Source organism: Polyodon spathula, chromosome 1 (assembly GCF_017654505.1).
Source record: "Polyodon spathula isolate WHYD16114869_AA chromosome 1, ASM1765450v1, whole genome shotgun sequence".
Taxonomy (NCBI): Eukaryota; Metazoa; Chordata; class Actinopteri; order Acipenseriformes; family Polyodontidae; genus Polyodon; species Polyodon spathula.
This window is the reverse complement of record NC_054534.1, coordinates 70,801,922-70,874,010: the sequence shown is the minus strand read 5'-3', so window position 1 is coordinate 70,874,010 and position 72,089 is coordinate 70,801,922. Positions and strand designations below refer to the sequence as shown.

The window sequence follows — 72,089 nt, the reverse complement described above, 5'->3', positions numbered from 1 at the left end:
GATCATTGGACCACTTTCTACAACGAGGACTATCTGTATAGACGGGATGGACTGCATTTAAATAACAAGGGAACTAGTCTACTTGGAGAAAAGATCCTCGAGCAGGTTCGGAAGCATTTAAACTAGAAAGGAAGGGGGGAGAAATCAACAAAAAAACAGAAGGGAGACCGCATCAAAACAAGAACAACAACTCAGGTAAGACAACCATTAAATGTATTTATCTAAATGCTAGAAGTATCAGAAACAAAATTCTAGAACTTGAAGCTACTGCACTAACAGGTAACTATGATGTGATAGGTGTTACAGAAACGTGGTTATCTGAGAGTGATGGGGACGAATATAATATTTGTGGGTATACACTGTATAGGAAAGACAGGCAGGACAGAAGAGGAGGAGGGGTAGCGCTATACATAAGAAACAGTCTTGAAGCCCAGGTGTTAAACCTGGACAAAGAAAATAAAACCGAATCAATATGGGTCAGAATAACAGACAAAAATTCAAAAGGCATAATAATAGGAGCATGCTATAGACCGCCAGATTCAGACGGTGAGCACAATAATCTGTTATACAATGACATTAGAAATGTGTGTAGCAAAGGAGAAGCCATACTAATGGGGGATTTCAACTTCCCCCAAATAAAATGGGAAAACCCGGTGGGTAGCGCGAAGGATGAAATAGAAATGGTGGAAATGACAAATGACTGCTTCCTAACACAATTTGTGAAGGCACCCACTAGAGGGGAGGCATGCCTTGATTTAGTCTTTTCAAATAACGAAGATAGAATAACTAAAACAGAGGTCAGAGAACCACTGGCAAACTCAGACCACAACATGGTCTCATTTGAAGTGTTTTTTAAATCCTCAAAAGTAAAGACTAAAGCTAAGGTTTACAATTTTAGAAAAGCAAACTATGAAGGTATGAAACAGAGACTAACAGAAGTAGATTGGAGTAAAATAGAGAAAACACCCACAGAAGAAGGATGGTTGTTCTTCAAAAACGTAGTACTAGAGGCGCAAAACAATTATATCCCTAAAGTAGACAAATCTAAATGTAAAACTAAATTGCCAAAATGGTTTAATAGATCAATTAAAAAAAATATTCAGCGAAAAAAGGCACTTTACAGAGCATTAAAAAAGGACCAAAAAGAAAGTACACAGAAAGAGTACACAGAACTGCAAATGCAAGTCAAAAAGGAAGTTAGAAAGGCCAAGAGAGAAATAGAAATGAACATTGCTAAGGGAGCTAAAACCAATTCCAAAATGTTTTTCCAATATTACAACAGCAAGAGAACATTCAAAGAGGAGATTAAATGTTTAAGAGATACAAATGGCAAAATCGTAGATGAAGAAAAAAAAATAGCAAATATGTTAAATGATTACTTTTCACAAGTTTTTACAAAGGAAGATACTGACAACATGCCCCACATGTCATCCAGTTCCTATCCAGTTTTAAATAACTTTAGCATAACTGAGGCAGAAGTGTTAAAGGGACTAGGAGCTCTTAAAATAAACAAATCCCCTGGGCCGGATGAGATCCTCCCAGTAGTACTCAAAGAAATGAAAGAAGTAATTTACAAACCGCTAACCAAGATCATGCAACAGTCTCTTGACACAGGGGTTGTACCGACAGACTGGAAAATTGCAAACGTAATACCGATCCACAAAAAGGGAAACAAAACTGAACCAGGTAACTACAGACCAGTAAGCCTGACTTCTATTATATGCAAACTTATGGAAACTATAATAAGAGCCAAAATGGAAAATTACCTATATGGTAACAGGGTACTGGGAGACAGTCAACATGGTTTTAGGAAAGGGAGATCGTGCCTAACTAACTTGCTTGATTTTTTTGAGGATGCAACATCGATAATGGATAATTGCAAAGCATATGACATGGTTTATTTAGATTTCCAGAAAGCTTTTGACAAAGTCCTGCACAAAAGATTAATTCTCAAACTGAACGCAGTTGGGATTCAAGGAAACACATGTACATGGATTAGGGAGTGGTTAACATGTAGAAAACAGAAAGTACTGATTAGAGGAAAAACCTCAGAATGGAGTGTGGTAACCAGCGGTGTACCACAGGGATCAGTATTAGGTCCTCTGCTATTCCTAATCTACATTAATGATTTAGATTCTGGTATAGTAAGCAAACTTGTTAAATTTGCAGACGACACAAAAGTAGGAGGAGTGGCAAACACTGTTGCAGCAGCAAAGGTCATTCAAAATGATCTAGACAAGATTCAGAACTGGGCAGACACATGGCAAATGACATTTAATAGAGAAAAGTGTAAGGTACTGCACGCAGGAAATAAAAATGTACATTATAAATATCATATGGGAGATATTGAAATTGGAGAAGGAATCTATGAAAAAGACCTAGGAGTTTTTGTTGACTCAGAAATGTCTTCATCTAGGCAATGTGGGGAAGCTATAAAAAAGGCTAACAAGATGCTCGGATACATTGTGAAAAGTGTTGAATTTAAATCAAGGGAAGTAATGTTAAAACTGTACAATGCACTTGTAAGACCTCATCTTGAATATTGTGTGCAGTTCTGGTCACCTCGCTATAAAAAAAGATATTGCTGCTCTAGAAAGAGTGCAAAGAAGAGCGACCAGAATTATTCCGGGCTTAAAAGGCATGTCATATGCAGACAGGCTAAAAGAATTGAATCTGTTCAGTCTTGAACAAAGATGACTACACAGTGACCTAATTCAAGCATTCAAAATTCTAAAAGGTATTGACAGTGTCGACCCAAGGGACTTTTTCAGCCTGAAAAAAGAAACAAGAGGGGTCACAAATGGAGTTTAGAAAAAGGGGCATTCAGAACAGAAAATAGGAGGCACTTTTTTACACAGAGAATTGTGAGGGTCTGGAATCAACTCCCCAGTAATGTTGTTGAAGCTGACACCCTGGGATCCTTCAAGAAGCTGCTTGATGAGATTTTGGGATCAATAAGCTACTAACAACCAAACGAGCAAGATGGGCCGAATGGCCTCCTCTCGTTTGTAAACTTTCTTATGTTCTTTCTTATGTTCTTATTTATATCCCGTGTACCAGTGACTATACACCAACATTAAACACACAACATAACAGAAAATATACAGAGGGGCGGGCACTTCGTCACACAAGTCAACAAGTGAAATCCAGTGAGAGGATATTAACAACCCTGTTAAAGATGAGAGCAGATCCAATAGAACTACAGCTATTGATGAAACCAATGATCCTGGTGAGCCTACTCAGATGAACCAGCCTAGGAGAGAAATTAAACTTAATGGGAGTAAATCAAGAGGCTAGTGTCCGAGCCTCTGAGAAAATGGCTTGGCACCTGGTAGACAAGGACCTTTTGCTTTTTTTTTTTGGATACATTTGGGGACACCATCTATCCATCTGGGAGTGAGAAGTTTGAAGTAGAAGAAAGAAAGCAATGAAAAACATAATTTGCAAGAAAGTCTGGACAGCAGCTGGAGATTGAATGCCTGGTTAGAGAATGAGGCTATCTAGGAACCAGTGGATAAGGGCTGAAGAAAGTCAGAAGTTTGGATAGTTGCATACAGTGGAGTGCATAGGAAGGGGTGTAAAAAGAAGGAGCATGCAAGAACCAGCTTTTATAAAGATCAGTTCAAGTTTGTGAAAAAAACAAAAACATTTGTAAAAGTACAGCAACTAAGTCAGAGTTGGAGAGTTATCTTGAAGAGACACACACTGATCCAAGAAGAGGGGAGCCTATGTTGATTCCCCCTGATATTCTACCTATTAATCCAACAGAATATCAAATAGAGAGCTCTGCTTCTAAGTGTAAGGAGGGGGAGAAAGCCATGAAGAAAGTAAGAGCTTCATAATCACCTGGTCCTAATGGTGTACCATACCGAGTTTACAGTAGTGCACCTGGGGTTCTAAGAATCTTGTGGAGGTTGATGAAGGTAGCGTGGCTATAACAGGCAGTCCCAAGGGCAAGGCACAGAGCAGGAAGGGTCTTTATCTCCCAAGAAAAAAAAAATACCAGCATCTGCCAATTAAGTCCAATTTCCTTGTTAAATATGGACGGTAAGATATTCTTTAGCATTGTGGCACAAAGGTTGCCAACTTATCTGTTGAAGATTGTATGATCAACACCTCTATACACAAATCTGGTATCCCAGGCTTTCTGGAATGCTTGGAGTATGTCAGTGTGACTTGACAACAGATTCAGTCTGCAAAAAAAGGAGAAGGACTTCCATGTAGCATTCTGGATTTAGCAAATGCGTATGGTTCATGCTGCATAAGCTCCTTTTGCTTGAGTTAGATTTAGTCATTGTGCCCAGTATTATAACAGGGTTAGTGAAAGCCTACTCCGGAGACTTGCAGTTCTGTTTTTCAACTCCAGAGTTTCCCTCTACTTGGCAGTTTCTTGAAGTCAGCATTTCTCCACTGGCCTTCACCATGGTAATAAAAGTAATTATTAGGGCCTCGAAGTAAGAGGTGGGAGATCAGCTGGCTTCTTGCACTTAGAGCATACATGGACCACCATAACTACTACGTTAACCTGCAACAATCGGTTACTTGGCAAACTGACTGATAACATCAGATTGGAATGTACGCAGTTCAAGCACGGCAAGTTGAGGAACATATTCATCGTCAAATGTAAAGAAGTGGATAAGGTGTTCTATACAGATGGCGAGGCCATTCCAAATCTGTCACAAAATGTCTTGGCTAAAGAGGATTGGCAGTAGTGCACTACCGGGAAATATTAAAGTCTGGTGCTTTCAATTTAGTCTTCTTCCAAGATTGCTGTGGCTACTTACTGTATGAGGTTTCCCTGTCAACATTAGAGAGACTGGAAGCCTTGGTTAGTTCATACATTAAGAAATGGCTAGGAGTTCCACGATGCCTTTGCAGGGTAGCACTCTGCATTACAGGGAACATGTAGCTGCCAGTCCCAGCTCTAACTAAGGAATTAAAGTGCGCTAAAGTCCATCTGAAAATTACGCGATGGAATGTGGGGAAGGTAGCACTCATAGTGAGAACTGGGAGAAAGTGGGCAGCAAAGGATGCGGTGGAAGAGGCAATCCTTGTTACCTGGCCGAAGGAAAAGTGCTGAAGGCTCATATATTACAGCAAAGCACCATTACTGTCCTATTTTATCATAGCGAAAGCAATGTCCAATAGCATGAAGTAAATAACAGCAACTCTCATGTAATGCAAATCTATTACAGTTATTAAAAATTGTTGGTTAGGTTCTTAAAACCTTTTACACAAAATACAATTTTATAAAGAACAAGAAATATTAAAGGCCTCATTCACTAAATGCATTTTGCTTGAATAAAATAAATTTGCTTACATTAGGTCATCTAATTGAACAATTCTTGGATTTTTTGCATGAGTGCGGATTAGAAACAGGTTTCACATTAATGCTTAACCCTACAAAAAAGATACAAATTATGTGACACTGAGTAGAAACATTGGTGACTTAGGCCCTTAATCTAAACATTTAAACAACATTTAAACAACAGAATAGAAGAAAACATAAAATGAGGGAAGAGTAAAAACAATATGAAAATGTAATTCAAAGCTAATATTAAAACATGTGTAGGCCTGTGTTTTAAAAAACAAATAAACAAAAAATACATTAACCTTAGCTTGAGTCCCAAAAGTTATAAGTAAGGCCCTGTGAAAATTGCAGAAATTTTCTTCAAAATTCCCGACAGTGTCACTGATAAAGTATCGTATTTTGCAGAATGTGCACAGAACTATTTTATAAATTATGTGTACAGGTTTTTTTTTTTTTTTTTTTTTTTTTAAACATCAAATGTAGAGATAAATGCACTGACATCAAAATCAATGTCAAAGTTATTCAATCACTTTACAATAGCTTGCGAACAGCCTGTAGGCAAAGTGTATCTGCAAGGACAGCTTTCAGTTCTAGCACGTCATATGCATGTTCACCATTTAGGTCTTGCAAAACAAATATAATGTGTAACCCATACTGATCTTGGGCATCAGTCGACTCTTCAGTGACATTGACAAGCAACCAGACTGTTTTACCAATTCCATAATCTCCTGCTTGTGATACTCGGCAACTTTAGATAAGTATTCACATCTCAGCTGGGCTGATGAAGGAATCGCTCCACCATTTGCTACAGTCTGGAGAATTTATGTAACTTTCACTAGTCCAATTTTTCAAGAGGGATATTTTCACAAACAAACGACTCTGTCAGGTCAAAATGTAATGTGTTTCGTGCTTCACGGTTATCAGTGGACTTCTGGAACAACAAAGTCACAGTTTTTTTGTTTCTTTGCAAGTAAAACAGTCCCAGTACTGCTATGGATTTCCGCCTTTCTCTTTCGGTGAATACTTGAATCTAAATGCCTGTCAACAGCCAATTCCCCATAGTGATCTACAGTAACGTTGCAGGACGTAAAGAAAAGCTTACCTCCTGCTGGATACTGCTTTACATGATCTGCTGCAGACACATTTTGAACCTTTTTAGAGACATTCAGTGTGTAGTATTTTAATTCCTAGATTGCATATAGTCACATGACATAATCACTGCACAGCACTGTGTGCTTGGGAATAGTACACACAGGCACACAGCAGAGCTGTACAGTTTTGTTAATGTGATTTTTTTTTGTATGAAATAAAAACAGTAATTTAATTTTTTTTTATTTCTTAAGACTGTTGTAAAAATCACGATATTGGGTTAATGTCACGATTTCCATGCAGCCTGTGAAATCGTGATTTACACAGGCCCTTAGTTGTACAAGCTATTCTTATACCCGTTCCTAGCTGCAGTACCATTTTCTCTAGTCCAATTATAATGTGCAGTTCAATCACTATTTCACTTTGTTTGAAGACTCTCTGAAGGCTTATCATTATAGATAGGGCTTTTGATTTTCGGTTTTAACCAATAAAACCCGATAAAACACCCCCGATACAAAAACAAATTGAATCGGTGGATAGCCAATAAACACCAGAAAACACCAGAAAAACTGTGGAAATGGTTAATCAATTCACGTTGACTTTACTCTTTTCCCATTAAAAAAAATAAAACTTACTACAAAAATAATAATAAATACATTTCCCAGTGCTGCTTCCTGACATATTTATCATTGATTGGTTCTGAATACTTTAAACCCGCCCCAACTACTGAGCGACAGCACATTCCTTCATTTCTGTTGGAGACTCTGCTTGCGAGATTTAAAACAAGATTACAATCAGAATGGAGGCTTGTTAGCGGGATTTAAAGCTGATTTACAGTTAAGATACAGAGGATTTAAAACAGAATTGTGGCAAAATGTGCAAAAATGCCTACACACAAAAACCCCAGAAGAATGTGCCTGTAACCATAGGGATTTCATTGTGGAAGACAGCAAAGGAAAGAAGGTACAACTTAAGTGTACAACTACTGTCGAGTTACTATGCATATTTTGACAGAAAGAAAGAAAAAAATGATCAAGCATTTTGGAAAGTAACTGACAGCCCCAGAAAAAAACGATTTACTGTACATAAAACTCAAAAATAGCTAAAAAAATAAGCACCGAAAAATACAATTAATAAAACCCAAAAAACAGAAGCCTTAATTATAGAGAAGACATCCCTCTTCTCCATGATGGTCTGAATCTAATGGAATCTCCTATGTTTTCTTTGCTGTCATCTTCACCTTGTTTTGCTACAGATTTACTGTAATGCATTTGACCCTCTTTGTGTTTTAAACCAAGGACAATCAAATACAGTACATCAGATAAATCCCCAGACTCTGCCTCATACCACCTCCTTTACTGTAAATAACGGATGTTCTTTAGTTTTAATTTGGTAAAACAATAAATACATTAGTACAAATAAAAATCTGTATAAATGCTAAATCAAATACACTTTTTCTATTGACAGGCTGTGCGAAAACTAAAATATAAAGTTTAAGCTTTTGAATTTTTTTTTATTATTATTTAGTTCACAGTGTAAATGACTTTGGCATTTAGAATGTATCATCAAGTCCATGTTTTATGCAACCTAATTAGTTTCAGGTTTATTATTAAATTATGTTGACAAACATACATCAGGCAGCCTGACCTTATCATCAAATTACTAAAGCAGGGACCATCCTGCAAACTATTATTATCTATTGACAGACTAATACGAGAGTGTCCAAACTTTAAAAACCAATTGATTAATTTCACATGTATGTGTTATGCTATGCTTCTATATTGAAAATAAATGACAAAAGATGAACACTTTTTGTAGATACGCAAGTAAAGGGTTGTCTTCATTTAGCTCTAGTCCTGTTATGTCTGTTAGTTGTCTTTATAAGGTTGTATTGACTGATGTTTCTCAAGAAAAATATCATGAAGTATGTTCAGTGAGAGGCACCATGATGGAATGAGAAGCATTAGATCACTCTTCTGTACTAAAGATGAGATTGATTTTCATCAGCTTAAGAGCCTAAGAAATACCAAAGAATTCTGTTTTGATTATCCATTGCACCATTTTAAAATGTTTTATAAAGATGCTGTAAACAGGGATGCATGTACAGTACTTACTGTTTGTTCATCGGATCTTGTTTTTGAATTGATGTAGCCCTGGTTGCTAGGGAAGTTCACACACACACACACACACACACACACACACACACACACACACACACACACACACACACACACACACATACTCAAGCCCATTGAAAACAGCCATTGTGAGCTTTTGCAGCAACACTAAGAGGTTGTAAGCAAGTAGATATATGCTGTAGTAATGTGCATAACAAATTAGTAAATGTGCAGAAAAACGTATAATTGATATTTTGGTGTTATTTAATTTTTATTAATGGTACTGCGTGTATTAGTCAGTGTGGCAAAGTGGTTTGCAATATGCAGGTGTAGTGATGATATGATTGTGAAACAGAAGACAGAGAACAAAGTTCATGATCCAAACAGGTTTTATTGTTTATAATCCTGGTCTGGCGACCACAAAAAATAATCTCAAGCAATGCACAACAATGTCTGTTGCACTGCTCCAAAACAACGGGTTGCAGTCCTGAAATAATACGACACAGTTCGTAAATAATAAAAACAGTAGAACACACACAAAGACACACGTTCACAAGTCTAGAGTGATTTTTATTGTGTTCATGGTGAAATATAATTTATTTGTGAACAAAAATGCAGTGTCGTCTGAGTTTAGCACTGGCCTGTAGCGACAGCTCCGGATCGTGTTAGCCATTTAATAATAACAAACAAGTATATTTTTATACACGACAAAACAAACAGAACACCCATGATAATTTCACAGTACTCCTTCCACTTCAGATTAAACATAATAAAGGAACAGATCACTTTGCTACATCCCCTTATGTACCGTCAGTCATGCCCCCTTGGTTACCAAGTGCAAACGTTTCTCCTCCAATCTGCGGTTGCCACATCACTTCCTTTCCGGGTTGATGACTTAGTGTACCGTAGCTCTTCCCCCTTTCTAGATGACTGACTTCCACCTAACCCTGGGAATTAATTGTCTGACCAACCAGTCCAGGGCACTCTATACTCTTTACACAACACCCTCATAAGTCGGGAGGGAGATTTATAAACAAGATTCATTCTTTCTCTCAAATAAGCATAATGACCACTTGAACTTGCCCAAATCAGTGCTACATACAGATTTTTCATTAACACTGGAGTTATCAATTACAAACTTTTGAAAATCTCCTCTGAGGTGTGTTATTATCACTCCTCCAAACTTTACTGCTTGCTTCCTCTGTAATTCACGAATGCCCTAATGACATTTTTCCTGTAGCATTTGATCAGCTCTGAAGAATAATTAATTTGTGTTAATACCTCCCTTTTACCATGATAGTGGGCACTTAACTGATTATCTCCTTCAAATTAATTACCACACGTAATACCTCCAGTACAACTGGCTGTAGGACATCAGGGTAATAGCGCTTGTATTTAAAGCCTTCGTTTTAATGGAAAATGTCTCAACATGGGAGCACATTTTAACATTCACATTCTAATATAAGCTTTCTACATGAGTTATTAGGTTTTTTTCTTTTGAGTTGTATGTCTGCAACTTTCAAACAGCAGTTATGTGAAATGTATGATTACATGCTGTGTATGATTTTTTGTGACTGATAATTTGTCTAGTGAGGTTAAAAATGTTTGTTACTATTTTTAATATAGTGTATAATTTTCAAAACATTTCCTATTGCTTTAGTGTTTTTCCGGTTTTGTCTTGGTTCATGTTTCAAGCACTTCTATTATAACATATGTTAAATTGCTTTAAGTTGAAGAGATTAAAAATAACTATAAAATGATATTTGGAAATCAAGGAACAAAAGATGGCCAATCAAGGAGATCATTTGGAAATCAACATGTCAGAAAATAAAAAGGACTGACTTAAAGCTGAAAAATAAAAAGTTACAGTATTCAGTCCTTGGACAGTGAGTAATGGTACTGTATCTCCAGATGTATTTAAATAGGGTATGTAATGCAAACACTTCTTTATTTATAACCTACATTTATATTTATACATTGTGTGTGTGTGTGTGTGTGTGTGTGTGTGTGTGTGTGTGTGTGTGTGTGTATTTGTAATATGGGAGTGTAATAGGATTATATTATGTAACCCTATGTTGCATATCATTTACATGAAACCCTTCCCATTATGCAAACTATTTTTGTTTTGGTGCCTGCAGGTTATCCACTAGTACATTAAAATGTAATAAATGACACACTGACCATCTTAATGTAGCCTGTTCATATAATCAATTTGTTTAACAAATCCTTAAATTGTTTACTTGATCGCTGTTTCAAACATTATCAAATGAATCTCTCACTGCAACATTATGAAAATGATTTATGTAATCTGATATCCAGACCAAGCATTTAAATCAGATTGGTCTGTGTGGCTTACAAACCTTCTGCAAGGTTCCTATATGATATTCTTATAGGAATGTTTAGTATTTTGGTTTATGATTCTTAATATTTATCATAATTGTAATAGGAAATAACATACAGTACTATTACTGAAAATGTAGAAATGTAACCACTAGTTAAACCTGCTGATAAAAACTCAGCCTCAACAGATATTTTGTGTGATAGCATTGATATTAATAGCATGATATAGCATTGATATTATTAGCATTGATATTAAGTCAGGAACGGTAAGTAAATGTTCATTCAGTGAAAGACACTCATTGTTGTTAACTTCATTCAGTTGAAAGTCAATGTAAAATATACTTTAATTAAATTATTCCAGGAACAGGATTGCTGGAAAGATAATCTAATTGTCATCTACATATAAAATTATGCAAATATGAAGTACTGTTATTCAGCAATACTTTCCACTTAGAGACATCTCTGTGTTACTAACCACTTCTGTATTTTCTGAATTAATTTAATTACACAAAATAAAAAAATAAAAAACTAAAGTAGATATCCATGTATTGAATTATGATTATCAGAAGTACTAAGCAGTACATAGTACAGAATGAATTTTAAAAAAAAAGCCATTCTTGTTAATTCATTCTAGTCATAACCTGGATTTCAAGGTAAAAGCAATCTCAGTATGGAATTAAGTTTGATATTTTCCTAGTGGGGCAATACATACATGTAAAATGCATGTTTCAAGAGAATCCAAAAGTTGGTGCTCTTAGGCCTTCCACTTAATTTAAATCCAAAGCTGTGCTAAACATTAACTCATAAGCAAAATAGGCACGTACATAGTGCCCAGACTTGTGAGGGGGCCTGAAATAGAAGTCAGCGATTTCTCTCTCTCTCTCTCTCTCTCTCTCTCTCTCTCTCTCTCTCTCTCTCTCTCTCTCTCTCTCTCTCTCTCTCTCTCGTGTGCTTATTTATTTTAATAATAAATTAAGCTAGTTATTAATGGAAACATAACACAATACCATTTTCAGGTGCACAGTTTGGTATTTTTTTGGAATAAAATAAGAATAAAATGTTTATGAAGTGTGTGGGAGGACAGCTTTGTAGTGACAGCCCCAGACCAGGAAGTTGACAGAGACACACACAGTTGAAGGCGTTGATGCACGCTGTGGCAGAGCACAGCTCTGCCCTTTAGAAATTGGCAGGGATGGGGTTAAATTCCCCTACCTGCCTGGGTTCATTGTGTTCAGGTGGCTGGGGTTGATTAGATGATTAGTTTAATTAACGATCAATCAGCGCCCAGCCACCTGACATAAAAGGAGGCCTCTGCTTCTCATTTGGAAGAGGGAGCTGAGGAAGTAGGTTGGTTTTTTGGTTGTTTGGAAAGTTTGAATCCAGTGAAGGCATTGCCCAGCCTGGAAATTGTTATTTTTGTAAGTTTTGTTTTTTTTTGTCTTTCTTTTTGTGTTAAGTTGCTTTGTTTTGGCCCTTGTGCCCTTTCATTTTTGTGTTTATTTATAATAAAATAGTTATTTTTTTGAACTGCAGTCTGTCTCTGGGCCTCTATCCACTCACCAGCCTGCCATATTTGGTGTCAGAAGCGGGATAGCGCCACCTAGAGGCTCAGCAGTATTTTTTTTTTTTTTTTTGGAATTTTTGGAATTTTTGGGAATTTTTTTTTTTTTTGAAAAAAAAAAAAAAATGGGAAAGAAGAGCAGACAGCAGCAAAGGCAGGACAAGCAGCAGCTGAAGAAATGTAAGCTGCTGCAGCCACCTCTGGAGGACCCGGCCAGCCTCTTCCCTTGGTGTTCCTGGTGCGGGAAGGAGGACCATCGTTGGCGGTCCTGCCCAGATGTGCCACCGGCGAACTGGTGTGGCCGGTGTGAGGAGGACGGCCACAACTGGGCAGGATGCCCCTACAACCAGGCCCAGGAAGAGATGCAGTATTCACCCCGGGCATCAGGGGCCACCCCACTACCTCCAGCACCACCACCGTCCCAGGAGATCTGGGACTGGTTCATGCACCCTGAGGCAGACCTCGTCCACGATCTCTCCATAGTTATCAACACGCTGTGGTGTCGAGATGGGGAGAGGTGGGAACAGTGGGAGGAACAACACCACCCGGCGACCTTCCCAGAGGTTGCCCTCATGGTGGTTAATTACCTGGCGGTAGACATGGGAGATGCCCCGGTGACTCCAATAAAGAGGGGTGAGCCGCCTTCCCGAGAGCCAGAGAGGGGTGAGCCGCCTTCCCGAGAGCCAGAGAGGGGTGAGCCGCCTTCCCGAGCCGAGAGGGGTGAGCCGCCTTCCCGAGAGCCAGAGAGGGGTGAGCCGCCTTCCCGAGAGCCAGAGAGGGGTGAGGAGCTGCCGTCGCTCCCAGAGCCAGAGAGGGGTGAGGAGCTGTCGTCGCTCTCAGATGCCTGCTGCTTCACATCGCCTGGGGTTGCCTGCTGCTTCGCATCACCTGGGACTGCTGGTGTCTCCTTTTTGTTTTCTAGGGTTACCGAGGGTCCGCCGCCGTCTCCGCCACCAGAGGGAGCCGGGCCGCCGTCGCCGTACTACCTTGGAGATCCGGGGCCCCCTCAACCAACCTCAAATTGACTTTGACGTCGTCGCTGACCCCGTTGCTAGGTGATACGTTATAGAATCTTTGACGATGCACTAAAAATGGAAGACAGGCTGTTTGTGGAGAAGCTTCTGAGCATAATAACTTGTTACCCCTGCCTATACCAAGTTGATAGAGCTGATTACAAAGACCAACAAAAAAAAAGAGAATGCTTGGACGTGGATTGCTGTTCAAATGCAGTCCAGAGTATTTACCCTCACAACAAGTGACAGTTTTCATGATTGCATTTTTATCAGCACATAATGTTATTGTATTATCATTTGACAATATCCCAACATTAAGCTATGTGTAATTTATTAAAATTAAGTAAATGAGAGTGTAGAACTATAGGACAACCCATGTATGTAGCTTAATTATAAACTGGTCTATCTATGTCAGTCTGTATCTAGCCCACCTAATGACCTACCCATTATTATTATTATTATTATTATTATTATTATTATTATTATTATTTAGTTAACAGATGAATTTAAAAAGCCTAAATAAATAGCCTACATACATTCATGAACATAAAAGATACTATCCATTGTAAAAAAGCATACAAAACCTATCTGTTGTGTAACCTATGGCAACAGATTTTTTCAGTGTAACATAATGAAAGCTACATTGTATTGAATCAACACGCAGACATTGTGGAACAGCAGTGCTCATATTTTTTTTTACAACTTGTACAAAAACATTTCTCAATATATGGCTAATGAACAGCTTCTTTTCTTCCTTAAAAAAATAGAAAATAAAAGTCTATGCACTAGTTTTTCAGATGTGGTTAAATGTACAGACTTAATTTTACAGGCTGTGAACAATCACACCATAGGGTAAGCAGGTTAAATGAATAAGAATGACTTCCCAAGGTTTTGAAACTATTTAAATTATATATATATATATATATATATTAGATATATATATATATATATATATATATATAATATATATATATATATATATATATATATATATATGTATATATGTATATGTGTCTTGTTTCAGCAACAGAAGTTCAAAAAAGATTTAAAAGTCTGAGGGATGTATGTGCCTTCCGCACTGAAGGAATTGACTCCAGTCTGGGTGCAGTTTTGGGGGGCAGTACGTTCTCTGCTGTGGAGGTAGAGTACAGTTTATTTGCCACAGGTAGTTATGTAGACACACACATGCCTTCACAATTCCTTACTTTTGTTTGAATAGGCTTCCTAAAAACATGCCACCTCCATGTGAGAATTCCAAAAGCATTTTTAATTACTCTCCTCGCCCTTGGAAGTCTATAATTAAGTATTTTTTCTTCTTCTATAAGGCCATGGCCAGGAAAAGGTCTCATTAGATTGGACTGCAGGGGAAATGCTTCGCCCCCAACAAACACATAAGGGACTTTATCACTGGAGTCTGGCAGGTAACTAGCATTTGATAAACCAAGTTCACCTGCTTCCATTTTTGTTCCAAAGTCAAACCTGCTGAACACTCCATCACTTTGCCTTCCTGGGCTTCCAGTGTCAACTAGGGTAAAGCAGTACTGAACTTCACTGACTGCCAACAACACAACGCTGTGGGTTGCTTTGTAATTAAAATAGGTGGAACCAGCTTCCCATCTATGGCTCCAAGATAGTTTGGAAAGTTCCAGACTTCATCAAACAGAGATTCTACTTGTCTCCGTGTGCCCAACTGGGGGACTTGAAGAATCCAGGGCTGCAATACATCCCAGTATTTTACAGAGTGTGCTAGAATATAGAAAAATTAACAATACATGTTTTTTTTTCCTCGTTTGTTTGTTACACTTGGTGCAATAATATATCTAGGCTTAGTACAAGTACCTATTACATTGCTTTTTAAAAAAATGTTTTACAATGACAATCGTTGTCTGAGCTAAATGATACAAATAGGCTTACATATTATTATTATTATTATTATTATTATTATTATTAGTAGTAGTAGTAGTAGTAGTAGTAGTAGTAGTAGTAGTAGTATTGAGTCAAACATATTAACACAATTAACTAGCCATTGCAAAATGTCAAAAGCAAAACATAATTAGAAAATCTCAACATATCTTATGTACTTGAGTGTCAAAGTTAACCTTTCACTTGGTGTGATTGGTACTCGATGAGTAGGTTTGTGTATACCAGGCGACACTAATGAGAGTAGATCTTCAAAAACTTCAAGTTGCATTAGTAAGTATTGTGTGAAAAACTGTCACCCAATTTAATTTCTTGTACCTGCCTGTGATATTCACCTAACTGTTCTCCTTTTAAGGTGGATTTCTCGAAAATATATGTTTTTTTTTTTTTTTTTTTTTGTGGCATTGTCTTTGACTTAAGAGCAAAGCTGCCGAGGTAAAAACTAATTGAACTGCTTCATCCTCCATTTCTGCTCTAATTAGTTGTGGGTCCAGAGGAACTGGAGTGTCGCTTTGTGCGTTTATAGTTTGGCGACGGGCGACACTGCTGAGTTGATTAGGACAGCTTGCTGTTGCTGTGTTTTTGGTCGGGCGATGGAGTATAAACTGGCCTTTATGGGCACTACTTTATACAGTGCAGTCAAATGTGTGTGTGATTGCATTATTGATTGACTCTGTGTTGCAGCATGTTTCCTGCAGTGCTTAGATGTGCATCTGGACTTCAGATATACAATGATACAGTGAAGCTGTCTGTTCAGGGAAGGGAAAGGGTTATACTAAATGTATTATTGGAGTAAATTCACCCCTTAAGTTGTTTGCCCAGTAATCACAACCAGGAATCAATTTTATAGCCATGCTTTTACTCCCAATAGGATAAGTATCAGTAAGGATTGTTCTTGCCTTGAAAAAGGAAATGAGCAAGACCCCACAACTGATAGTAGACAATATGCCCTTCATAGAATATATTTATTTGATTTTCACCTATAGATCTTTTCTGCAGCAATGGGCTTGAAACATGGCTAGGCAATCTGACTTTAACATTAGTTTTATGGGGGAAAAAAAAACATTCCTTATACAAATTGAGTTAAGCTTTGTAGAAGACATCCATGAATAATACAGTCATAGACTTACCCCTCACACAGGAATACAAAAAATGAAAAATGGCTAAAGATGCAAAGCATAAATACTTTCAGGACTTCTGGAAAAGACACACTTTTTTAGTTGATGTCAGGTTGATAACAGAATGATTATTTAATTTTCCAATCTCTAACTTGATAGTCAAGGAAATGGAATCTTCTGAACACCTGGGTCTACCAATTTCTAGTAATGAGATCTCTCTGAATCTCCTAATAGAAATTTTAAAATTGAATAGCCCTTAAGGATACAGTTTCAGGTGGTTGTTATTTTCCTTAGTTTTACACAGCCATTAAAATGTTATTAGCTGATAACATTACACCATGCCAAGAATGAAAGTGATTATGTTAGTTAAGCTTAAAAAAGATCCCGCTGCAGCTGTTCTTCAAGCTCTGTGAGTCCCTATCAAATTTGTATATTGCCATCTGGAAATTAATGGAAAGTGCTAACAAACATGCTAAAATATTAATTTGGGACATAATCAACACAGAAAAATCCACATATCCACATAGTTCAGCAATAATCCTGAATTATTCAGATGCTGTTTAGTAACAAAATGCTGTATTTACTTCAAAATAAGGTAATAAATACCATTAATCTAAGATGTAATTGTTAAGACAGAATTTTAGTACTGGTCAGCAATTGCTTCATAAGAGACAGTGTTGCAGAGTTCTGGTCAGATACATAGAGTATTAGTCACAGTTTTCTTCATAAGCTATGCAATATCCTCATAGTATTTTTTTTTTCTCAGTCTCATTTGTGGTAACCCAGAAATAATTTACAATCAATAGTGAAGTAGTAGTGACATATGGAAGTCAGTAATTTAAATATATATCAGGTTTGTCTGTTCTTTCAAAAAATATTAGACCTTGTTATGGTCATGTGGGTTGCTGTGACCTATAAATGCAACAGCATTTTTATTTTAACTCTAAAATGCTGTACTTCCTAAACGAAATAAGATAACCATGCCTGCCTCTCTGCGTGTCTTAGTGACGTAATAATGCTAATGTGCCAAAACTTATCTCCGGAAAACTATTAGCACTTCAGTACATCACACGCCTTCCCCCCAGTTCACATAGTCCTCTAGTCTTTTAGGACGAATTCTTTGACTGGGCCTCTGCTTGGGAGTTATGGTGTCATCGAGCTTTGTGCTTGAATTGGAAGTCTTAGGCATCAATGTAACAGAGTCTGGAGCTCCCTCAGGTGCCAACGATGAGGGTAGTGCAGGCTTCCCGATAAATGTGTGTAATAAAAAAAAAGTGTGTTTTAGAAAGTTCTAGAAATGCGTTCGAGTTCATCTTTGCCCTTGCCCTATAATAACCCCATATCTTATATAACTTGTTTTTGTCACGTTTATATAACTTGTTTTGGTTAGAATGTTCTAGGGAAAGGAATAGTTTATTCAGAGGGCCGAGCCTCGAGGGAGTGATCTGGCCAATTACTCTCTCGCATGCAAAAGCCTAACTTGGTAAGTTATAAAGGACGGGGTTCTCCTCTGCTCTGATGAGAGTCAGCCGTGAGGATTAGCGCGCAGTCCTGCTCGGTAATTTCTTGGAGACAGCTGCTTTCTCTTACCAGGGTCGAAGGGCTCTCCCGATCCGCTTGGAAGGGTAAGAATTAGTTCAGTTGCGTCTCATGGATTGTATTGATCTGTGATTAATATAATCTTTGTATGTAACCTTGTTGGGTTGTGTCCCGTTAGGGATATCGTTATTCGCAGTATAGCATCTGTGTATGTAACTGCGTGTGTGTGTGTGTGAAATAATAAAGGACCTTTTAAAATTACTCTGTGAAGTAATTGTCTTATTTACTTCCACATCAACTTCCTTTTAAATTTAAAGTAATTAAATTTCACACAACAATGTGCAACCAGGTCCCCCTGGCAACACACAGCTTGCAATCTTAGGTACAGCCTGGGCTGACAGTGGTGCATCAACAGTTTTAGGCATCCATCCTCTCAGTTGATCCACATGGTGGCGATGGACTTGACCATCAGTTGTTCGTGCTTTGTACGACGCAGGTCAACCACATAATTGCGCATGTGCACTGGGTCTTGAGGGCTGCGTTGAGCAGCTCTTTCTTGCTTCTGGTGCATGTCAGCCTGGTAGGATATAAATGATCCAGTGCTGTCCTTAATCTCCTGTTCATTACTAGCTTTGCAGGACTCTTTCCTGTTGTCGTGTTTATCGTTGTGTGTTGAGCGAGCAAGAATCTGTCCAAGTGGGTAGGCCAATCTCCCACTGTAATCTTCTTCAACGTCTCCTTGGTTGCCTGCACCATACGTTCAGCCTGTCCATTTGTGGAAGGGTGGTATGGTGCATCCATCCCTGGCCACAACACATAGCTTCTCGCCGGTGCCTTCATGTGCACGATTCCAGGGTGTGCTGCATGCAGCATTGTGAGGAACTCCTTCCTTGCCAGTTCAAGAATGACCACACGACTACCCCACAGAACATGATTTCTGTGGGCTGATAACTCATGTTGACGATGGATGAAGGGTGTCAAACAATTGTCCTGGCTGTCTTTGGGCCAACCATGCAAAATCCAACGCAGGACACGTGACAAGACAGGATCTTTTAAGGTTAGCACAGCTATTTGTTCTGCATGCAGTGGTGCATCAGGCACAATTTCCAACAGCAGGAGTTTGAGGGGTAGTGATGCCTCTGGAACAGGGGTTTACAGTGGTAGATGGCTCAGGGCACCAGCATTTGCTAACTGTTTTCTTGGCCTATATCACAGTTCGTAGTCTTGGGACCCTAACATTAAACTCCATCTTAACATACGAGGCGACAGGATCTGAGGCATGGGTTTGGCATGGTGCAACAATCCAAGCGGTGGTTTGTGGTCTGTATGGATGACAAAATGATGTCCCAGAGGGTATTAGTTGAATTTCTTAATGACAAAGATGACAGCCAGGGCCTCTTTGTCAAGCTGAGCGTAGTTCCTTTCAGCAGAGATGTGTATGTATCCAAAGCTGACTGGTGCTTCCTGCCCATCTGGCTCCTCATGACTGAGCACTGCTGCTATGTAGGGTGAAGCATCGAACACAAGCATCAAGGGCTTCCTTTCATCATAGTGCGCCAACACATCACCTGCCTGCAGTAGTTGCTTTGCTTTGGTGTATGCAGCTGCATGGTTGGCATTCCACTCCCATGTTGCATACTGGTCCAGGAGACAATGCAAAGGTTCTAGTACAGTTGCTTCATCGCGAAGCAATTATAAAAATGTAACAGTCCCAGGAGTGCTTGGAGGTCAGTTTTATTTCAAGGTGTAGGGGCATCTTGAATCTCTTTCACTTTCTCATTTGTGGGCTGGATCCCTTGTCTGTCCTTGTTTCATGGAAAAAAAATATTTTTCTTGATGTAGACAAAGCCCCACTTGAGGGAAATGTTGTAAAACTTCCTGGAGGCGCTCATCATGTTCTGCTTGAGTCCTCCCAGAGATAAGGGTGTCATCCAGATAAGGCAAGCAGTGTGTCCATGAAGCATTGAAAAATGGCCACAGCCGTCACGACTCCAAACTATAATCATAGGGCACAGCAAAGCCTTGTGTGTGTTGACAGTCAATAGTTCTGCTGATCTTTCATCAAGAACTAGCTGTTGATAAGCCTGCTTGAGGTCCAGTTTTGTGAAAATAGCCCCTCTGGCTAATGATGCAAAAAGTTCTGTTATTGTGGGCAGCTGCTGTGTTGACAGTGCAGCAATAGTCCCCACAGAGTCTCAGGCTACCGTCCTTTTTGGCGACCGGAACTATTGGAGTAGCCCATCTTGAATGGCATACTGGCTGGAAAACCCCTTGCTTCACAAGCTGGTCCAGGGCCTCATCTACCTTTGGATGCACAGCGAATGGAATAGGACATGTTTTCAGGACCGTGGGATCCACTTCGATGGTAACTGGTGGGCCATGACAACCTCCTAACTCCTTCTTGAATATTTCAGCGTACTTTTCTACAATTGCAACCAGGGACTGCTGAGGGACCTGGTGTACTCCTATATGAACAATGCCTAGGGCGTTGAACCAATCACTCCCCAGAAGGCTTGTCCCTTGTCCTTTAATCACGAACAATGGCAATGTGTAGAGTGCTTCGTGGTACTCAACCTCCACACAGATTCTGCCCAAGACCATGAGCGGTGTTTGAGACCATTGTCATGATGTGCAATTGTCTTGGTTGAGTTTCAGTGTCTTGTTTGGTCATTGTTTGTGATATGTGTCATTGTTAATGAGTCAACAAGCTAAGCTGGATTAACTTCCATCCTGTATTTTATTCCTTTTATGATGACCTCAGCGTGGTATGGCACCTTTCTTTGCTGTGTCCTTTCTTCTTTTACACTGTTGATTTTGTACTCTTGACTTTCATTCATGCTGACAGTGTACGCCTGTTGAGTGGGTGTTGTGACAGAAAGATAATGATTCTTGGTGGTAAATCTCCCTCTCAACCTGTGAGGGTGCTAAGCAACATAGTTTGTTTGTACTGTCTGTTGTTGAGTGTATTCACTAAATGGCTAACACGTTCTGGAGCTGTCACCAGCAGCCAGCAAAAACCCGGAGCAGCACTTCACTTGTGCCACTGTAAAACTATATTGCACCACAATCACTAATTCATGTACTAACCGGACTTGTGTATGTGCTTTGTGTTTAATGTGGGAATACAAGAACGGGACTATTATTTCGGGACCAGCTTGGGTGATTATAAATGTAAGTTATACACACTGCTGTATTACTTACCATCATTATTATTTACTGTTTGTTTTGCCGTCAGGCACTGGACTTAAAAATAAATAAAACAAACCTTTTCACCTGGATTACAATTGTCTGTCTGTTCCTTAGTCACCTGCAGCTGCACACTATCAACTACTTTGCCACAGTGTTAGTGTTTCTTCTGCTTTTGTTGTTGAGACAGACCTACTTGACTTAATTCTTGTCATGCACATGCTAGCGACATGGCCTCTTTTCTTACAATAATGACAGTCCACTGTGATAAAAATGGCATTCAGTGTGCTGATGACTTCCACCAATGCTTACTGACTCTGTATCTTTTTTCATATTTCCTTTACCCCCATCTTTTATTATCATGTCTTGTCTGATAAACTTCAGCTGATGTAGGTGCAGTGGATGTTGTTGCAGGGCGGAGCATTAATACCGTTTCAGCGGCCAGGGCCTTGTTTTCAGCCATTTTGAAAGTCAGCTGGGGTTCAGCCAGCAAGCAGGGTTGTAGGGCTTCATTCTGCACACCATAGACTATCCTATCACGCAGCATGTTATCCAACATAGTTCAGCTATGTAACTTGCACTAGTCTGACTTGGCTGTTGTTTACACCGGTGAAAATGGAACCGCTGCACAATTGCAGATGGCTTAGGGTTAAAATGGCATTGCAAATAATCCACTATCGTCATAAGGAAACTGAGTTGGTAAACGAGGCTCTATCAGAGAAGGCAACCTCTAGAGTAGGTAGCAGGGCCACAAACACACAGCCCAGAATGCTTCTTTTCCACCTGTAATGTAATTTGCATGAAAACAACATTCAAGTCTCTCAGTATATTCCTGCCAGTCTTGTCAATATCAAATTCTTCTATACGGCCCAACGTTGCCATAATGTATATGTAGTACTGTGCTGTATTGTTTGCAAACACGGTATATGGAGAAACAAACAAAAAAAAACCTTTCTGTACTTAAGCTTGCAGTGATTTGAATAACTTAGTGTTGTGGGTCTGCAGGTAGTCTGGATTTTACACATGGCTGCTGGCACAATTCTCTCTTTTTCTTCTGTATTATATAGTGGTGTCAGTGGCTTGTCGGGCAATGCGTATTCAAAAGTCATCCTTGTCACCAGTGTTATATTTCTCTAGCATGTGTGTAATTATCAGACAACAACAGCTTATAGTCTTAACTCATTTAATAACAAGGAACAGGGAAAACTGGAATGGAGCATACAACAGGGGTACAGTGGCTTGTGAAACTATTGACCCCCCCTTGGCATTTTTCCTATTTTGTTGCCTTACAACCTGGAATTAAAATTGATTTTTTATTTGGATTTCATGTAATGGACATACACAAAATAGTCCAAATTGGTGAAGTGAAATGAAAAAAATAACTTGTTTCAAAAAATTCTAAAAAATGAATAACAAAAAAGTGGTGTGTGCATATGTATTCACCCCCTTTGCTATTAAGCCTCTAAATAAGATCTGGTGCAACCAATTACCTTCAGAAGTCACATAATTAGTTAAATAATTAATAATATCCACCTGTGTGCAATCTAAGTGTCACATGATCTGTCACATGATCTCAGTATATATACACCTGTTCTGAAAGGCCCCAGAGTCTGCAACACCACTAAGCAAGGGGCACCACCAAGCAAGCGGCACTATGAAGACCAAGGAGCTCTCCAAACAGGTCAGGGACAAAGTTATGGAGAAGTACAGATCAGGGTTGGGTTATAAAAAAATATCTGAAACTTTGAACGTCCCACAGAGCACCATTAAAGCCATTATTAAAGCATGGAAAGAATATGGCACCACAACAAACCTGGCAAGAGAGGGCTGCCCACCAAAACTCACGGACCAGGCAAGGAGGGCATTAATCAGAGAGGCAAAAAAGAGACCAAAAATAACCCTGAAGGAGCTGCAAAGCTCCACAGCGGAGATTGGAGTATCTGTCCATAGGACCACTTTAAGCCGTACACTCCACAGAGCTGGGCTTTACGGAAGAGTGGCCAGAAAAAAGCCATTGCTTAAAGAAAAAAATAAGCAAACACGTTTGGTGTTCACCAAAAGGCATGTGGGAGACTCCCCAAACATATGGAAGAAGGTACTCTGGTCAGATGAGACTAAAATTGAGCTTTTTGGCCATCAAGGAAAACGCTATGTCTGGCGCAAACCCAACACCTCTCATCACCCCGAGAACACCATCCCCACAGTGAAGCATGGTGGTGGCAGCATCATGCTGTGGGGATGTTTTTCATCGGCAGGGACTGGGAAATTGGTCAGAATTGAAGGAATGATGGATGGTGCTAAATACAGGGAAATTCTTAAGGGAAACCTGTTTCAGTCTTCCAGAGATTTGAGACTGGGACGGAGGTTTACCTTCCAGCAGGACAATGACCCTAAGCATACTGCTAAATCAACACTTGAGTGGTTTAAGGGGAAACATTTAAATGTCTTGGAATGGCCTAGTCAAAGCCCAGACCTCAATCCAATTGAGAATCTGTGGTATGACTTAAAGATTGCTGTACACCAGCGGAACCCATCCAACTTGAAGGAGCTGGAGCAGTTTTGCCTTGAAGAATGGGCAAAAATCCCAGTGGCTAGATGTGCCAAGCTTATAGATACATACCCCAAGAGACTTGCAGCTGTAATTTCTGCAAAAGGTGGCTCTACAAAGTATTGACTTTGGGGGGGTGAATACTTATGCACGCTCAAGTTTTCTGTTTTTTTGTCTTATTTCTTGTTTGTTTCACAATAAAAAATATTTTGCATCTTCAAAGTGGTAGGCATGTTGTGTAAATCAAATGATACAAACCCCCAAAAAATCCATTTTAATTCCAGGTTGTAAGGCAACAAAATAGGAAAAATGCCAAGGGGGGGTCAATACTTTCGCAAGCCACTGTATCTAGCTATGTGTTACCTCTGGCGCGTCTTAGTGATGTAACAAGGCTAATGCGCCAAAACGTATCTCCTGAAAACTATCAGCACGTTCATTACATCACAGCTTGACTTAGACCTTTTTGTATAATTTGTTCATAGCACAGCTGTTTTCTTTATACACATTTTGTATAACACCCCCCCCCCCCCCCCCCCCTTTAGGATATCTTGAAAAAAAAAACTCCCTCTACAGAAGGTACTGCATAGTATAATATCTCTTAATAATTATTAATAATTAAAGTTTATCTTAAGTGTTATGTTACAGTACATGACTGAGTGATACATTCAGAAGGGTACAAAGCTTTCAATATTTTCAGCTTCTTTGTTTATGATGAATTGGTTACCAGCTGCGCATATGAGTACCTGTACTTTCTTGTTAGGCATTTCACCCCTGGTTGTTATGGAGAAGAAAAATCATAGCAGGGGTCAAGCAAACAGTGGACAAGAAAGAAAGGATTCCTGGAAATGCTGTATTATAAAACAGTGATGTACTGTACACAATCATAATAACAAAAATGATGGAAAACTCTTGATTTATCAAGTGAAAGTAAACTATTCAGTAAATATGTATATAATATGTCAATGGCTGGATAACTTCACTCTCTATACAATAGTCTGTACTGCAATTTATATTCAAATTATATTTAGAATATTGTCAGTTTTTCAAAATATTTATTGTTTCAAGCAAATTTCATCAAAACCAGTGTAATTACTTCTAAAAAACTAGGAGAGGGTCCTGTTTCTAACTTCACATATACATGATAGAAAGTTGTGATTAACTGAGAAGATAAATCAAAGCTGAGTTTTTGTCTACAGGCAGAAAAGATCAACGTGTTTCATAAAGACATAATTAAATGAATGTATTTAAAATGATATGTTATGTACATATTATAATTTAGATATTAAATATGATAATATTTATATATTGATATTTAGTATGCTAAAAATTACAATCTTACATCGAAATAATCTTATGGTTACAGTTAGTTTAACTGATACAGAATTGAAACTGTTTTTTTTTTCCATAAACCTGATTTTTTTAAAAATTCACAAATTACCTTTTAAAAATATTTAAATCTTATAATCATTTACAAGCATACTGTAACCTAGAGCAAAGCATTAGAATTTGGAGTTGTCAATAACAGATTTGAATGAAAATTGATCAGTAGATTAATAATTATTAATACTGAGATCGTTTGGAGTCCCCACTTGGATAGTGCGAAATGAAGCACACACACTGCTGTGTGTGTTTGTGCAATAAGTACACTATGCCAGTACATTGTAGGCGATGCTAACACACTGAAATACAATTTCTTTCTCCATTTAGATTTTTTTTGTATATAGTGACATATAAATACATGAATGTATTTTTATATGTTATGTAAATATGACATCATATTTATATATTGCTATTTATTCTGATAAAAATTAGCAGAGTTAATTAAAATTAAGTAGAAATAATCTTATGGTTATAATTAGTTTAGCTAAAAATCATAAGTTACCTTTTTAAAACATTCTCATAATCATTTGCAAAGATTCTATCTAGAGTAAAGAATTAGAATTTAAAAAACTACTAAATACTGAATTGTAAGAAAGAGGAAGATGAATCTACAAAATGTCTGTGTAATGGTTGTGAACAGCAGGTTTCTTTTGAAATGTTTATTTTATTACAGTTTTTCATTTTTTGAAGTAGTGCTTTATATGTGGTAAGTTAGAAAATAAACCCTTTTCTGTTTAATTGTTCATTTAAATATGGCGTTTTGGCTGTGCAGATGTTTGATATGATGTGCTTGAATAAAACTTTTGAGTTTTTCTGGGTTATACACGACCCAGTATGCTCACAAGTTATTATTTAAGCATGCATTACTATAGATCAATATTAATTAACCACTGTTAACTTCCTATACCAATAATAACTTGCAGTTCTAACTGAATTTTTAATGATTAAAGCTTTGAATTTTATACTTACAAAAGTGTCCACTTTCAAACAAAACAAACCACAGACAATGTGAATTTTATTTTATTACACAAAAAAGATTTCTAGATAATATTTCAAACAGAAACATACATTTAACTAACATAGGCAACTTTTTCCAGAATGAAAAGTATATTTACCATTAATTAAATACAGACGGTTGAAAAGGTCTGGTTGCAACAATTCATGTCTAAACACAGTGAATGAAGAATTCCACTTGCGTAGCAAAAATCCCAATGGTTAGCCAAAAGTTTTAAATCCATTCCAGGTTTTGTAAGTGTCTTTGAAGAAATACAGGATACTGAAAAGGTCTGGTTGTAACAACTCAGGTCTAATCTCAGTCAATGAAGAATTCCACTTGCATAGCAAAAATCCCAATGGTTAGCCAAAGGTTTTGAATACGTTCCAGGCTTTGTCAGTATCTTTTAAGAAGGAAGTGGTGTTCTCTTTGAACCAAAGTTATTGAATATCCCATATTGATCTTCACTTGATGTTTTTAATAACAGTGGTCCTTATTGTAAGGTATAGTGAATAAATATAATAATTGTCCAGCTTATGCCACCCAACAAAGTTACCTCGGCTGACAATATTAAATTAAACACAATTTGTTTTACCTTTTCAGTTTTCAGAGCTTTCAAAATTTCCTTTAATAGTTCAAGTTTTCTTCCAATAGTTTTCAAACAATTTGAGCAGAGTATCCACATGAAATGGTATTTTGGTCCTCAAAACAAACGGTCAAAGGTAGATGGAATTTTTTAGACATCCTTAGTGCACAAAACCTTTTCTTAAACTTTCGCCAGAGGGATGTGTTTGCACTCTCAACCAATCATTGTCTTTCTCAAAAGAAGTTCTTTGATTGGTGGCTGATATCATAAAGGTGTGTATTTTTTAAAGTTAATTACCTAATTTTTAAATGAATGATGTAAAACTTGTTTTTCTCATAACTTCCTTAATCTGACTTGGATTTTCATTCGACCTGTAAATCTGTGTTGCCCAGTCCAATCCAAATATTTTGATACCAGATTGGATATACACAACCAAATCTGTCATCTCAATACACTGCCTCAGCCTTTTAACTTAACTATAACATTTTAGGAAAACATTTTACTAACAGTAAATTACAATACATGTATCTATTTATGTTAAAAGTTGTTTTACAATATTTCAAATCACTGTTTTCAGTATTTTCTCCATATGAACAATTAAACCATTATGATTTTCCCTCGAAATGCCAAGTTACAGGTTTGTTTGTAATAGATTAATCAAACTTCATTGATTAATAAGATCTTGCATCAGTATCATGTGTTCTCATATAATTCTTAATTTCTCTTAAGATGAATATTTTAATCACAGAGCATGCCTGTCCTGCAATTTCATTGTTCCCCCTGCTTAGAACAGAACTGTAATTACTCAGATCTCTCCAGACCATTGTCACCTTTTTGGAGATGCTTAACTTCAAATAACTTGTATCTTCCAGGACCCGATGCATATGTGTTCCTGTGTCTGTTTCTTAATCTAATCAAGAGTCACTGTTAAATTTCCAAAGACCATTTGCCATTCATTGTTTATACAGGGTTATTAAACCTTAAACCTAGTCTGCAGAGGAGAAGAATTGAAAAAAGGGGGGAATCAAAACATACATTCCAACCATCTGTATTAGTAAAATGATCAATTATACTCAATCATTAATTTTCCCCACAAGATACTTTAGTAACTCCCCTAATATGAGTCCCAAATGCTCGATCCTGATTAAAGATGACCCCCAACTTTTAATCTCTAGTTTAAGTTTTGATGAGAGACTGCAAGGGTCGAGCTCATGTAACCCCACATTCCCTTCTATAATTTTAGCAATATATAACACAAGCAATGAATTGTTTTAAACACTCGATGAAAAGCCTTTGGTGTGACAGTAATTTTAATGCAAATATTTTTAATACGTCCATTATGAATAACGTGCAAAAGTGCAAATATTGAATGTCTCATATTAGCCTTTACCATTAGTTACAGTAGACAAAGATTAAAACATATTCTGTGCTTAGCAACAGGAAAATCATAGGATCCTCTGGAGATTTTTATCCTTACTGTAGTTATTATATGGAAATTCCAGTTAGTATACCAATAGTATACTATCAATCATTTTTTTATTTTCTATTTTTTTTTCAAGACTATCGCACCTACAAATATATAGTTTTCACTGTCTATAATGCGGGAGTGTCCATCATGTTCAAAGAGATAATAACTGTATAACTGAACTACATTATTACATAGTTCTATGCAGTAGGCTAAACATATAAATGCCTACCTTCCTCCTTGAAAACCTATTAACTCTCTGTCACAGGCATGCTTTTTTCTACTACTTGTAGCAGCAGGAGCTAATGAAAGTCATCTGTGAGCTCTGATACAAATCAGGAAAGCAAAGCAAAAATGCACTATGTTTTTGTTTTTTTTCAAAATCTGTTTTTTATATTGATCATATAGTTAACATCAGCAACACAGACCTTTATGACCTATACATGATAACCTTTTTTTTTTTTTTTTTTTTTTTTTAAATACATAATACATAGCATTATAAAGTACCTTGCACTGAATGCTTCTTACCTAATATTTAGGCTTTCATTTGTTCCAATTACTGTCCATATAGAATGGCTCCAAAAAGTATTTGAAAATCCACTGCTGGTTTGTACAGTATTTACATTATCATGCTTTACCTGAATAGGTAATTGTCTGCTCTTCACAAACAGGTGTATGCAGATGAGCAAGCTGACTCACAGTTGTTGCCTGTAACCACACTCAGACCTTTTGTTCCCTGTTAACTGTATGTATTAGCATCCCTTCAAAAATAATCAAAAGCTTTTAATAAGCTCCCCAAATTAATTTCTGCAATGATACATACCACAATTTCTCATTGGCATTTGCCTTTTTGAACACACTAAATCAAGTTGTCAAGTATCGTTTGATGTCAGGAAATTACGTCTTTAGCAGACCCATGATGTCAACTGATTCTCCAAATTCACTTATTTCTGCAATATAAAAATAATACTACAGATACACAAATGTTCACAGAGGTCTGTGTCATGTTTATGAAAGTGCACATGGGATCCTCTACATTTAAACATCTATAACCATTATATTAGACCCATTATGTTACCAGTTACTTGTGAACAGTATGAGCTTAGATTATTTTTTCAAATGAACCTTGAGTTTTACTTATACTTAACTGAAGCCACATGAATATTAATTCATGAGTAGAGACAGCAATTATAGAGTTGTGGTTTGAAAGGACAGGAATAATATGAATGTTTTTAATAATAATAATAATAAGAAGAAGAAGAAGAAGAAGAAGAAGAAGAAGAAGAAGAAGAAGAAGACGACGACGACGACGACGACGACGACGAAGAAGAAGAAGAAGAAGAAGAAGAAGAAGAAGAAGAAGAAGAAGAAGAATTTATTTTTGCAAAATGCTATATAAAACAAAACTCATATGATACATTATCCTAAAAGTGCACCTGCATTGAAATACTATTTCATAATAGGTTGTGAAATCTGGACTGCAGTTGCTGCAGGGAACTAAACAAGATGGCATTTGCATCACTGTGCATCTGTGATGTGTAGGCTACTTCAAATCCCCCAAAATATTTTTTAGACAATCCACTTTTGAGTTGTTTATTTAAAATATTTAAAGAAGTGGAAACGTGACAAGGCTTGCAGAAAGCACAATATCCATAAAGATAACACATACTTTAATGCACCACTGCTTTCGTACAGAATTGTTTAACAAAAATAAATGTATACAACTTTACAGTTTTGTTTGTCAGCACGTCAGGTATATAAGGTAATATTTTAACACTTAAACATTTAAAACATTCAAAATAGATTTTAACACACAGACTAAACATACCATTGTTATACATCTTTTTAGATGTATTCAACAGGTCTGACATTTACATTATATTTTTTTAAAATATCGATGCTTAGTTAATACAGGTTATTAGACACAGACAATCAACAACCAACATATATATTGTGATATCATAGCAATATTAAATATACAGTACAAAACACAATTATTTGATGCTTTAGAATTACCATATATCTTACAATCCATAAATATCCATAAAAATGCACTAAAGGTGGTATATGGTTGTGTTGTTTGAGGTGGCCCTTCCAACATGACAGTACAATGCAATGTAGCACACCCTGAAACTGTATTAATAATAATAATAATAATAATAATAATAATAATAATAATAATAATAATAATAGCATCTCAAAGCACTTTACAAACAAACAAAACAGAAACTAAAAACAGTCATAAAAATGCCTTTCTATTAAAGTAGGTCTTTAAGCTAGATTTAAAAGCATTAAGAGTGGCAAAATCCATGATCTCTTTAGGAATGGTGTTCCAAAGTTTTGGGGCATAACAACAAAAAGCCCTGTCACCGATAGAACACAGGTGAACAGAGGGAACACATAACAATCCAAGATCAGTTGAGCGAAGGTTGCATGAAGGGGTGTAGATCAGAGATCAGATAAATACTGTGGAGCCAAACCATGTAAAGCCTTAAAAGTAAGAAGTAAAATTTTAAAATCAACACAAAACCTGACAGGCAACCAGTGCAGAGCCTCTAGAACAGGAGTGATATGATCCCTTGCACGTGACCTTGTCAGGATACAAGCTGCTGAGTTCTGAACATGTTGTAATTTGGAAAGAATTTTTTTGGAGACACCTGCAAGTAGAGCATTGCAATAATCAATCCTCGAAGAAATAAATGCATGAAACAAACTCTCTAACCTATCAAGCAGGATCACATGATTTACAGTGTCAAATGCAGCACTAAGAGCCAAAATAATTAAAATTGATAACGTATCTGAGTCAGCTTTCATAAGAAGATTGTATGTAACTTTAACAAGGGCAGTTTCAGTACTGTGTAGTTGTTGAAATCCAAATTGCAAAGATTCATAGAGTTTATTTTCAGTTAGATGGCAATTTAATTGCAAAGTGACAGCTCACTCTGATATTTTAGCAAGACAGGGCAGATTTGAGCTAGGACAATGATTATTAAAATTATACAAAGCCATGTTAGCTTTTTTTAGGCACTGGAGTGACTGCTGCTGTTTTATAAGCAGCCGACAACACGCCAGAGCTCAGGGAGTCATTTAAAATATTTAACACCAAGGGGCTAAAATTTGAAAGAACGAAAAAGAACAAAGGGAATAAGATCATTAAGAGATTCAGAGGAAAGCAGTGTGAAACAAGAAAGAGAGGACCCAGCAAAACCAGGCAAACTAAAAAACTATACAGAAGCATCATGACAGGAGGTGAGAATGTGCTGGCAAATGTTATAAATCTTGGCTTTAAAATATTCTAATAAACTGTTGCATAACTGAGGTGAAGCTGGTAAAGCAATGGAACAGTTAAACTTTAACAATTGATCGATGGTAGAAAACAGGTATCTGGGATTACCTAGATTATTCTCAATGATATTTGAAAACTAGCTAGATCTGGCTGTTGCCATAGCATCCCTATATACAGCCAATGATTCTTTCCACATGTGCTTTCTCTAAGGCTACGTACACACAAACTGCAGTTATCTCAACAACCGTATTTACAAATGACACTCGCTGCGGTTGTTTGTTGTACACACACCTTTCATTACTGAAGTGAGTGCACTCCTGTGACAGAGACAAAATGATTTTTGGTGATAAATCTCTCTCCTGACCTGTGAGGGCACTTTGTAAAGGGAAGAGAGTGTCCTGGACTGGATGGCCGGACAATTAGTTTTCAGGGTTAGAAGGAAGTCAGTCATTTCGAAAGGGTCGGAGCTACGATACACTAAATCATCGACCCGAAAGGGAAACTACGTGACAGCTTTGGATTGGAGGGTGTGTTTTGGAACTCGTCAAGCACAGCTATGCTCTTTTCTGCAAAACCAGTGGAGATGCCGTTTTGCCTTTTTTTAATACAGTGGCGACGATCTACAGTACCATGACGATAGGTTAGGGTGACCTTCCCACCAGAAGGCAGGTGAGAATGACTTGAATGGTCTCCAGATGACTGGATAAAAAATGTGCGCATCATATAAGCGTCTTTGTCATTTACTGAGACAATTCCTGGAGTGCCAAAACACAGAGATCATGTATTCCACACATTTTAAAGCACGTAAAATATCATACTAATTGTATTAATTGTCTTTTCTGCTTCTAGCTACCTATCGAGGCATCCTGCTGCAGTTCATATCCCTTAAACTTCAATCTCTTCAACTGTATTAATTCAAGGGGTGTTTTCTATCTTTCTTAAGCAAAGTAAATCTGATAAATTAAGGGAAGGAGAAACAGTTCATATTGCTTGCACAAATTCTATTTTCTGTCCCCAAGTTTCCATGCTGAGATATCTGGCCTTCAGACCCCGATCCACGCCTCAAGACCTTCTGTTTCTAACTGCGCAGAACCTGGTTTTCTGCAAGACTACAAGCTATCCAAAAAGGCGGCCTTTCTTCATTTAACACTAAAAGGACCAGAGATATAATCATACCTAGAAGCCCCGCAGCAGTCTTTCTGACGGCTGTATTCAAAACACTGTAAATTGTATAACAAAAGGAGAAACAGTCTGATGTAATTCGTTTTTTTTTTTTTTTTAATTGAATACGTCACATAAACAGCTGAACAACCAAAGCATATGCATATGCATTATATATATATATATATATATATATATATATATATATATATATATATATATATATATATATATATACAAGCAGGCCACTTAACCACTACACATTAGTAGTTACAGACCTTAATGTTGGGTAAAAATCTGTACCGGTACTGCATTGCACAACACTACCTCTTTCACTGTTTATGATTCCTTCTCAGATCCTGTTCACACTTGCGATTTGAGGCGGCTCAGGGCTGCCTTTTCCTATATGTGAACACTCCAAAAGGCAACCCAGGATCGGCCCAGATTTAGGCCACCATTTCGATGTGGCCAAGGGCCTGCAATCCGGGACCAGGGCTGGCCTTTACATATGTATGAACGCAAAGCAGATTTACGACTGGCCTTTCGTATCACATTACCAATAGCTCAGTAGAGACTTCCATACTCCCACGTGTGTGAAAGTTAAGCTCGAACCATCACCCCATTACACACCATAACAGTCAAAAAAGTCAATGTAAAATTGCTACTGTGCCCAGGGCCGGCCCAGTAGTGTGAATGGGGTCTTAATCATTCTGAGACAAGCTATTGTTCCTTTAGGTTTATACTGTTTTAAAGGATTTCAAATCATTCAGCATTCATTTTAAAGCAGATTTTATTGTTAACCTCCAGATTTTTATGAATCTGACATTTAAACATTTATATTAAATGATGATAATAAATTGAGGCTGAAGTATGAATTAATAATGGAAATTGTGTAGTCTGAGTGATTGATAGAGTTTGGATGTTTTCCATTTGTTCAGCTGCTTTTATTATACAACATTATATCTGCATATATGTGTTAAAAAATACAAATTCAATCCATGTAAAGCACATGCTGCCTAAAGCAATCCAACACCTTAAAGGCAAAGAGCTCACAGCACCAACGAAGAAATGCTAATTTGTCTACTTACAAATCGACTAAATTATTACAAAAGAAGAAGACTTATTAAGCTGTAGACCTCCATATAATAAATAAACATTCAAGGAAAATATAAACAGTAAGGGTTTCAACAAATACATAATGTACAACAAAACTCCCTTTAGTGGTACTTTATATTTTACTGGCAGCAGCTACTGTCACACACAGGCCCTTTTCATGGGCAGCTCTGCCTGAGCGCATTTACTGTAACCAGCAGGAGCAGCAGGTTTTGTATGTGATGGTGTCCGTCTGGATCTGGTTTTAAGGGTACACACAAGACTGGGGATCATTTTTTGGGGGGGAGTTGACTAGCTGTTAACCATATCACAAGCTGTGTATGGCTAATCTTATAAAAGGCTGTGAAAAGTCAACCTTTATTATAGTCAATTTTCACTCTTTGAATCTGTGTCCTGCGCTTTCCTGTTGAACACCTTTTGTACCACTAAGCTGTCACATTTTAAACATTTACTGTTGTGCGCTGCAGTTATATATTACAAATACAATACACCAATTATGTAGCATGCACTACATAGGAGTTTGTTTCCTCGGCAGTCCGTGGACTTCTAATACAACGAACATGACACATTTAAACAATGGATATAATAGATGCAGACTATGATAATGTAGTGCATGTATCTCACACAACCATATAACCAAAGCTAAGCAACTGGGCCCAAGATTTAGGCATACATTGATGTTTTAAACAAAACCTGTTTTGCACATCCCACAAACAAGATCAAAAGAACAATGTTTATATATATATATATATATATATATATATATATATATATATATATATATTATACGGCTTGTTTTATATTATTTAAATTTTCAAATAAATTTCCCGTTTGTAAATAAATGTTTATGTATAGATTATAAGACCATACTGCTAAAATATTGGGAAATTAGGGGTGTTTGAACTTTTGTTAGAAAGTCTTAATTATTGAAAAACAAACACCACTAAGAATTTAAGTTTTCTACAAAGTTGTAATCGAAAATTTTGTGAGGTGAAACTTTAGAATTAACCTGAAATAAGATAACGTACGCATAGTTAATTTATGTTTTTTTTTTGTTTGTTTTGTTTTTTGGATAATATCTCAATTTTTCCATATGAATGGACTCCCCTTCAAAGGTCAAGACACAGTATAGGATAATGTCAGATTACTGGGAAGATAATGGGCTGAACTTTAACTATTGGTTTAAATAATGTTTTTGCTGTTTTATTTTTAAAGTTCATTTCAATATCTCTGTTTTCAAATAATGTGTACAATTAAAAAACATTCCTTAAAGTTTTAAGAATAGGTTCCAATATTGTCAAACTGCGGTAAATGAAAGGCTTAACCATAGTTTTTAACCCTAAAGTGACATCCATCATTTTACAGATCGTTATCATTTAAATAGAAGAAATGCAGTGTGTGCCAGGGGCCTGTGCTAAATCAAAATGATATACTGTATGCTGTGGTATCAGAACCAAAATACCGCACCATACACTTGTGTGGTACTAGAGCACAAAATACAATGTCTACAAATTGACACTTGATTGAAATTTTAACAAACATACAAATGACGTTTTACACTAGAAATAGGTTGACCTCCATAAATTCTACAGTTTATAGACTTATGGGTGTTCTAATAAACACACATTTCCTGTTCTGTTGTACAAGTACATAATTCATATTCCAATATCTAAACATAGGCTTCTATCAACATTCCCTTCTTTTGTGAGCTGGAACATGCTACACTGCAATTAATTATAACTTATTAATGCTTGCATCTTTTTAATTATTACTATTTTTTCTTATTTAAACTGTCCATGATGTGTTTATTGGTCTCTGGCCCATATTATCCTAAGTAACTTTTAACTCCAATTTAAAGGCCTGACAGAAGCCAATTTTTATTTATAAAATTATGTTGGCAAAAAAAAAAAAACATGTGTCCCAGAAGCCCTTAAACACATTCCTCTTGCTGTGTGATCCTTGTCGGCCTGCTTGACCACTTGACCATGCTGTCACACTATCCCAGGATGTTCAATATATATTAGAGGAGGTAAAATATGCATGCCATTCTAATACATGCTTAATACAATATTTCTATTCATTCTTACTTATTCTAATCATATCCTTAATTCCTATGAAGAGAAATTGTTCATCCAAAAGAAAATAGGACTTTAAACAATTAATTTGGAATATTTATTAATGATTCTAATTAGAAGCTTATTTAGAAAATAGAAATACAGTCTGATATTACTTTTTTTAGATTTTAAGAAGGTATTTGTAGTTATATAATATAATATAATATGATATAATATGATATAATATAATATAATATAATATAATATAATATAATTTCTCTATGTTCAGTGGGACAGATAAACATACTGAAATATTCACTTCAGCTACTTCAGGAACTGTCCTGGAAACAAGAGGATTTTTTTTTTCCAGTGGTAATTACATTTAAAAGATTTAGATTTGTTAAAGAGTTTGCTCAAAACAATAATGTCTTAGTTTCTTATTGTTTTACCTCAAAATCATACATTGATATTTAGTCATTAAAAAAAAAAAAAAAGTAGTGGACTTAATTGTGTTTATCAAAACAGTTCCCTTAAGTTACTCAGCAGGAAACACAAAAGCGTTTGCAAAGAGTGTACTACCTGTTTTCAAAGTGTCCTCTATAGATGTTTGATGCTAAGCTGTAGGATTTGGAATGCTTTTTTCCAGTTTACAATCCATGTGTGTCTGTAGGCTTCATGAATACTCTTCCACAGAGGTGTTTGTGGTGCTGTAGAAGCTTGAACTCCTTGATGTTTTGGTGCTGTTGCCTGAACAGCCGTTGAGGCTGGTGTCTCGAGAAGCGGCATTTTTCTTCCTGGCAGGGTCTGGATTGTCTCCCTCATTGGGCTCAAAGACAACGGTCATGCTGGATTCCATCTTGGAGACAGTGTACATGCTGCTTTGGCGAGTCGGGTTAAACCGGGTGGTTTTTAGCTCTAATTCGTCATAGGTGGAAACCCTGATGAATGGGCACCAACGGAATGCCCTCTTGAATCCAGCTCTAAACCTGAAGAAGTCAAATATATCTTGGGTTAAACACACATGACACTATTTTTACACTGAATGAACAATACAGTGAATCATCAGTATCAAACTATTTTAATTATTAAAAACAATCTAATTGCATAGTAACTACTGAAGCATTAACTGTAGATAATTTACTGTGGTGAGAGTAAGGTGTGCTGAGCCGAATTGCTTAATGGTATTATAAAAATAAAATAAAAATGTATGTGTTTTTACTGTATTCCTTCAAACTTAAAGACATGCTTTTTTTTTTTTTTTTTTTTTTTTTAAAAGCTTCTTAAAAATAGCCTGTGTCTTAAATTCAAGTACAGTACAGGGACGCGTGTACGACAGAGACACCATCTTAAGTATTATACAGTGCGCAGCACAATAAACAAGCTCAGTGGTTAAGCTACAGCAACATTGTTTCGTGTCAGTGTTGCATGATACAACAGCACAATTGAGGTTTTATCTTTGTAAATGCATATTTAGTTGATGTTTTATTTTTTCCTTAAATTGAGGGTGGTAAATTTGGGCTGTGTCTTAAATTCGAAAGAATACGGTAGGTTTAGATACATTTATATTTTATTCAAAATATATTTTTATTAAATCATAGGGCATTTTACAATGTCATTAATAGAACTGTATTTTCTTTTTATTTGCTACATTTTTGCAAGGCTTTACTTTACAGTAGACTCAAACACAAACCCTGGTAACCTTTTGTAACTAGTCAAAACAGCACCATGATTATGTGTCAGTCAGTGTAAAACAGACATTAAAATATTTGCTAGCATTTCAGATTTTAATATAGTAGCAAACATTTTCATAAGCAGTTGTGGCCTTGACACTGAATGACTGGATAGCCATTAACCCGTACATAATTCAACAAACAAAGACACTGCTGATTACTGGTTCTGAAATTGTTTCCAGATATGAAAGGTGAAATGTTAGGTAAAGTGTATAGAGTATATTTTGAACTTGTTATTCAATTCAACCAAATCTATTTAAATTTCTGGTGCCAACAGAATCTTTATTTTATGAGGAACTCATGTAAAACATGAGTTATGCCTTCCTTGCATATGAAAGTTTCCAGCAGGAATAACTGACCTTTCCATCTATCAAAATAGCAGTTCCATTAACTCGGCCACACACTTTAATTAAATAAAACCATAGTTACAGAGCTCTGGAACAAAATGCATTGATATTCAGTGTTTGTTGCTTTCTGAGATCCAAAGTGTATACAATTCTGTTTGATATTTTTCGTTACACAAGAGATGTAATGTACAGTAATTTAGGGTAGAAAATGTGCAATGATTTTAAGAAGCTGGAACAGTTAGTATATCTCAATTTGACAGTGCTAAATACAGAAGGTATATTTTCTAAACCAACAAACACTGATTTTACAAAATATATGGCCAAAACTATGGAAACCCTAAAGGGACATGGTGTGAATTAAAAAAAAAAGAAGGCTAGTATCTTGTAAGCATGAGTTAGTGCTTAATACTTGTAAGAGAGTGTGGTAGCCTGATTTAGATTTTCTCTTCTTTTGTATTTCCCTCTCAGTCTTTGCAAAACTGTCATTTTTATAGATGACCCATCATTTTGTACTGCAGTTTAACTCAGTTGCTGTAAATAAAAGCAGGATCGGTTTTGCTCATCAATGGGTCTGTCCCAGTAATAACTTGCAAATCACTGAGACACACGTGACTTAATTTACTCCTTATCATGAAGACTTTCATGGGGTAAAATAGCTTGCGAGTTAGTCTTCAGGAGCTATGAACTGTTGCATGATGTAGCCTACTGTATAATTAGTGTTCCGCATTTTTGGTTTTTGTCTTTAAAAAAAAATTCTGGGAATTTTTCAGAGTTTATTTTAGATATATTAAAATAGGGATAAAACAATCAAAAAATTGTTTTTAATTGAGACATTGGTAAAAATCGGGGGAAGAAATCTCAGTATACAGTTCTGGTTTCTGATTAATAATGTCACTGGCACGTATGATGAAGCAGAATCTCTGCAAGTGGAAACTGCATTTTCCCTAGTTAACTGGTACTTTGCGAAAATTGACAGAACTGGATGGTGCAAGCCATCGGGAGACACATCAAAAATCACCCTGGATATTTTGCATATACGTTTACCAACTAAAGCATCAGCATATTCAAATATTTACGATTAAGATTGTCGGCTTAGGCAGTGTTTACCTGATTGACAGACAGTACTGTTGCATGAAGTCACCAATACAGACCTCTCTGCAATAAACAGTGGCTGTCCAGCAAAGCACAGCGCTCTGACAAACTCATTAACACAGTCATTTTGTGCTTTCTTTTTATTAAAGTGTGTGTAAAAGCCACATAAAGGTATTGCTTGTCTCTCAGTTCACTTTATTGTTTTAGTTTAATGTGTCACTTATTTTTCAGTATGTTCTTTTATTGTCAGTGCGAACATGTACCTCAATGCAGCAGTATTTGAACAGCTATGCATTCTCTGCCCCATCTGACCCACTTCTGCTATTTTTTATTTTGTTATACTTCGAAACATTCGTTTTCTTTTTAATATTCATAAACTGATTAATGTTTTCTCCCCATTCCTCATCCACTAAAAATATTATATTTTCGTGTAAGTATTTCAATTTAGTTTTTACTATGCCCAGCAATTGCCACAATAATCAAACTTTGATTGGCCAACATAATGAGATGATAATGTGTTTATGAGGTGACAGAAAACCAGATTTGAACGTTATTTGTCGTCTGACGTCTAAACGTCTGCTGTATCCTAAGATAAAGTGTAGGGCTGCTTATTACAATGTCAGAGTCAAAATAAAACAGCATTTTGATCAAAACATTGTGTATTTACTAAAAAATAGTACTGGGAAAATATTAAATAATAGACAAAAATTGGGCATAAATCAGTAAAAACTGACATCCAGTTTTAAAAAAATCCTGTAATTTTTCGGAAAAATTCGGAAAGAAACCGGAAACATGGAACACTACGTATAATGTAAAGGGCACATATTCTTCATGATAACAAGGTAATTAAGTTGTAAATCCTAAATCATGAGTCAAATTACTCCTTTCACATTTGCTTTTGTAACCGAGTGAAATGTTCCAGGCAGTAAGAGAATACAATTATTTTACATACAATTATGGAAAATAGCATGAGTCTAAAAGCTCACCAGTTTTGCATTGGTGTTATGCCAAGAGAAAAATCCAGTGATTGTCTCCTAACCTATCCACCAAGAACACCTGGTGTCTGCTGCAGCCAGCAAGATATTAACTTGTGTGCACAATATAGTATCTGGTTGCACACAAGGTAGTATCTGGTGCGCACAAGATAGTATATTTTTTTCCATGATGTCCCTTTAGGGGTTCTGCACAAAACAGCTATTATAATGGCATTTAAAAAATGCTAACTTTTATTTATAACTATTCTTTTATTTGTTTTCTCCCCATTTCTATTGAACGCAGTACTCACCTGCTATTAAGGCAACAGTAAATAATGGGATTGTACATTGTGGAACTCATGGCCAACCAGAAGATAGAAAGGTACACTTGTTGTATGTATTTCCATCGGTTCCAACGAGGGTATATTCCAGTCAATATGAAGTAAATGTGATAGGGCAGCCAGCAAATGGCAAACGTCACAACAACTATAATCATCATTTTTACAACCTGAGGGACAGGGAAATAAAAATGTGTTTTAATTTCTACATATACTTATCATATATTACACATTCCCATTCTTCTCCCCCATCTGTACAAAAGACAGATGTCCAAATGTTTTGTTTTGGGAAAAAACAACAACAAAAAAACAACAACATAAATAGGCAGAAGTTTCCTCCATTGTCAACATTTTCAGGAACTGGTAACAAAGGCAATGTTTAGTCCATCAGTCTGCTATACTCTCCATCAGTCTGATCCCCGATTCCCATTCAAAGTGCTCCTGATAATCTCTGATGATTGCTTGTGGTTTTAGCTTCACAGACACAATAGTCTGAAAAGCTCTGTTATTCCATAAACTAGCATGAGGTGCAATCAATTGTTGTAGCCAATAACTTGTATTTGGTTTTTGTCCCTCACCCTGCACTTTAAACCATCTGAAGAGTCAGTAGGGTCTTGGAATTCTGGAATCATTGAATAGAATCCACATGAAATCGCTTCCTGTGATATCCATTGGATTTTTTAATACAGTTTTATAGAATATAGTAAAAGACAACATATACCATTTATAAACTGTTCAAAAGCAAGGTTTGAATCAATATTTATCGTCTTGCCTTGTTAGAATGGTCAAAAAAACACCCTACAAATTGTATTTGATTTTACAGAATCGATTACTGTATTAGGGAACACTTATCTGTAGAGATCACTTAGAATCCTTATTAAACTCAATTAAGTTGAAAAACAAATCGTAACATAAATAAAGTTTTGTCAACATATTTCTTGTTGCAGGATAAAGGAAATTAGAAATGCCCCATGCAACCATGCTGTTGTGCTATCATGTGGTCGGAAACCTATAAATCAAGGCTACACTATCTTTCAGAGTGGCATTACATCATTGACTTGGCTAATGTGAGTGTGGAAGGGGTGTGGGTAATTCACTGACCAGGAGACAGACAGGTGTATTTGGAAACACCACACAGGTGCCCAGTTTTATTTTGGACCGGTTCTTATTTTTCTCCGGCAGAGGGCAATGTTGACCGTGGGCTGCCTATCAACGATGATAGACAGCACCACGGAAATACCACAGCTGGTACACGAACAGCAAGTGCACTCGCAGGTGCTCAAAGAAATAATAATGAAAACAGAAGGCGAAAAGAACAAGGGAAAATAAAACAGTAATAAAACTACAAATAAAAGGTGCTGCACTCGGCAGCGTTATCCCGGTCGCCACTACCCGCACGACCCGGATCACCGTCCTATTCTATCGGCTATCTAGCCTGCTCTTTTACAATACGCCGGGGTCTGCCCAAGGATTCCCTGCTCTCTCTCTCTGTCTCGCTGTGAATCTTTATTTTTCTCCCAGCTGATTCCCGGTCCTGAATCAAAGCTTCCGCACTCTTGGCGCATCTAAGTGGGCAGACCTGAGGAAACAACAGAGCGTTATTTTATAGGACCAACAATCACCCAAGACCCGCCTCCCAGCCATTCAGAGAGGGGGAAAGTCCACACACCCACACATGACTCACAGGCGGTTGTTGGGTGACTGCCGCCCTCTTCCTGCAGCCCGTGAACACGCCAGCAGAGTCAGCACAGATCTCTCCTTGTTACAGTGAGATATCTCTCAAAGAAACTGGAATTTAACCTCCAGCCATTCTGAAAGTGCAGTTTCTAAGAACTTATAAAGGACAAGCCCTTCATGAAACATACAAGTGTCCTATTTATCCAAGTATAGCATTTCTACTAATAAGGTAAAACAAAATAATATATACCATAAAACTTCAAATAATTGCCGGGTCTCAAATAATCACCTGTCACCAATACACGCAGAGTCTGCTGGCAAATATTGTAAATAAACGCCGGGTGTCTATTAAATGCCAGTTCCCTTTCAATTCAAAGACGACCACCAACATTACTAATTTGATATGCCTGCCAATTGGGGTACTTATTACTGAGCTCTTTGTATCAGAGCTGCTGCTAGGCCCCATCATGGGATGACACACTCGATCCCAACCACCAAGGGATTAAAACAGTCAAACTGAAAAACCATTTCTCTTTTTACTTCTTAAAAAGGTATGTGTTAAAATGAACGTTGTCTGTAAAAAGAGCTTCCTGTGTTGACTGCAGTTCCCCCAGCATTCGTGCTGAAAGCTGCCTTGCCACTTTCATGGAATCAGTGACTCCAAACTGAAGTTTCTTTTTCTGTCTTCATCACTTCAGCTTGCTCGCTTACGTTGCTAGCTGCCTTTTTGTTTACGGTCTGTTGTATGTGAGCGACTGCCTGTGCAGTATTATAAGAAATGTGTTTGTGTTTTATTCTCACTAAAAACTACACTCTTGGGAGAATACAGTTCCTAAACAGGGCTAGGCCTTGCCGCATCCCCGCTGTTGAGTGATTCCATCAGCCGCCGTCTGGCAGCTGGATTGGGCCTTGTTTGTTTGGCTGCCGTTGTGTCCCCCTTGTCTGTATATTAGCCTGCACAACCCTGCTTATCTGGGTCGTGCTGTGGATTAGATGCAGCGCAGTTGTTAACAACAACAGCCAACTAGCTGTGTATTCCTCCACTGGGCTCTGTATTACATACACCCCACTAAAGAGTAGACCTTGCCGGCTGCGTAGTCCCACCCACCTCGGTGAGTTGGGCCTTTCATAAGAAAGAATAGTGTGTTTTCCCCAAACCGTTTTTCGCTGTGTTTGCTGTTTTCTTTTCAGCTCGCCCGCCGCGGGATGGGGGGTGGTCTGGGAAGGCAGAGGAGTCCACGGATCCTGGTCGGACTGCTGGACATCCCTGCATATAAACATGCTGGAGTTGCAGGCGGTCTCCCTTGCTTTCCACCACTTCTTCTTGGTGCTGTGGGGTGCACAGATGGATAACACAACACTGGTGGCGTATGTCAACCACCAAGGTGGTCTACGGTCCCTGGGGTTGCATCACATTGCCTTCAAGCTTTTGACATGGGCTCAGAGGAACTTGCTTTCCTTACGGACGACACACATTCCTAGAGTGGTGAATTAGGCAGCGGACCTCCTCTCAAGGGAAGGTCTGCATCCGCTGTCTGTAATGTATGCATAATCAGGAACTGGAAAAAATAATGTATTTTTCCATTGGGCATGTAGGCTTGCTGCACCACTTCCCTAAAAATACTGTTGTGACGTATGTAAGTATTATATGGAAAGACACATGGACAGGAACCTCCTCATATTCAAATATTGTAATAATTGCAGTAAAGTTAAAGAATGTCCCAAGCAAGGGTTCTTCATGGTTGAATAATGGTTTTTTGAAACTTTTAAATGTGAATTACCATATTACTTATAACCCTAATGACATGCATCCCCAGAGGGGGATAAAAAAACAAACTATAATTTAGATTGTGTTCTTGACAAGTTGAATGTTAGCAGCATATTATATAAATTTGTCACTTGTACGACTTCAATGCAAATTATGCAAAGGCTTGTTCTAAAGAAGCAGCCAGCTGAAGATGAAAAGCAGGCCTAATTGGTCTGGAGTTTCAAACTATAAACTTTTCCCAGAGTGTTATCTTCATTTAGGTGCTGATGATAGCTGTTTAATTGTTCATTCATGGCTCATAGTACTTCAACATCATCTGAAACTTTGTTTACACCTTATATTTTCAGGAGTTCAAATTCGATTTCTTGGAATATATGCTGTAGAGAGGATTTTAATTACTGGATATGTTCTTGTCAGTGCTCCTATTGTCATTGTATTAAACACGTCTGAATTGACTTTGACAGGGTCTTTATTTAATTTATTTTACAACTTGGTTACAATAAATTTGGTTACAGACTCAACCAATAAATAATTTACTGGAAATGCCTGCTCACTTACTTCCTACTCTTGTAACATTTATAAACTCAAGGTTTGTCATAGGGTTCAATCCATTACCGTTGACTTACAACAGTTGGTAATACTGACCTTTAAACATTGACTGTCAAAAAAAAAAAATAGAGTGATATGCTCCCTACACATTGTTTGTGTGGAAACAACAGTGCCTTGTCCAGTGTTAAAGGTTTCTGTGATTTGGGCCACTGTAGCATGTGTAGCAACCCTTGTGACCGAATTGTGCTACCTGGTGGCTGTTCTACAAATGAGGTAGCAGAAGACAAAAAGAATCCGCACACTGTGATCAGGAGAGTGGAGACAAGGAAACCACTACATAATCAAAGTAAGTGAAAAAAAACATTCTTTTATTAGACCAAAGAACAAGCAAATAAAGCGTTCAGTGCAAGTGCAAATGTTTTGGTAGTTTGGCCATCTTCAAGTTAGAAACACCTGGGTATTTAAAGAGTCAGGTGTTCAATTAAAAACAGGCCAATATATACAATAGACATATAGACATCAGAAGAAATGTAATATACACAGTATACAGTATATATAATTACATTAAGTAACAGGAAAATATCATATATAATAATGATGATAGGGATCATAAGAATGTAGCAAGTTGATAAATTGATGGATTTAACAATTCATATAAATTTGGAATCAAATTGACAATTGATACATAACATTGATGTTAGTATTAGAGATAACTGTATAAAGATGATATATTTTTTCTAAAGATAACATGATAACCCTAATTCTTCATTAATTTCTTCAGGTTGTACAGTTTTGAGACAGAAAATCCATTTTGGTTCACAGTGAAGTAATTTTTGGTTTAGATCACCCCCTCTAGGAGGTTGAGTTAATCTTTGTTAACCACAGAATTTTAAATCTGAAATTAAGTGATTAGTCTCTGCAAAATGTCTAGCCAAAGGCGAATGTATGTCTTTTCTACGGATGGCACTTTTATGTTCATTAATGCAGACTCATACTTGTCTTTTGGTTTTGCCAATTAGTCTTGATGGACACACTTGTCAATGGAGCCATTGTGATGAGTGGGGAAATCATGTCTCTTGTAATGCCACAGAGATTCTGGGTATAGTGGCTCACAAGACAGTCTCTTGGGTCACATAAATTTTACATGCAATCTCTATTTTTTGGCCAAGCACAGTGTCAGGGTGACTTTTATTCTTGCTTTAGACATATTAACATTTAATAGTCAAAAGTGACATTTAAGCTGCTGTACTATAAGATTGTATTCCCAAAGCATAAAATCACTATAACTAATAATGATTTAATTCATTTTTATTATTCTGCTTTATGAATAAAATTATTTTCACTCATAAAAATGACTTTTGATATGCTTAAATAGGGTCCATAGTAGATCTACTGATACAAACAGGAAACAATCATTGTAATTGTTTTAAAGAATATCCCCTATCACTTGTGTTGATTATTGTATCTAACAATTTGCTACCATTATCATCATCCCCATTTCATGTTGAGATCTTAGGTAATTTTTCTCAGGACATTTTCTCTGTAATTTATATATTTTTTTCCAAAGAATGCTCTTTGTATCTGATTCTTTCTGCAGGACTTGGGAGGGTACACGTGGTCTAGTCAATGATAACACCAATCCACCCATTTTCTTGCCTTTTTGGTCTAATCTTTCTTGCAAGTTAATTTAAGTAATCTAATCTGCACAAAGTACAGGTGTTTGAATGAAAGTCAATCCAGCTACAGTATGTTCTCTGTCACATTGTTCATCTTTTCTTTAACAGTAAAAGGGGATTTCTGAATATGGTGTAGGGTTTTAAGTGTTCGGTGCTATCAGGTCCCCCAGATCTAAACTGGAAAATAAGAAAAATAATAATAGTGGTACAATTATGTTCCCGGATGTATTACCACTGTCATGTTACACTAAATTTAATGAAAGATTTCAGTTTTTCCTAATTGGGAATTCTAGTACCTATATGTGATGTTTATTAATGTGTATTGTTTTATCAGCTTTTACAATTCAAGCCAGATACTTTTTATACTCATTATAATATTCTTTACAAGTTTCAAATGTATGCTGGCAGATGATCAAAACTAGGAGAACTAAAACATATTTTAAATATATATTTTTATAACTGTGTCCAAAACACTACAAACTGAATAATAAGCTTTGAAGTAAAGCATGTATCCACGAAGAAGTATAAGAGAATTAGTTATTTTTTAAGATTAAATATGTCACTCTTCTTTTTTCTTGAGAATGCCCACTTAGTTCTTATTTCACAAAAACAACCATTTCAGGCAGTACTCTGTTTAGACTTGTTCTGAAGACAGAATTTTTTTCATTCCACATCCTCTTGGAGCAGGCACTACATTTATTCATAAAGAAGATCCATTGTTATTAATATTTAATGGAAACATAAGGGTCAGAACTTAATAAAACCAAACAGGTCAAACATCAGAAGCCTTCCATGCCTTCTTAATAAGTAAACTGTGGGCACTTTTCCCACAATGGATAATTTACCCTGGATTTGGGTGGCATTGTCATTTTGTTGTTCTAATAGCACATTTCTACCCCTTAGGACAACATTTAACTTGCCCGAGGTTGTAGTTTGTATTACAAGGAAGCAGTTATATATAACATTGATTTCACCAGATGTGTCTAAAAAGATTTTCTCTTTCAGTACTAAGCAACATACTTTTACTAATTAAATACTATAAAAAAAAGTTATTTGACACTAGCAGGGTCAGTGTTGAAAGAGTAAATTAAATAAAGTGTGTTAGTCATTCCTCTGTTTGTCCTTTATTGCACAAAATAATAAGATAATATTAAGAATAATTCATGTAATACATATGTGTATTGTCTTTTCAATATATTTACATAATATATTTACATTTAAACACTAATATCAACTATTGAAGCAATCTTGTTTTATTGTAATAAAACAAATCACCTAAATTTAGGTGCTTGATTTATTTTTCTTTTCCACCTGCATCTTGGCTGAAATCAATACCTCAACAGCACTTTCAATATGAGCAGTGCTGTGACTCTTTGGTCAGATTAAGCTTCCTATTGCATTTTCAGTGAATGGACTCCTAATGTTCTAGCAGCCTCGGAAGAAGTTTTTAGGTATTCACATCACATTAGAGAAACGATGTTCCAAAAGCTTAGACTTTTTATGAACCCTGAATCCTTCTTCCGTTTATCACAGTCCTTACACTGTTCAGGAAGCGACATTTTCTTGTTATGTTTATCCACTTCACCAAGTGTGTAGGTACTATCCTTTGGATGTCTATCAGACCACTGAGTCCCATTTGGGTAGCATAGATTAAAAGACGCACAGCACGAGACAAAAGGCACTGACTATGTTGCTCGTCTAGTGATTTCTTCCAGGATCCAACATATAGCACCATAAGCACATAATATTTTTGATTTGTAATGAACTTAAAAACTCAACAAAAAAAAAATGGTAGATGAAGATATGCACACATCATTTGGATCATTTTTAAATGAAAGTCATTTTTATTTTCAATGGAATGCCATAGGGACAGTGTACAGATGCTCAATAACAAACAACTCAGACCCAGATTTATAAAAGGATTGCATTCTGAATTTTTGGATGGGATTTATAAAACAAATGCAATTCTCTGCCTGTAATTGTGGTGAGGGGTATTTAAATTGGTTGATTGTGGAATCGCCTGCTATACCTAATTAGTCTTATAAAATAGATCGTTATTTTGACACCGAGTTCGGCCGTACTGACCACACACATTATATGGATTTTTTGCGGTTGGTTTTTTCCCTTTATGAATTTGGGCCTTCATAAAAATATATAATGAGAATGCGGGTGCAAGTGAAGTGACAATATGGGGACCCCTGGGAGCCATGACTATACAGTGGCTCTCAAAAGTATTCACCCCCCCTTGGACTTTTCCACATTCTATTGTGTTACAACATGGAATCAAAATGGATTTAATTAGGAGTTTTTGCCACTGATCAACACAAAAAAGTCCATAATGTCAAAGTGAAAAATAAAATCTACAAATTGTTCTAAATTAATTACAAATATAAAACAGAAAATAATTGATTGCATGAGTATTCACTCCCTTTGCTATGAAACACCTAAATAAGCTCTGGTGCAACCAATTGTCTTTAGAATTCACATAATTAGTTGAATGGAGTCCACTTGTGTGCAATTAAGGTGTTTCACATGATTTCAGGTTAAATACACCTGTCTCTGGGAGGTCCCACAGTTGGGTAGTACATTTCTTAATAGAAACTACATCATGAAGATGAAGGAACATTCAAAGCAAATCCGGAATAAGGTTCTTCGAAAGCACCAAACAGTGGTAGGATATAAGAACATTTCCAAGGGATTGAATATCCCCCGGAGCAGTGTAATGTCCATTATTAAGAAATGGAGAGAACATGGCACAACTGTGAATCTGTCTAGAACAGGCTGTCCTCAAAAACTGAGTATCCGGGAGAGAAGGGCACTGGTCAGGGAGGCCACCAAGAGGCCTATGGCAACCCTAAAGGAGTTACAGTCTTCCATGGCTGAGCTGAGAGACACTGTGCATAAGGCAACAATAGCCCGGGTGCTTCACAAAACTGGCCTTTATGGGAGAGTGGCAAAAAGAAAGCCATTGTTAAAAAAAAAAACTTGCATCAAATCTCGGCTAAAGTTTGCCAGAAGGCATGTGGGAGACTTTGAGACCAAGTGGAAGAAGGTCTGATGAGACCAAAATAGAGCTTTTTGGCCTCAATGCTAAGCGCTATGTTTGGTGCAAGACTAACACCGCACATCATCCTGAGAACACCATCCTTACCGTAAAAGCATGGTGGTGGCAGCATCATGCTTCTCTGAGTCAGGGCCTGGAAAGCTTGTGAAGATAGAGGGCAAAATGGATGCAGCAAAGTACAGAGAAAACCTGGAGGAAAACATGCTGAAGTCTGCAAGAGACCTGGGACTTGGGAGAAAATTTATCTTCCAGCAGGACAATGACCCCAAACATACAGCCAAAGCCACACTGGAGTGGCTTAAAAACAAAAAGGCAATGTCCTGGAGTAGCCCAGACCTCAATCCAATTGAGAATATGTGGAAAGAGTTGAAAATTGCTGTTCACCAAAGGTCCTCATCCAACTTGACGGAGCTTGAGCAATTTTGCAAAGAAGAATGGGCAAAAATTGCAGTGTCCAGATGTGCAAAGCTGGTAGAGACTTATTCAAATAGACTCATGGCTGTAATTACTGCCAAATGTATATCTACCAAATATTGACTCAAGGGGGTGAATACTTGTATTTGTAATTAATTTAGAACAATTTTTAGATTTTATTTTTCACTTTGACATTATGGACTTTTTTTGTATTGATCAGTGGCAGAAACTCCTAATTAAATCCATTTTGATTCCATGTTGTAACACAATAAAATGTGGAAAAGTCCAAGTGAATGCTTTTGAGAGCCACTGTAGTCTTAAAACCGGTTCCGGTGGTATACAGCACCTTCTTAAAGTGTTAGCAGGATTCAAGACCTCAAACTGTGGAAATCACATGATGTGCTGTAACCTGTAAGTGAAGTTCTTGAATAAATGGAAGTTGACATCTGTATCAAAATTTGCTGTAGGTGTCTCCATTTCTATAAATTTAGGGCTCTTAATAACTGGGGACCGGCGTGTTTGTACACTGTCCAAAGCACCTGTACACAGAAATAATAAGTCCTTTTTGGAAAGAAATTCAGCACTTTATAAAGCAAAATGGAGGCCATGATCGACATACTGTAGCTAGTATACATATAATGTATATTATTTGAATATAGTTTATCAATAGTGGATTTTCTGTTATAAATTAATTTATTCTTCTGTGTAAAAAATTAATTTCTTACCTTTCTTTTAGCCCTCAGTTGCTCATGGTATTTGTCAGAAGTGTCTCCTGGGATCTCTCCTCCCCATAGAGTGACACCTACTATTGTATAGGTAATACCCATGACAACCAACGGGAGCACATACACCAGCACTGTTACAATGATATGATACCTGTACAAAACAAAACATCATAATACTGATAATAAATGTCCATTATCAAGAGAGTAATACAAATCTACCATATTTGGTCAAAATAGCACTATTGTGCTTATTGGATATATATGATTTAACAGTTATGCAGCTTGTCAGTCAGTATATTTTAGTGAAAAAAAAAAAAAAAAAACTTTGACAGGGCCAGCACAAAAAGGAACTAAAGATATTGATTTTAAGGGTACCTCACCTCGCAGTGGAGTCGTTGTATTTACAAATTGTAATTGGTATTTCTGTTACATACAATCCTGCATAAGTTAAATAAAATACAGGACTGTACTTAAATAAGTAATGTGCACGACACATGCAATCAGCTTTTTCTTGTCTCTCAGTCGCTTGGGCGACACAGCAGAGCAGTGTACTTTATATTTATTCTGTTACATTTTACATAGCTGCAGTGTGGGATTCTGGCTAAACTTGCTGTTTTGTTATCAAAAGCACTGTATGTTGTGTATTTATGTAGTATGACAAACATGTCCCTTTGAAATTAGTATTTATTGCATTATAACTTATTCATCATAATGTACTCCTGTAACAATTAAAGAATGGTTGCTGGATTAAACATTTTTTTAGTAAATCTTAACATAGGAAAACTACACACCAATCAATCATATTTCGATTTTATCTCCAAAAAGCGTTTTATGCATTTGAAATAAATGGGATATTACATGGCATGGTTAAAATGAAACACTGGCGCTTATTAACCTTTTGCCAGTAAAACTGGGTGCGTATGTAAATAAGGGTGGGCAGTCGAGACTGGGTGCTATATCCAGCATATACGCTATAGCATTTTTTTTACATGCTGGGGTGTTTTCTCTTGGTCTAAACAGTGTCAGATCTAAATACCATTAAACAGTTTCTTTTTTTTCATATTTTTATAAAGAGAAATAGACTTATGTTGAATTGTGTGATGTTTAGTGTTTATAATGTTGGGCCCTCTATTAATTACACCGTGTAACAATTTTTTTTTTTTTTTGTTCCCGGGTAGTAAGTGTTATTTGCTAATTGCTTATGCCTCAAAAGTATAGAAAATAGCTATTATTCCCCACAAACTTTGCTTTTGTGACCAGGACAGTGATATTTCAAAATATCACTATTTCCAATGGGAAAACGGGCAAATGTGTGTCTTTTCGTTCACATAAAGTCAGAAAAAAACAACATATGAATCCAAATTAACATGTAGTTATACTAAAGTAATACAAAAATGACTACAAAAGATTTAGAAGTGAGTAGTTTTTCGAGATTTACGATTATACTGTAAATACAGTATAATCGTACATACAGTATAATCGTAAATACAGTATAATCGTAAATCTCGAAAAACTACTCACTTCTAAATCTTTTGTAGTCATTTTTGTATTACTTTAGTATAACTACATGTTAATTTGGATTCATATGTTGTTTTTTTCTGACTTTATGTGAACGAAAAGACACACATTTGCCCGTTTTCCCATTGGAAATAGTGATATTTTGAAATATCACAGTCCTGGTCACAAAAGCAAAGCTTGTGGGGAAAAATAACCATTTTCTGTACTTTTGAGGCATAAGCAATTAGGAAATAACACTTACTACCCAGGAACAAAAATTGTGTTACATAGTGTTAAACAATGGCAGTGCTTAGATCCACCGCTGGCTAGATTTATTGGATATACCCCACTGTTGTTTAAATTAAATTGGCCAATTGGTTATTCTACCTTTCAATAGCGGACAGAAATACTGAACATTTAAAACTCCCTGAATTAAAGTCAAATGATTTCTTAATGGGACAATTCATGTTTTTTAATTGTAACATTAAATATTTTCCACTGAATATGTACCCGGTCCTGTTATTGGGAACCATATGGATCTGGAATCCCCATTTAACTAAATAGGGGCAGAGGGGTCAATTTGTCATATATGAGTTTTACCTCATTTTACCTCATCATTCAAGAATGCCTATAAGCAAAGATTGGGAATTATATAAATTGATTTTATGGGCTCTCTATCAATCTCACAATGAGTTCTTCTTTGTAAACCATTAGATAGCATACCTGGTTTTATTTTAACGTAGCCTAGCCAGTACATTTTTTTTATTTAACACTCACTGTACATCACCATCACAGGTTGCAGTTGAGGATTGTGGCAGGGACAGGGATAATGTCTCTGCTAGCACCCACAGGTGTGGTCACTCTCCAGTTAGTGCAGATTTGTGCTAATTGGGTAGTGGCCACCTGCATAAAAGCAGGCAGAAATCCTGTGTCTGAGAGAAGGGAGTTGGTGATTTACACTGTGTTGTTGGTATCTGCGCTTCTGTGAAGGTGAATGCCCAGCCAGCGTGATAATAGTGTTTTGTGTAACTGTTTATTTTGGCCCTTGTGTTTGTTCCTTTGTTCCTGTTTTGTGTTATTTTGTTTATTATAGTGTGTGTTTGCCCTTTGCACTGCAGCTTCCTTGCCTCAGAGTCTCTTTCTTGCGGCGACCTGGCTGCAAGGCTAGATTTGTATTATTCCATTGTGTCTCTGAAAGCTGCCCTAGTCATGTTAACTGTTACTCTTACATGACATGCCATTGTTTTTGCATTGTTTAGCCTTCTGGGTCCTATATGTTTTGCTGGAAGCAAAACAGAAGTTAGAAAAGGGGGTCATCTTTTTTTCTTAAAGCAGATATTTTCAGTAACTTATTAGACGCTGCTATATGAAAACAAACAAGCCAAAAAAAAATTACAGAATGTATGTACTCCTTTATGGCTGGTTTTACATACCCCGATTAGCACTATTATTTTACAATTGCAAAGAAAACAAACAAAATAAACAGTTACGGCACTTTTTTCAGTAGACATGATAGTAAGCTAGTTGTTCATCACAAAAGAAAAAGGGTCTTAAAATAAAGCAAACTTTAATAAGATAAAGTATAACATGACTTACATGAAGTGATCAGTAAATCCTCTGGGCCAGTCCACATAGCAGATAATTCTATTTGGAATCTGTCTAGTCCTGGAGTAGAAGCACAGTGGAAAGGCAAGGACAAACGCCAAGATCCAGATGCTCACAATCACCACTTTAGTTGCTGTTGCAGAGAGTCTTGGCTTCAGAGGGTGTATGATGGCCATGTACCTAAACAGCAAGAGAGTTTATTTTGACAGCTTAATGCCAAAGCTGGTCATATTTGCAGCTGTCAAAAATATACATTTAATGTTTTTCTGCAGGAACTAAGGCAATCTGGCAATACAAGTAGCCAATAACAAATAAAACAATTATAGATTTAGGTTGTGCCCTCCAAGAAAATTAGACAAGACAAACAAATGAATGTGCTTACTTTAGCAGACACGTTGTGGTCTACTCTCAGTATTAACATAGATGTCAAGTCGCAAGGTTTACCTGTGAAATGCATGGTTTTTCACAATTTTGAGAGTCTCACGTTTGTGCATAAATTTGTTATTGTTTGCGAGGCTGCGAAACCCTTTATACATTATACAGCATTAAATCCAATAGTATTGTCCAAGCGGATTATTTCTTTTTTTTTTTTGGGGGGGGGGGGTCACCATAAAGAGGTATACATTACCATTCTATATTCCTATAGCTGCTACGCAAACTCCCCCAAAGATAGAATTGTCCTGTTGTCTAAAACTGACAGTTTGTCTGCGTCAGCCTTCTATATTTCTGTACACAGCACGTCATTACTCGAACAGTTGAGGGAGAGGCTGTCAGACTGTTACTTTCTCGTTCACGCAGAAATTACCGCAGAAATAAAAGAAAAATGGACATCAATGAGAATTTCATTATTAAAGTCGAAAAATATAATGTTCTTTATGATGCCAGTGTCAGTGAAGACAATACAAAGAAAGATGCCATATGGTAAGAAATAACAGAACAATTGGAAATTGATGGTATGTCTCTCTCTCTCTTTACTTCACCTTCATTTTGGTCAAAGTGACTGGGACCGCCACACATACTTCTGTAAAATGATGCTTCTTTGTTTTAATAATGTTGACCAATAATAATAATCACATTCACACACTAACTGAAGATTTTATTAAAACTGAAAATCAATTAAAAAGTATATTAAACTAATTTTCTTAGTATTTACAAATAAATATGTTTATATGTATTATTTTTTAATGATAAACATGTTAAACCAGATCACATATAAACATTAATGTTAAATGTCTTTTTTTTTTAGTGTGTGTATCTATTTCTTTGTTTTATTTATTTTTATTTGTCTCCATTAGCTACAGTTGATTTTATTTTATTTTTTTTGTATGTACTCGTGCTGTATTCGTGTCGTTTGCTTTTCTCCTGGTGTGCATAGCCCTTAAGTCTAGGTCAGTGGCATAGCTGTTAGCCATGTGCAAAAATCTTGAACCCTCACCAGCAATCCCACCCCCACTCTAAAACAAAATCTAGTGGTCGAGGTTAAGGTTTTTCATCAATCCCAAGGTTTTTCAGCAGGGGTTTCACTAGTATGAACACTTAGGGGTTGACATGTATGAGTATAGAACAAGACTAATGCCTTCCCATAGAGGGAAACTGAAAATTGTGACCTGATTCAAGTTAATAAGGACAACTACTCAAACTTCTGACAGATAAAAATAAATAAATAAATAAATAACCAACGCTGTTAGGGTCTTCATAGAATGAAAAAACAGTTTATGACAAAAACAAACAAATGACAGCATAATGTAGCTATTAGGTATAGTTAATTAAAAAAGGGGTCTGTTAAATTAATCTAAATGATGGCAGGTATTTTTTAAAAAGGGTATTCTTTATATGATTTAATTGCAGGCAGTATTCATATTCTGGTTTTATTAGTAATATTTTATGGTGCTTATATATTCAAATAATGTCCTTACACTCATCATTGTGCTCACAAAATGGCATGCAGTAAGTACATGGCTTAGATAGTACTATAAATATGCAGGTATCTGTCCAGTAACTATTAGCCCTTACTTACATTGCAACATCAAATAATAAGGAGCTATAAGTAACGATAAAATATTTGCCTAGTGTTTACAATAACACTGTGTAACACAATTTTTGTTCCTGGGTAGTAAGTGTTATTTCCTAATTGCTTATGCCTCAAAAGTATAGAAAATGGCTATTATTCCCCACAGACATTGCTTTTGTGACCAGGACAGTGATATTTTGAAATCTACCTATTTCCAATGAGAAAACGGGCAAAACACATAAAGTCAGAAAAAAACAACATATGAATCCAAATTAACATGTATTTATACTAAAGTAATATAAAAATGACTACAAAAGATTTAGAAGTGAGTAGTTTTTCGAGATTTACGATTATACTGTAAATCACTTTCACGAATCAGCCCCCAAATGTAGTCTCCCATCATGTTCTCGTTATACTGTCCTTGGTAGTGGCGTCCAGTATATCCTGGTGGAAGTGTATATATCGTCCAGTATATCCTGGTGGAAGCGCTCGTCTTACTCCTCCGAGTACGCTCCCATGTTTTCCTTGAATTTGTCAAGATGAGCATCAAGGATATGGACTTTGAGGGACATCCTACAGCCCATTGTGCCGTAGTTCTTCACCAGAGTCTTAACCAGCTCAACATAGTTTTCGGCCTTGTCATTGCCCAGGAAGCCCCGAACCACTGCGACAAAGCTGTTCCAAGCCGTTTTCTCCTTACTAGTGAGCTTCTTGGGGAATTCATTGCACTCCAGGATCTTCTTTATCTGTGGTCCGACGAAGACACCGGCTTTGACCTTTGCCTCAGACAGCTTAGGGAAGAAGTCTTGAAGGTACTTGAAGGCTGCCGACTCCTTATCTAGAGCGCTGACAAATTGTTTCATAAGGCCCAATTTGATGTGCAGTGGTGGCATCAGCACTTTCTGGGGGTCCACCAGTGGCTCCCACTTGACATTGTTCCTCCCCACAGAGAACTCTTTGAGGTGCACTGAGTGAGCCTGGGGAAGAGACGGGCACGTGTTACCATTATGGAGCAGCACGGCTTTGAGGCTCCTGGATGAGCTGTCAATGAAAATGCGCCACTCATTCTGGTTACAGGCGATTCCGATTGCCTTGAACAGACTGGTCACATTGTGGCAGAAGCAGAGCCCATCTTGACGGGTGAAGAAGCTGGAAAAAGGTTGGGGACGCTTCCTCTGATCTGCGACTTGCACACTTTCATCCAATTTCCACTGCTTGAGCCTAGACGTCAAAAGCTCGGCATTGGACTTGGTGAGACCAATATCTCTAATCAAGTCGTTGAGGTCTTTTTGGTTGGGGTAGTATGGGTTTCTCTTGTCAGCTCCACCTCTGCGTCTGCCGGATGCTTGCAGCCTCTTGATGCCATCTCAGAAAAATGCAGATATGTATCCACTTAGGCAGCTGGAACTAAACTGAACTGGTGGGCTTAAGGCACCTGTATTTATACTACTATTTATATTACTGGAAAGTTCTAGAAAGTTCTAGAAGTTACTCCAAGTTTACTCAGCACTGAATCTATCTGGAATGTTCTGGAAAATAAGTAAATTTCAAAATATCACTGTCCTGGTCACAAAAGCAAAGTTTGTGGGGAATAATAGCCATTGTCTATACTTTTGAGGCATAAGCAATTAGGAAATAACACTTACTACCCAGGAACCAAAAAAAACAAAACAAAAAAATTGTTACACGGTGTAATTACTGTACAGAAATTGTATGAAATCCTAGATTTGTCTACTTTTTTTGTTCATACATCCTGGTAACAGTATACAATACAAGAGGTACTTCTTATTTATACTTATTGTTTTTCTTTTCGCTGTGTAACTGATACCTAGATAATAGGGTTGGATAAAAATAGAAACTTGTGAAACATTAGTAATTTGTGCACAGCTGCCAACCAACAACCTACTATCTATTTGTCAGAGCTGCTGTTTCCCACCATAGCTGAAACCACCACCAGCTTTAATAAAATATAGAATGTCAGGGATGCAATCTGCATAACAAATTAATTAACGATGTGAGTAACAACCCATTTATAAAGGTATGTGCTACAAATATACTGTGTTTCCAGTTCTTTCATCCAAAACATGTATGCATACAGTATTTACTGTTCAATAGTCAGGAGTACAGCAACAAATGTAGGAAACAGACAGTATCTGTATAACAGTTAATATCATGATGCAAGAAACAGGGTACAATTAAAACTTTTCTTAGGTGTTAGTTACAGAGTAAAGCATGGATTTGTATTATTAGACAAAACAAAGCATGCCCTATGGCACTGCTTAGTGCACTGTGCCACCCAGCACTATATTGCGAGTGATTATTAAGACAGAGCCTTTATTGCCTCCTTTGGACCCAGCTCCTTCTCTCCAACTCTTTCACATTAGACAACTATTCAGTACCCTCAGCCAGTTATTTCCAGCTCTAGTGGGTTTCTAATGACTGCTGCAACATCACAGCATCTGTGAATCAAACTTAAAATCAACCCACACAAGTGCCAGCTTTTTCATTATGACTTGCAATAATGAAAGCTTAGTTCACATATATTGAACAGCACATGCTAAACAAAGACCCAATTGCTCCAAATGTGGAATCAAGTAGCGGGACTCAGGAAAAACAACAAGTCTCATTTTAAACGACCCCATCAGCAACGATACATCAGTTTAGGATAATCTTCATCATCATCGTCATCACAGTTGAAAACAGCAACGTCAGATCTGTCAGCCAATGCAGGCATGATAACATCTATTATTTGCTATGTATAACCTACCTTGAAAACATTAAATCGTTCAAAAATAACATTATCATTCCTGTAACAGGGTTACGTGTGTGGTTCGTCACTGATTCATAATGCCTCAGACATAGAGCGTTGGGTGCTAACACACCGTACAGGCGCATAGATTTAATAAACACACAGGTCATACCACCAATGATAGCCCTAGTTTCAGATTTAATAAAGAAAACAAAACAAAGCTAAAAATAAAAGTTTGCCACACAGAGCGAGCGCTAACCTCAACGTCCCGCTCCAGGAACCTACTACAATACGTTACCCTCTCTATATTGGTGGAGATCATCATCCCCTAAACTAACCTACTGCTGTTGTGCTTGAACTTTCGGATTCCCAGCGACTCCGGGTCTTAACGACAGTCCTGGCTGGGCAGAGCCTTCACAGGCACCGTCTTGCAATTGAAGGGTTCCGTAGTAGTTACCCTGTGGAGCGAACACTCTTCTCCTTGATGTAAAGTGCCCGTCTTTGTAGCATGTCAGTGCAGTCGCCTCGAGCTGAGGAGCAGGTACTTCTTGAGCTGTGCACAGCCTCCCCGGGCCATGCCCCACAGCCAATCCTGACCTCCCGATCAGCTCAGCATCGGGCGACCCTACATGCTCAATTAGTTGCCCAACGATACGTCTCCTGTTATGCGTCCCAGCTAGACACATCTGCACATGAACGAGCAACAGGGTTCTCCCTGTCACAAGTCCCTAGTGCATTTCATTTGCATCCCTACAGCATTTTAGAAAACTAATTTATACATACTTTGAAGCCAAGGTACAAATTTCTTATATTACGGAATCTATTCCTGAACTAAACCGGCATGTAAAACAAGAGGTCCATGCAGAGGGTCGCATTCAGCTACTGTATTTGGTTTAAAATTAATAAAATCATATTTTATTAATCATTTTTGTATTATTATAATTTAAAACATTTGTAATTTTGTTTTTAATAATTTTATTTAAAAAAAAACAAAAAAAACATCAGAAAACAAAAACAAAGCAGGTTGTGAATCTTATTTGGCCAAAACCCATTTTATTCAAAACACTTACACAATGAAAAGGGGCAACATTTGTGTAATTTTTATGTTTTACACTTAATTTACTATATCGTGATATGTATTGTATCGTCACCCTAGTATTGTGAAGACACTGCTAATGCACAGCCCTAGAACCTCAGAACTTCTATACAAATTCATTCCAGAGAAAACAATTGTTCCTCCAATGGTTGTGCCTATTTATACTATTGCTTCCAGGGTCCATGACTCACATCAGAACATCCTGGTTATTAGATTACATTGTCTAGATTTTTTTTTTCATTGCTTTAATTATTAAAAGGCTACCTAATTAATTGTCTATAGAAGAGAAACTTTCCAAACATGCCTTTGGGATATCATTATAATACCAATAAATTACCCTGAAGAAAGCTTAGCTGAACCATTAGCAGACCACAACACAACACAGAATGGCAACACAATGAATTTGGTTTGAAAAGGTCTTGCGAGGAAAATGAACTTGAATTGCATGAATAAGGAGGGAGATAATGTGTTGGATCTCCAGGCTTCTTAATGGTGTATCTGCTCTTTAGAAGTCCCCCCAGTGTAGTGTATCAGCTATCTTAACAGTTCTGGTAACACAGTGCTATTATGAGGCATAGACTAGAGCATGCACCATGCAGCATTATCTACAAACACCTTTTTAATAACAAAAAATATCATTGGCATACCATTAACCCTTTAAGTAGTGAGTTTTAGAATGTTTTGATGGGCCCACTGGAGTGAGTTTTTTTTTTTTTTTTAATTTTTCATAATTTTTCATATTTACACTCCTCACATCGATACATTTGCTAGTAGGCCTATTAGCAATTTATTACACAATGAAAATATGTAAACAACTATTTTTTGCCGTAAATAAACAAAACAAATAAATATCGTTATTTTGTCATAGTGAAAGGTTTTGACAAAAATAGAAGGTAATCAATAAACAATAAACTACGATCCGGATCAACCACAACACATCCCGAAAAAAAAAAAAAACCTCACACAGAGAGAGGGTATACATCATATCCGGGTAAACACATGGTGAGGGTGAAGGCAGTGAGAAAAATGTAGGTCTGTGATCCTTGTCACGTTGTCTGAGCTTGGGTGTCTCCTCGACTGGATGACTTCTGCCTTGTGTGATTTTTTCCAGAAGCAGCGAGATGAGGCAGTGTCTGATCTTGCTGAAAGGGATCGTTTTTAGATGTAGTTTTGTGGAGGATGAAGGCGATCAACACGGCCATGTCAAGCAATTGGAACAATAGCTTTTTGTACCACTTGAGAGACTTTGTTGCACAATCTACAAAACTAAGTCTTCACTGGACGCCTGTAACTTGATGTTGAATATAAATATTCTTCACTGACACACTCACTGACACCTGATTCAGTAGAAGAATTTAAGTCACTATCTGAATCGGAATTCAATATAATATTTAGTACTTCTTTCCCACAAAGCATTTCTCGCTGTTTTCCAGACATTATTGACATTTTGTGACTGGGTTTGTAATTCATAAATATCTGGCAGATGGCGCAAAAGACTTTACAGACACCTAGTGTTACAATATCACATCAGGAGTTTTGTAGTCTCGGTAGTTCAAGTTCAAAGCTCAAAATTTGCATAAAGTACCGGTACGTTCGCACTTCCTGGGGACCATTAATTCAATGACGTACCAGTAGTAAGTTTGTACTACTCAAAGGGTTAAAATGCCAAACACTTTGATGAAATCTTAACAGCACACTAATGCACCACTGTTTACTTAAATTAAAATAAACCAAATGGATTTAGAACTAATATCTAGCCTTGATATGTCATAACATTGATTTGGAACTATAAACGTCAGTGGATTCTTAATGTGTTTTCATTGGACAAAAGTAATGTCTGAGAAGTTTCAGTTTGCATTGTACTTGACTGGTTGGTACTGGTTTCACCAGGTGCTCCGATCTGTCTTGCTGAGAGGTGGCAAAGGGGCAGAAATAGGTGTAGTTTTGCTGATTTTAATCATTGTTTGAAATTCAAATGGGACTCTAATGATTAATTACATGTATTTAAAGAGCTCTTTATCTACTCTGCTTCAGTTGAATGAGGGTAATTTGTATTTAGCACATTTTTCATCACTTTTATTAATAATATTATACAAATATAGGCTGGAGTTGAGACGCACAGTGGAAAACTATTGTCTCCGAAGGGGATATATTGTCTGACGGGATTACACTGCGATGTTTTATTAATTAAACATAGAAAGACATCTTTACCTGCATTTGGTTTCCAGATGGCAGTGAAGAACTGTTGCTGAAGGCAGTTTAGTTCTTGAGCCTCTGTGGCAAAATGCCCGCCCCTGTGTGTACTTTGTGTTGTGTGTTAATGTTGGTGTGTAGTCATTGGTACACGGGATATAAACGGGTCTGTGTAACACAAGTGTTTAAAATGGATATTTGTATTTAGGTACAAGGATTGCACAGCACTTCACGTGCAAGTAAAACGTAATAATATGTGAGCACAGGGAATTGCACTTTATTAATCTACGTGCAGTTGTACCGCGACTCCAATTGAATGATTGATTAGCAATAGAGTCACGGTACAGCTGCATAAAAGCTGCATGTTTTCACCCACTCTGGGTTGGGTGTTCGGTGAGTGGAGAACGGGATTGGAGATGGAGGTAATAAATAATAAAATAATAGCGTAAATTTAAAATATCTGCTCACCGTGTTTTGTGTACTGTTAGTCAGTTTTGTTTTGGCGAATGTGCCGTGTCCTGTGTTTTTGTATTTGTTACAACCGTTTATTTTCTGGCTGTCTGTTCATTTATTAAATGCTGAGCAAAACCATTCACACAGCTCAACCAAACTCCACCTCTCTCTGTCGTTTATTTCCTGTTTCTGGTCTGAGTCACCAACTGCAGCCGTCTTTGTGACACGTGGTGTCAGAAGAGGGATTACCAGTGCCTCACCGCATTTTCTTGAGGGACTGGATCCAGAACAATGCTGGGCTGGAGGCCAGAGAGGGAGCTATTCCCATCTCCACCAGCAGAGGGTAAGTGCCTGCTGGTATCACTTCCTGTACCGTCAACACCTGGAGGAGAGGAGCAGGTGCTTCCTCTGCCTCCATCACCTTCCCCTGCAAGTGAGGGAGAGCCGCACCAGTCCACTGCAAGTGAGGGACAGCCGCACCAGTCCCCTGTAATAAGGGTAGACTACACGCCGTTCCCACCTCTGCCGCCAGGAGACCACACGCTGCTCCCACCTTCGCCACCAGGAGACTACACGCCTCTGCCACCTCCATCGGCAGGAGCAGAGCAGCAGGAGCTGTCTCTGCCTCCGCCACCTCCATCTTCATGAGCAGAGCAGCAGGAGCTGCCTCTGCCTCCCCCACCTCCACCAGCAGAGGGTGAATGCCTGCTGGGTTCCCTTCCACCAGCAGAGGATGAATGCCTGCTGGTATCACTTCCCCCACCAGCAGAGGATGAATGCCTGCTGGTATCACTTCGCCCACCAGCAGAGGATGAATGCCTGCTGGTATCACTTCCCCCACCATCACGAGGAGAGGAGCTGGAGCTGCCTCTGCCTCCATTACCATCAGTAATAGGCTTTCATAGGCTGCTGAGGGAAGCACTGGTAAGAACTGCCCGGCTGCAGTGGCTGAGAAGAGGGCCAACGCCCGCACCCCAGCTTGTCCTGTCTCCCTGCCTCGCTTCGCCCAAGGATGCCTGTCTCGCTTCACTCAAGGATGCCTGCCTCGCTTTGCACAACCGGGGGGGGGGGGGGGGGTATATGTGGCAAACCCTGTGTATATTTTGTGTTATGTGTTGTGTTTTAATGTTGGTGTATAGTCATCGGTACACGGGATATAAACTGGTCTGTGTAACACGAGTGTTTAAAATGTATATTTGTATTTAGGCCCAAGGATTGCACAGCACTTCACATGCAAGTAAAACGTAATAATATGTGAGCATGGGGAATTGCACTTTATTAATTCACGTGCAGCTGTACTGCGACTCCAATTGAATGATTGATTAGCAATAGAGTCACGGTACAGCTGCATAAAAGCTGCATGTTTTCACCCACTCCGGGTTGGGTGTTCGGTGAGTGGAAAACAGGATTGGAGACTGAGGTAATAAATAATAAAATAATAACGTAAAGTTAAAATATCTGCTCACTGTGTTTTGTGTAGTGTTAGTCTGTTTTGTTTGTCTCTTTTGTTTTGGCGAATGTGCCGTGTCCTGTGTTTTTGTGTTTGTTACAACCGTTTATTTTCTGGGTGTCTGTTCATTTATTAAATGCTGATTGAAACCATTCACTCAGCTCCACCAAACTCCACCTCTCTCTGTCGTTAATTTCCTGTTTCTGGTCTGACGTCACCCACTGCAGCCGTCTTTGTGACAGGCTTATATTTCAATGTTTTTGGGTTGCTGAAAGATTGTGGTAGATGTTTTCATTACAACTGTTGCTCATCTTCAGAAAACTGAGAAAAACGCTCTTCCATCATATTTTTTTGTGTGCACGTCAGTCTAGTTCAGAGCGGTTGCTATGAGTACCGTAGCTATGAATATAGACCGTTGTTAAGGAATTCAGGGCCTGTTGTGCATATTCTACCAGATGATGCTGTTTTTACGAATCAGAGGACGGATTTTATACATATACCCCTGAACAGCCTCCGAGAATGCAAATCATTTTCATGCAGACGGTGAGTTACAGTCATTCTGCTGATGCGTGGGTTATTTCTTCCTGGAATTTCCCGTGCTGCAGCAACTGCAGTCTGAAAACGATTCCGCAGATGGATCAGTCGGATGTGACAGTCCTGGGCTGGTGTAGTGACCCTCTGCCTTCCAGGACGTGGCCTGACGCTTACGGGCTCTCTGGACTAGTCTGCTGATTGTTGAAGCAGAACATCTCATTCATCGAGGACCTTCTCTCACAGACGGGCCGCCTTAAGTCATACTGATAGCAACCAGGCGATCTTCATTATTCAAGCGGGGCATGGTCATATCTTTCACTGTTCTTGCGTTAATTAAAATCATGTCTTTTCGAATGGCTATTTATACAGATTCTTAATCAACTCTTTTTGACAATTTTAAGTCAACTCGAATACCAAACACTGAGGACCTGGTGTTTTTCTGAAATCACATGACTTGAGCTCAGTATTTTGTTATCCCAAGGAACAATACTACTCAAACAATCAACAAACCTATCTGCTCTCTATTTAAAATGTAAATATCATTATGTATGTGCCCTAGGAGCTTTTGATGTAAAACTTACACTGTTGAGTTTTTATTGTGCAGCAGTGTGTGTGTGTGTGTGTGTATGTATATATATATATATATTGTATATATATATATATATATATATAATATATATATATATATATATATATATATATATATATATATATGGGTATTTTTAATACTCCATCCTGATTGGTCAAAACAGGTCACACGGGGGTGTTGATATTACAACATATCACCATGGATCAGCATTTTTTTCAAAAACGGGCAAATCACTGGCAGATATCCATACATTAGAATTTAAAAACAAAAACGTCAGACATAGTGGAATTTATCGCAATAAACACGACCAACGAGATTTATGTAAATGTTGAACTTTTGGGGAACAGAAGTGTACATGAGATATTAAATCTGAACCAGACACCAATGATTAATTAAAGTAGTGGAAAAAAAAGGCAAAAGTATTCAAATAAATTCAAAACTTACCATTCTGATCGCTTTGTTCCCTATCCCATTTTCAAAATAAACATTTTCTTAAAAATATCTCTTAAACTTTCAGCTTTTCACAAAATATTTGGGTCCCTCTTAAAAGAGCCTTGCATTGTTTTAAATTGTTTTTTAATACTGGCCCAGTAGTTCTCCACGTTACCAAGCTGTAAGTTGCAGTCAGTTTGATAAGTAACCGGGTATTCCATGCAAATAACATCTTTCTCGACACTGTGAAGCTGTAGAACAAATCTGTTATGGATCCCTCCTGTTACTACCCCGGATAACAAAGGATTATTAAAAAAATAAAAAGCGCACTCACACCTGATACTATCACAGGTCTTGTGAGGAAGGGACCTCACAAGACCTAAAAGGCAGTCTTATTTGTGCTGTGTGATTTAAAGGCATTTGTGCTGTGTCATGATGAAAATGGGCAGTAATATTTTACTTTAAAATGTAATGAATAAACCAAGAATTACAAGGTGTAAAGAATCAAAACTGCTCTTTCAATGGCAATGTTCAACATCTGAAATTATTTTTTAATTAATGCATTTTTGGGTTTATTTTTAATGTTTTAAGGGACTATTTTTTCTAAGTTCAGGCAGAGGTAGAAGGATATTTAATAAAAATTACTTTTTTGTTAATTAAAACATGTTTTTACGTTTTTTTTTGGGGGTGGGGTGGGTCCCCAAAAAACGGTTAACCCCCCACCCACCCCCAACCCCCCAACCCATTGTACAACTAACTAGTTAAAATATTCGCGTAATCCCGTGTTGTTCACCACACCCCTATATGAGATTATAGGTGTGCGGGGCTCGCCAAATTTCGGTGAGCCGAAGCGAAACACTGAATATCGCGTGGGGGTCTCGCACACCGCTAATCTCATATAGCGGGGTGGGCGTGTACGGATACGAGAATAACCCTGTCATGCGTATATTATATATATATATATAATATATATATATATATATATATATATATATATATATATATAGCTATCTATCTATCTATCTATCTATCTATCTATCTATCTATCTATCTATCTATATATACATATATAGTCGCTGACAAAAGTATTGGCATCCTACACTTCATATAATATAGTGGATCTCCGTTTATTTACATGCTTAGGGGGACATAGGTCCATGGATGTGTGAAATCCGTGGATAAATGAGTTGTCATTGGTGTGACTAGAATGCATTAATAAAATACAGAAGCAAGTAATCTAAACCAAATTAATGTTCACTGGAGATGTATGCAATGCAATATATTACAAAAGACAAGAATGTCTCAAAATGAGTTTACTTTGACAGTGTTACTCCTAGCAAAATTAAAATGTGATACACCACCTCCAACTGCATTTCCCTAGCTTTTCCTGTTACCAAAAGAAAAAATAAATACTAATAAAATATAAATACTCTACAAAAAAAAGTTACAAAGCTACCAGACCATAAGACATTTTATTATGGGAATAAGATGTTCAGCCTATCAGAGCTCTCAATTTAAACTAAGTCTTATGGCTGGCAGCTATTAATATCACAAGGTATTATCGCTAATTTATTCCATGCATCAATATTAAATAATGGTAGTAAGTGTTGCTAGTTTTTCAAACCAAAAAATACAATTATATTATTATTTTTTAAATTTAAAACTAAATAAACAAGCCTGCTGTGTAATTTAAACTTGTCTTACATTTCAACAAAATACGTACCAACAGAAGTGTTTTTTTTTTTTTGTTTTTGTTTCGTAAGTGTTTTTTTAAACAATTCACTGCTGCAAGTCGTTCTTTTGAACCTTGACAAAGTCCATCATAGTCTTTTGTTTCAGTGTGGCAAAATGTGTTTGCTGGGCTTCACTAAGTAACTGCCTCAGGAGAACTAATTTTACACAATCTTTTTGCTGTTCATACCAAGACTTGAAGCATCTGTAACGCTGCTGTCTTAGATTCAATTCCACAGGCGGGGGCTACTGCTGCAGAAACAGAAGTGTCAGTCTCAAGAGAAGTGTACTCTATCTGCTACAGGATTCTGTCTGACATATATTACAAAGCAAAACGTGACACATTCCATTAGAGATATTACAGGACTGACACTTAAAAAGGTGAAATTGTACAAGGAATTTATATATTTGTATATTTTGTTGTAAAACAGAAAGTAAGAAAGATTAATGCCCTGAACACTGAACAACATTTGTTCTCAATAAAGAAAAACTAAAAAACACTTTATCGAGTACTGTGCTTATTGGTACTATAGCACCAGCCACAAGGCAAATTGCTGATTTTTGTTCCAACAGCAGCCATTTAATCAGAGCTATTAGTCGTGTAAGGGGGCTTTAATTTGGGCGATGTGTATCCAGTTCCAGAAAAAAGGATACACAACAAAGCACTAAAGATGTTTTCTCACTGGTCTTGCGGAAGTCTTGTGGTGTAGAGTACCAGATTATGTCTTAAAACAGCCTTGAGAATATCCAAACTTCAGGGTTCATTTTCTGATTGTCCAAAGATTCCGTAATCAAATGACTATCATTTATTATGCAAAAAACCCTGACCAAGATTCTTTAATATAGAAAAGCTTGCAACTCGGCTTAGTCTAGATGGGCAAGTCAGGAGATCTGACAGACTATGATGGGTCATTCTGTAGAACAGAATTCTGTGCAGGTGTCCACGCCAACTAGCCTGAAGGAATTTAAAGTAGGTAATCTTCATGATCACACATCCTTCCGGAAAAGACCTGCAGATGTGTCATGTCAGACAATTGCTGTCCTGGCTGGTAATATTATGGGAGATGTTTCTATGTTGTGTCTAAACCCTGTATCAGTGTCAGTAAAGCCATGGATGTCTTGTAAATTTACAATTCTGGAAAACCGGTCTGCTGGTCCTGTTATAGCTGTTATTTCCATCAAACATATAACATATTTTAAATAAAAATGTAGAGCTTTACAGGTAATTCCACTTATTTTTGCTACTGATGAACAGGGTGGAACCATCTGGATACAATACTATCCCTTTTCCACTGGCCATGCTTGACTGCTCCTCTGCCTGGCAGTGTCACGGCGGTACGGTCCCCTCCAGTGACATAACAACCTACACCAGAATAACCGAGTCACAGGTTTTTGGCATAACTTCTATGATAGGAGCCATTTTGTCTGCCCCCTGTGAAACCTTTTTTTCACACCACTTACCTTTTCAGATGACTTGCTAATGGCCTTATAACTCTAAATACATATTACATGTCTAACTGACTTTCTTTTAGTTCCCTGCATCTTTCACTCATGAATCAAAATAATATTGAATTGGTGCTTCACAAATAACAAATGTTTGAACATTATTAGTAAAATAATATTTTACTTCTCATCATGAAAAACAAACACTAATAAATGGCATAAAAGTCTAATTTTCAATGTATTACAACAGAGCTGTAATTTTGGCTAAAAGTTCAATGTTCAATGAGCCTTGTGTGGTTAAAGAGCCATCCTTTGGACAGCCCTATATTACAAGCTTCTCTAATGCTGAACTTTAAAGGCTGGAATATACACAGTACATTAATATATATCATTGATACAAGACCAGATGTTGTCATTAAGGGTGTGCTAAATAATAATGAGGGAAAGTAATGCATGTACATGTATTTTTTCCTTGTGTTTCTTTTCACAAGTTTTAGAGATTAAAAACACTATATCCCAGTATTTAAAAAAATGCTATATTGAAATAAGCAAGAACATACCTAACAAGGTAAGAACATGATTAAGATATGGCTTATGGCTTGTCAAAATCAAATGTAAATTAGAAAACTATTCAGTACCATCAGCTTTCAACTCTTGCGAGCTTCTATCAGATGGTAAAACTTTAACTTGCTTTAATGAAAGCTCAGTTCACATCTATTGGACAGTCAACTACCACATGGTAGAGCCTTCAACGATGGGCATTCGGGCACTATCGTTTAAATAGAAGCTTACAATGTCAATTTACAATACCACTATTTTTGTATTGACAAAGACAATAGGCTAAAGACAGTTGGTCATCTTAATACAGTTTCTCACAGTTTTACTCACAAATGTATTTGTGTATAAATATTCATGAAAATATACTTCTGTTTATTTATATTTTCTTTCTCTTACTCCAATATTAAGTTATTATCATTTTGTCTGTAAAAATACCTTTACCTGGCTTTGATCTGATTTGAGCTTTGGAGAATTTGAAGTTCTGGCACTGAACAGCCTTCTTCATTTCATTCAGATCATAAGACATATAGACAAAGAGTGGGTGGAGCTAGCAGAGTTCAACGATCACACTGTCACACGATTTTAATGGAATGAGGAAGGCTATCCAACCTTAGCACTCAGGGTTATTCAGACAAGCTATCACTTATTTTAGATACTAATTTTAAGGAATCATCTGAAAAGGTGTTATCAAAAGTTGGTTTGATTAATTACAATTATTAAGTTTTATCTCACTAAATAGTAATTACAAACCGCCCCAAAACGCTGTACTCCTCTCTATCCATTTTGAAATGGTCATGCCCCGAGCACAGATTACTGTATGGGTCAATAAGTGTTCAACAGCCAGAAAGCATGCATACGTCACCACTTCACAAACAACAACAATGGCTAGTTTTCCACTGAAGAAACCTCATTTTCACAGAGCATTTACTGTTAACATTATTAACACTGAATACACATTAGTATCCTCATATAAAATGTAAGTCAGTCCAACCCTGTTGCTGTTTCAGTATCATAGAGTATCCTTTCAATATAATGTCCTGTAATCTGAAAGAAAACAGACATTAATCCAAACTAAATGACCTTAAATAAATATTTGTGTCACAGTAGTCTTTCTCCCTTGTTGATTAACTTAAATAACGTCGCATGTGAAATGAGTTTAGAGGATTCATCTTAGCCCTGGAGATTAGTAGTATTTATCACAAAACCACTACAAAATTTGGCATAGTTTTTTTGTCACAATTCATATGACCCATGCAGATTATCATATGTGTACCTCTATTAATGGAGCAGACATCAAGCTTCTGTTTCAGAGGTTTCTATAGAACACTGAGACAGTGCCACTCAAAATATTATAGAAAACCAAATACAGTACTAAATTCCCTGGTAAATACCACCACATGGTTCCTTTGGTCTTTGTCAGAACACCTTGTTTTGTTTAGGTTATACAAACATTTTAAAAAACCGAGGCACAATATAATTGTGTTTTTTTTTTTTTTATCCAATAGAACCCTTTGGTTTTATATTGAACCCACTCTATAGAACCCTGTGTTCAGCATATAGCAACATGAAACCTAAACAAAACAAGTACTGAGATGAAACCATGGACCATATGGAACCCTTTTTTTCTATAGGGTGTGCAGTACACTGTCTATTCTTTTTAAGCTTTGTCTATTCAGCTGTATTAGATGGCAAGGTGTAAAAATGATTTCATAATAAAAGCAAAAATAAGAAATGCAATTCTTAAGTGATTATTTTTAAGACAAATAGACAACCTTTTCTGAGCAGACTGAAGACCTAACACCTTTATGCAAAATAGCAATTTAGTATCATATTGTATAGCATATTATGCATGTTTGCGTTTCAACTAAAAGCACATACAAATTAAATTATACAAAATAATCCAATTTGATCTGTAACAATAAGGAACAGGATTTCATTGCTCTGATGACGTCAGTTCTATTGAAAGACTCTCACCTGTACACAACTGATTCTACTGAAACCTTTAAAATCCGTTCTATGTAAAACACATTTGAAATCAAACGCGGGAGGCTGGTGATTTGACAGATCGAAAAGATATGCTGTATTAAACCTGTATTACAAATTTCAATGTTTTAATTATCAAAGTAAGCAAGAAAGAGAAAACTGAATCATTGGCAATCCTTAGACTCCTCCCGCGGATGAAAGATGTTAGTTATTGTTATATATGGTAATTTACGTAACAGTCTACTAGTTGAGATTACTTGTGAAGCGCACATTTGATGAATCTTGCCATTATTTAAATAATTACAACATAGATTAAACAAAAAAAAGTGATCTAAGTAACAGTGGGAGGGCGTAGACAGTTTATTGAACCGGGATATGTTTTAGTGTGTATGAAAATGTGCACATATAATTCATTTTTATAATGCAGATTCCGTTTTTAATTACCAAGGCATTTATACAGCTTAAGTAAAATAAATAAATAAATAAATAAATCGTAACTTTGTAAAAGGCTACTAAAATTGAAAATCCTTATTAATCTTAATGAAAAATATTAAACTGCAGACTTTTTCACATTTAATAGGACTTTTTAAAAATTATATTTAAACTAAAATGCATCAAAATGCAAACCTGTTTCCTTTTTGCAAACGTTTATTTGGCCGTTTTCCTTACCTGTCTACGGCGATGGCTGTCATAGAATAGATGCTGGCAAAGACAGCCGTGATGGGAAAGAAGTTGTGAAACTTGCAGTAACCTTGACCGAAGTACCATTCGTTGTTGAGAGCATAGATGCAATTTATCAAGGTGTTGAAGGCAGCCATTGAGGCATCAGAAAAAGCCAGGTTCACCAAAAAATAATTGGTTACAGTTCTCATTCGTTTGTGAGCCAGGATTATCCAAATAACAATCAGGTTACCAAAGACGGCCACCGCCACGACAGAGCCATAGGCGACAGACCAGAGACCAATCTGCCACGAAGGCTGAATGAATTGGTTAGAAAAGTTCCCTGTTTTGTTTGAGGATCCATTGGTTGAGCTTGCCATTGTTGATGTTATTTTGCTTTTCAACAGTGTACTTTTACAGTGATGGTTTTCTGTGTTAACAATTAGTTGTCGGTTGGTGATGGACAAATAAATGAGACGCTGCTTCAGAACCCTTATAAGTAAGTGCTGGCAAGAATTAGCAAGTACTTGTATTCTGTAGTGAAAAGGCTATGGTGATTTGGTTGTTTCTCTTTAACTTGTAGCATTATGACAGAGTTGTGAATGGTAGTTTCTGAAAGGCTGGGCATAATGTACACCCCTCTCCCCTCTCCCACCCACAACCACCCAGCAAACGTCATTGAATGCAAATAGTGAATACCAAGGCTGTGGAAAAAAAAAAAAAAAAAAAAAGCACTCTCTCTCCTATAATATAAAAACGGTTCTGAATTGTTTACATCCCTTTGGAGGGGCCGTTCAATTAAAAAAATATCAAACTAAATATGTCACGTAGCAAAAAAAGATATTAACATATAGCAAAAAGGATATAACCTATGGAAAAAAGATAAAGCATAAAGCAAGAAAGATACAGCATATAGCAAAAAAAACAAAACCAAACAAAAAACATAGCACATAGCAAAACCTATATATAG

General features: G+C 37.1%; 1 protein-coding gene across 1 annotated transcript; it reads right to left on the bottom strand.

Annotated features, from left to right (window-relative positions):
• Window positions 1-36,454: 36,454 nt before the first annotated feature.
• On the bottom strand, window positions 36,455-71,664 carry LOC121298632 (neuromedin-K receptor-like). The gene is made up of 5 exons (XM_041225812.1): window positions 71,129-71,664; window positions 53,229-53,417; window positions 50,136-50,286; window positions 40,236-40,432; window positions 36,455-36,767 (listed from the first exon to the last, which is right to left on the bottom strand). The coding sequence occupies exons 1-5, from the start codon at window positions 71,497-71,499 to the stop codon at window positions 36,455-36,457; spliced, it is 1,221 nt and encodes a 406-aa protein (XP_041081746.1). The 5' UTR covers window positions 71,500-71,664.
• Between the last annotated feature and the right edge of the window lie 425 nt (window positions 71,665-72,089).

Excerpts from the sequence above, each read along its gene's own strand:
- LOC121298632 (XM_041225812.1), bottom strand. The coding sequence starts at position 71,499 with ATGGCAAGCTCAACCAATGGATCCTCAAACAAAACAGGGAACTTTTCT. Across the intron at positions 40,433-50,135 it reads AACTGAGGGCTAAAAGAAAG|GTTGTAAAAATGATGATTAT; the intron begins GTAAGAAATTAA and ends CCTGTCCCTCAG. Across the intron at positions 36,768-40,235 it reads TACTGTTGCCTTAATAGCAG|GTTTAGAGCTGGATTCAAGA; the intron begins GTGAGTACTGCG and ends TGACTTCTTCAG.